The sequence below is a fragment of the Quercus robur genome, chromosome 8, assembly GCF_932294415.1.
Source record: "Quercus robur chromosome 8, dhQueRobu3.1, whole genome shotgun sequence".
NCBI classification, from domain to species: Eukaryota; Viridiplantae; Streptophyta; class Magnoliopsida; order Fagales; family Fagaceae; genus Quercus; species Quercus robur.
The window spans coordinates 8,568,966-8,641,054 of NC_065541.1; the positions used below are offsets into that span (position 1 = coordinate 8,568,966).

A 72,089-nucleotide genomic window follows, 5' to 3' on the forward strand; every position below is an offset into this window, starting at 1 on the left:
TATTTTAGAATTAGAAATCTACGGTTGGTGAAAAGGGAAAGTTTTTTTTTTTGAGAATACAGTAAACTAAACACACACACACGGGGAGTGGGGATGAACCTTTAATATCACACAACTCACAGTATACAAAAGCCGGTAACTCTTGTATACGGTGTGAAGGCTTTAAAGGGAAACTCAAACACACAGCTAACCGATGTGGGACTAACCCACTTTCTTCGGTGAAAAGGGAAAGTGGTTACCTAAAATAGGGCAAGTAACAAATTGGGAGAAAAATATAAGTAAGCTTCTACTATTGCTCTAACAAGCTTTTAAATAGCTAAAGGACGGATGAGAGAGGCGCAAGAGATTAGTATTAAAAGAGGAATGTATATGAAGCAAAAGTTGTATATATAAACTTGAATAATATGGCGGGGTTCTCGATGAGGTTGGGAGAGTTTTTGAATAAGAGAATCAAGCTATTTGGTCTATATATAGGAATCAGATATAAAAACCCCCTGTTTATTTTCTCTTATCCTCCAAGGATTAGGATAAATTTACATGAAGTAATTTTTGGCCTTTCAAATTTCCATGCTTTTAAAAAATTAAAAATAATAATAATACAACCTTACCAAACACAAAAACGAGATGGATTAGAGTATGAAAAAAAAATAGTGTGGGGCTATTTATTTTAATATTAGAATAATTAAATAAGTAAAGTGACTTAGAGGTTTTTTGTGGTTAATAAAGGCATGTTTGGTATACTGTAACAGTAATTACATAAGAATAGAATAAGTATTACCACAAATACAAGACAATGTAATGCAATGCTTATTACTATTCATTTGTTTAGTGACAACACAATAATAGAATCTTAAAGATAATAGAATGAAAGCATTTTAAAACAAACTTAAGATATATTTTAGGAAATATCTTACTCATATAATTATATTTCTAAAATATAATATTTTTAAATTTGAAAGAGAGAGATTAGTTATTTTTATGATTTTTTATTTTTATAACTGTTATGTGCATATAGAAAATTTATTTATTTGGAAATATGTTAATTTTAAAAATTAATAAACCTATTAAGAAATAGCCTCTACATCTTTTTTAGAGATAAATAATTATTCATCATTTTAAAGAATGACTATTCATAAAAAATGATTATTTCTTGTTATAAAAACATAACTAAATTACTAAATAGTTAAACCATAGGAATAACTATTATATTACAATGTCTATTACAGTCTACCAAACTTACCCTAAGTCTTTTTAAGTGAGGACTTAATGTTGTAAAAACATACTAAATCCCACTAGAGAGAGGATTCTTAGTAATTTATAAGTGGTTGATGTTTTTAGGCACATAAAGTGATAAAACACAGCATAATCATTCCCCTTCAAAACACCCGGAAGTTTTCTCCTTTAATTAGAAGTGTAAAATTAAACCACCCCACAACCAAAAAAAAACTCTTATTTACACCACATTATCAAAAGAATTAAAAGAATAAGAGTGAAATTATAGAAAACTTTAGGAGAGATTAGTGCCATTTTCCTATAAGATATTATTACATGCAAGTAAAGCTACTTATTTACTCCGCAGTCCACGTTATACAAAGAATGGACACATCACCTTAAAATTTCAAGGGCACTTTTCTTTAGAATCAAATTTCAAAACAACTGACAATTTACAAATACGAAGTGGAATACACCGCCTACAACATTTCTTGTAGGTAAGCATTCAAATCAAGTACAAAACAATATACTGTCAAAAGAATGTAGGTTAAGAGTGCTAGATTATTCATCTTCAATTTGTCTTGATTTCAAGCAAGGTGCTGCAACTAGGAGTGCTATATGCAAGATTGGGGTTGTTGTAAACCACTAGCAATACCTTTGGCATTGACACATGAGGATGCCACAGGTCCTTCAACACCATGGTAACTTAGGTTAATCTCGTCGAGCTCAATCTTCTCACAAGGTTTGCTTTTGCTACAATCAAAAGCAACTGCAAGTTTTGAACTAGAGGTGCCCCTAATGTTTCTGTACTTAACATCGTGAATCTGAACTTGGGAGTCACCCTGTAGATAAAAAAGATCACAAACATGGTAAAAGAAGTTTTATATAACATATGATTTAATCAAGAAAATAGTCACATAAACCAAAAACCTATGCAAAAGGAACAAGCATATGTAAAATCATTTGTAAAAGAGCTTGGTACCTTTTCACATTTGCTAGATGGGCAATATTGTTGATCAATGATGATGGGGTTGTTGACATTCTCCATGATGATATCTTCAAATGTAAGGTTGAAAACATTGCCTGGATAAGGTTTAGCCCAAGTTTTGACCCTCAAGCCATTTTGAGTGCCAATGAAGGTGCAATTAGTCATTGTTAATCCACTAACATCTTCTTCATTAGGTCCCCCACCAAGGCTTCCAACACTAATTCCATGACCCGGGCCACATGTTACGTTCCTAATGTTTATGTTTTTAGAACCAGGACTCATTGATACACAATCATCTCCCGTGGCTATTGTCGAATCCGTGATTTCAATATTGCTAGATGAACCAATGTGTATTCCATCGGTATTGGGGCTATCTTCGGGTGCTATTATATGTATGTAATGAAATTCTATACCTTTGGATCCAAAAAGGTTCATGTGGGCATTCTTGCTGTTGATTGAAGTTAGGCTAGTAATCTTTGAATTGGTGACAAAATCAAATCTCAATGACTGGAAGACATAAAAGAAAAACACAATGTGAATAATATGCATCTCAAACACAATTTCAATTTAAAGTGTTTTGATTAAATTTTGTGGTTTGGAATTGTTACAATAAGTAAGACGTACCTAATAGCTTAATAAACTAAATAAGTAAATTTCTTTATAATTATAATTATAATAATTATTATTATTTTAAAAGGGGGTAACACAACCACAAAACATTAGATAGTAAAGAAAGAAACTGGATTGAAAATTTTTCTAATGAGGAAAGAAAATGAAATCATTTTTTCAAACGAACATTTTCTAAGTACAAGGAAAAAAAATAGATTATGGAAATGTGAAACTATATGACCTATAGAAAAGTCTACTGGATGAAAAGAACCAAAGGATGCAAAAATGAATAATTCAAGACAAAACACATGATTATGGGCAACACCATTTTTTAGCCCAGTTTAAGAAGGATTCGTTGAAACAAGAACTTACAATGGGAAGAGATTTGCAGTTTGGATCTTTACTGCAAGTATTGTCATCCCAAGCAGAGGGACCTTGGCCATCCAATTTTCCACCACCGCCGAGTATCAACTGGTCTATATATTGGAAGGTGATCCAATGGTCAACATTAATTGTAGATGCTTTATCTGTAGGAGCTTGTAGGGTCCCTATGATTTGAAATTCTACTTGGCCCTTGCATGGGCCTTTCAACACTATAGGCCGCAACATATATGTTCCTTGTGGGATTAATACAATATTTTTTCCTTCAGATTGGCAAGCTTTGTTAAATACATTTTCAAAAACCTACAGAGACAAACACACACAATAACAAAATTATAAAACAATTACATTGCTCTGTTAATATACTTCAATGCTGCTGACTTAAGAAATGATTCAAGATTATCCTAATTCTCTTGAGCAAAAATTACCTTACTGTTATCAGTTTTTCCATCGGCAATAGCACCATCTTCCATCACATTAAAAACTGTATTTCCTAACCCAACTTCAGAAATGCATGCTAATAAGAACATTAGGTAAACACAACGAATAACTGATATTGAACCCATATTTTTTTACTTTTACTACTACTGCTATTTGATTGTTATGGTTTTTCAGTATTTATAATGAATTTTTGTAGATAAAAATGGAATAAAATTAACAATAAAGAATGCACAATAATTTTTCAGCAATATTCCTAAATTATCCTATCTTCTCACACTTGAGCCCACCACAAATCTACGATATATGCTATTTTTAGAATGAAGAGAAATGAAGGGGAAGGATAAGAGAATTAAGGCAAAAGTGGCAAGAGTGTACTAAAATTATTTTTAATCATCTTCTATTCTCCTCCTCTTTTCCCTCCCTTTATCTCCTTCCATCCAAAGATAAAGTTAGTTTCTTTTTTTTTTTCTTTTTCTTTTTTGTTAATGGTCCATGTGTGACAGTGTGAGGTAATAGCTTAATTTTGAAATGTTCTGAAATTGTTGTAAATTTATGTTGTGCCCCTTAGGGTATTATACCTAAATTTTTCCTTTTAGCTACATAATCAAATTGCTTGCAATGTGTTCTATTCCACTAACATTATCACCCGCCAATGTAACCAGTTATTTTTTTTCATTTTCTATTTTGGACCATATTAATTCAAAAAAAAAAAAAATAGGAATTAGAATCCACTCAATAAAAGTTAAACCATCAGCACCATCTTTTTTGTGAAGCCCACTTTAGGCCAGATGCATGATCGGCCCTAATAATTCATCTATAATTGATGGGTTAGATATTATGTGGATGAGTTTTTTGTTCAACTCAATAAGGTTGGGAGAGAGTTTTCTGAATAAGAGAAGGAAGGTATTAACAAGGAGGATAACTTTTATCATCTTCTCCTTCAAAGATTAGGATAAATTTACATGACGTAATTTTGGACTTTACAATTTCTATGCGTTAAAAAATAAAAAATAAAAACAGTGTAGGGTATTTCAATATTAGAATGATGAATGATAAATAAATTAATGAGATAATAAGTTAAGTATTTTTTAAGTGAGAAGTTAGTGTTTTAATCAAACTAGATGTTGAAATATTAAAATTCCAAAAAAAAAAAATTAATTTCAATTTTTTGTTAAAGAATCATTTTCTTTTTAATTTTTTGTTAAGGTATTTGTTATTTAAAAGAAGAAGTATTAAATAATAGTTTTTTTTTTTTTAACGCCATTTTTGTTTTGTTTTTGGAGAGAGAATATTACAGGGAAACTAAAATAAACAAAAACAGAAATTCAACGGAAACAATATATATATAATATATATATATATATATATATTTATATATATATATATATATTTATTTATATTTATATTTATATATGAAGCTGGTTTACCAAACTTTTCCAATCGAATATTTTATGAGTTGTTTTTCGTTTACTTTTTGTTCAAGAAGAGTCAACTGGCATGAGGTTTGTGATGATGATACGCCTAATAATCTCCACTAATTGCCCTAATGTATTGAAACCCATGACAAGTTTAGACCACTATTACTCAACTTCCATTTCAATTTCAGTAATTACAAGGTAGGATTTAGCCTCTGCTTGGATACTAATGAAATTAAAATGAAAAATATTTCAATATTCAGCTTATTTTTACTACTATTTATGGGTTTTACTGTACTTGTTGGTACTATTCATGAGTTTTACTGTACTATTTCAGCTAACTTTTACCTTTATCTATAGTATTTTCAACAATAAGTTTTCAGTTTTAGCAAAATAAGCAGTATTCAAACAGACCCTTCATATACATTTTAAAATTCAAATTATATTTGACTAATTTGATTCATATTTATCATTGTGCTATGTCTACTCTCCACTAATTACCCATGGCTTCTTCTTAAAAAAAAAAAAAATTACCCATGGCAATTTTCAACTACTATTACTCACCTTCTATTTTAATTTAAGTAACAATAATAACGAAGTAAGATTTAACATGCATTTCAAAACTCAAATTATGTTAACTAATTTATGCATATTTATTATAGTGATATGTCTACTCTCCACTAATTACCCCAATTTATTCTTACCCATCATAATTCTCACACTTCCATAACAAAGTCAGACATTATATACATTTTCAAAATTCAAATTTTGTTGACTAATTTAGCTCATATGTGACGTGTCTAATTGTTTCATATTTAAAATATTATTAATTTTTTGGCTTGAGTTATATACAGTATTATTAATCATTGTATAAAATAAAGGGAATAAAACAACATAGGTACCCCATATAAAATAGTTTATTAACCCTAGAGGATAGTAATATACTCATGTATTTTATTAGTGATTATGTTGAATGGTTGATTATAATATAATAAAGACTATAATTACTATTTTTTCTTTAATGTCCATTTTAAAAAATAAACAAATTCTTTTCTAAATGCAATTTCTTTCTTGATTGATTTGAATGAAAATTCATTTTGAATTACTCTATGCAAGACGGTGCAAAGCGAAGTGGATCAGGCGAGTTGGGCGTATTAAATGGATTGTTGCACAAGCCTACAAGTAACTATTAATGGGATTTTTTTTAATATGCTCAAATACATTATTTTATTTATTTCGTATCATTATCAAAATAATATAAAAATATTTTAAATAATATAAAAACTTAATGATCATTTGTTAAAATCAAAATAGTGTTTTCGTTCATTTAAATATGAAAACAAAACTCACTGCAACAATTTGAAACAAAATAGCAAAAAACCAAAACGTTCACTTTCTCTTATCAATCTTCTTTTTCTTCATATCATCCTCTTAAATAGGCTACATAGCATTCAAAGGAATTTTTTATTTTTTTAGAATCAAATTTCAAAGTCAATTACAATTTACAAATATGAGATGAAAATGGCCAAATACCACCCTTTCATACAATTTGTAGCAAAAAAACATTGTTTCAAAACTAAATAGAGATCTACCACTTTTTCTAGTACTCAAGTTCACTAAACTCAAGTTCCCTATTTTCTATTCCACCGTGGCACTTGCTGACATGGCATTTGGGATTAAAAAATACCACTTCGTACTCGAGTTTCCTAGGGTCGAGTACTGTATAGTGTGGTACCCGAGTCCACTAAACTCGGGTATCAATCTGTATTGCAAGTAAACTCTCTGAATCTGTATAGTGTGGTACTCGAGTTCCCTGTTACCCACAATTAAACTCTCTGAATCTCCCTCTCACTCTCTCAATCTCGCTATCATCTCACTCTAACTCTCCCACACGCTCTCAATCTCCCTCTTAGTCTCGGTCTCGCTCTCATTCTCAGTCTCCCTCTCGCTCTCAGTCTCCCTCACAATCTCAGTCTCGCTCTATACTCTCCCTCTTGCTCACGCTCTGTACTCTCACTCTTAGTCTACATCTTCAGTTTGGAATCACAAGGTATGTCTCCTTATCTCAATATTGTTTGAGCATTGGGGGGTTAGGGTTATTTGTGGGTATATGTCGGTATTTGTGGGTATTTGTGAGATTGAGTAGGTTGCTTAGAATATATAGAGGATCCATAGCTGAGCCTAAATTTTTTTGGGAGTTGATGTTATTGAATAATGAGTAGGATGCTTCGACTATTAAAGTGAGGGTGAGGGTTGATTTTAATAATGTCGAGAGACTTTCATTTTAGAAATTTCTTCCATCTAAAACTTGTGGCTTTCTCATTTATTTATTTAGGGGTGAAAATGTTTTATCTTGTATGCTGGTGTATTCTATTTCCATTAGCTAAATATGTTGTAATCTACTTAACATTCTAAAGTTTAATTCATTTTTTTTTTATGAAATCAATGAAGGCTGCATTAAATATATATTATTGCCATTTTTAGTCAAATATGTTTATAATTAAAAATAAATAAATAAGAAGAAGAAGAAAGTTTATGTATTTGAAGTGAATTTCTAATTGTGAACTGCCATATCAATTTCAAAGATCATGCTTGTAGTTTAGACACCCTGCCCATTGTAATGCCATGACTCTGTTTACGTACCAGGCATAAACACATCCAAAACAAATGACTTCACTTTACCCTAATGCAATTCTTTTTCTTTTAAATTTGCCAATAAACTATAACACAAGTAACACTTTTTGCTTCGTCTAGTAGTTTATTGAATCTACTTGTAAGGTATATAGCCACTCTCTCTAGAATGAAATTCAAGCTTATAAAAGAAATTTATTAAAGAAAAAGAAAGAAAAAGTATGAACTTAATTATGTGAATTTTCCTCATGTGTCATGCTCCTTAAAAAGAGAATTAGAATGTTCATGCTTTGCATTTGGCCTAATGGGCCAGTAGTCACTTAATGGGCCATTAATCACCTTTAATTTATGCCAGATATGGACTCACATCTTAATTGAAGAAAAGTCTTCTACACCAAGTTCACCTATTTCATATTGAAATGGGATTCATTAATAAGAAATTAGAGTCCCATGTGGGCTGGACTCCTGGGTGCATGCAGCCGTGCACCCCAACAAGATATCCATAAAGACCCACACAAAATAAGAAATTGTTAAAAACTATAAAAAATAAATAAATAAAATAAAATAAAAATAAAGCTCGTCATTTTTTCTAAAAAAATATTCAGTTTTTTTTTTTTTTTTCCCAATAAGATTGGACGTGTTAATTTCATCTTTCTTCTGTTATTTTGAATTTACTCCAAAATGTACAATTCAATTCTCAAATGGTATATGTTTAATCATTATGAATAAAATAAAATTAAAAAAAAAAAAAAACATTTATTTGGAAGAAAACAGACGAAATAGAGAAAAGAGAAGAGATTGAGTAACTGCAGGTATGTCATATGTGGGTATATATAATTATAAAACAGAGTAACTGCACGAACCGATCGAAAAATGACAAACTAGCCGTTGCAATGAACATCAAGAACAGACTTTAAACTAACTAACTGCACCTTTATCCAATTGAAATAATACAAGTGTCTATTAATAACTAATCTTGAATACACGACTTGTAGCTGAACTGCAGACCAAAACCACGACTTGTAATAGGAGCTAAACGACTTTGTGGTGAAGCTGTGATAAATGGGACGACGACATGTTTTTCTGAATTCTGGAAACATATTCAGCGGCAATTTATTTTTAATAATATTTTTGAGAGGGGATTGTTTTGGAGACAATGAATTTTTTTCATTAAAAATAAAAAGGATTCTAACTTCATTGTTTATATGGGAAACATATTTTTGTGACATTTTTGTAAAAAGAGGGATCATGTAGTTCCATACTTGTACCTAATGTACGATAGCTATATCTCTTTGTTAATGATTAATGCAGCTAGACCAAAGTAGACTAAATTGAACTAATTTTTTTTTTTTTTAGATAACTATGGCTACAGGTTTTTCTCTTTAAATTTGGGGTGTTGTAATAAATTTTTGAAAAAATTTATTCAATTCTCAACCTTCTTTCTTTCTCTCTCTTTCTATATATATATATATATATATATATATTCTTGTTTTGAGGAATTGTAGGCTATGATTGAAATTCTTGTTCTGTGAGCATAGTTTATGTTTAATTTTAAGTATATTTTTTGTTCAAATGACAACTATTTTAATTCTCCCTTGGAATTAATATATATATATATATATATATATTTATTTATTTATTTATTTATTTATTATTAACGCAGAAGAATGTTTAAGGTTTTTGAGCTTTCTTGAATTCAGGAATATTATTTGGAATTTGAATAAAAATTTTGAATTTTTAGTTAGTGTACAGATGAACAATTGGGAGAATGTAATCTTAATTCTCATTGATTCTATGAAATGATGAATCTCTCTTTTATATACAAGAAAACAGGGTAAGAAATTAGCTAACTAATATAACGGCTACAATAGAAAAAATAACAGAAAATCCCACCAACTCTAACAGCCTATCAGTAAAAACCACGTGGTAAAGTCTGTAATTAATAAATAGTCTAAACGACGTTTAGTTTACAGTGAAATTATTTATACGACAAGTAGCATAACAATAGCTTAGAACTAAGCAACAAAATTAAGCACACTGAGATGTTTAATTGCTTCAATCTCTAATATATACTTTGTTGTGGATCAAATTTCCGTTAATTTTATATACAGTAAACAAATCATATTCAATTATATTTTATCCAAAACCAAGACATATCTAGCTCTAGCCAAAATGAATTTGATTCATACTCCTTAAAATGCATAGCCTCTTTCATTGCATATTCTTTTTGCTAAGCACAACTTGTACATTATAAACGCTACCAGCATTTGACAAAGTTGATGCTTAATTTTGCAACCCGTTTGTTCATCATTAACCTTTGCAAAATCTACAAAGACCGTTTGTTTGTGTCTTGTGAAGCTCATCATGTACACCTCTAGAATGCATTCAACCCTTTCACTTCACTTTTTTAGTATTTTTCCTTGTTTCTTTTTACTCTACTTCAAATAATACAATTCAAATTGAAAATTGAAAATGTTCAATCAATATCTTAAAAAAAAAAAAAAAGACTTCAATTATCTCTTATCACAATTATCCCAAAAATAGTAGGGAAACATGTTTGAAATCCATTTTTGAATTGTCAGTACATTCTTGTGGATCAACAGGTCTCATGAAATTAAGCAAAGATTTAGATTCGGATGACTTTGCTCAACCCAAATACATTTTTACAGTACTCCTTTTACAGCTTCAACTCTAACCTGGTTATCTAGATTTTTAGAGTACAAATAAAATCCAAAACATAAGAAAATAACTTGGAATCAGCAAACATTAAAAACATAACGTTTTCAATAAGCAGTCTGTTAAAATTGAAGAAGCAGATTTCTCGTACTGAGGCCACAATTAAATAAAACGGCTGCGTTTTATAATGGGACGACTGCAATTTAACTGAAGCGGCGTCGTTTTTTGTTCAGCGTATGTTTAAATGAAGGGAACGACGTCATGCTACTTAGAGAGAAATGCTTACGTGGAATTCCACTATAAGTGCTTAACATGCTTAAACACGTGTTCCTACTATTGCGGCAAATATTTTAGATTTCCTGTTTTGGTAGTTAACATTTGTCCAAATTTTATTTTAACGCACAAAAATTTGCTTTTTCTACTTTGATATAGCATTTGAAAATACACTTCATGCTGGGACTTAAATAATGATCTATAGGGAAAAGGGAATTGATTAGCAAACTATAAGAAAATAAAACTAAAATAATAAAATTTAATTGAAAAGATTTTTAACGGTTTAGTAAATGTAATTTAAATTGAGAGAAAATAAAAATATATTAAGGCGCTAAGGTTTAGGAATCCACACACAACACATCTATTAATAGTCTTAACAATATTTATTTTATAACTCAACTAAAATTCATACATATGATGATCTTAGTCGGAGGATTTAACAATAAAAACTCAAGAATTAATTGTCTAAGGTAGTTTCATGAAATTGATTGATTTTAGGTAAAATAAAACTAGTGAATTAGCTCGCAGGGAATACTAAGCATTTGACGTGTTTGGAGTCTATGATAAATCAAAGGATTATACAGAACTAAACACTTTTCTAAATGAGTAAAACAATAAAAAAATAAAAAAATAAATAAAACATTAAAACATAAGCATTAAAACCAATAAATAATTGTTAAGAACATACCAATAAACGGTTGAGTTTTACCCCTTGCCTTAACAAGGCTTCTACCAAGCTATAATACAAATAAAACTCTAAAAACTGTAAAGAAATTTTAAGAAAACCTAAATTACATTCTATGGCAACTATCCTCTGAATTTTTCCCTAAATAGCCTTTAAATAGGTCAAGGAATCCTATTACAAGTTGAATTTCCGTTTGAAGAAAATTCCAGGTTTTTAGGCTTCACTTAACCAATGTTTTTGGCCAATTTAACTTCAGAATCGGACTTTCGGTAAACTACAAAGTTGTAGCCCTTTAAGTTCGATTTCCAACCCAACTTGAATCATCTCGATTGGACATCTAAGCTGAAAGTTATTCTCAAAATACTAACTGGTGCGTAGGCTGGAATCCTAATCCAAATTGGACTTTGATTTGGTGCAAATTTCCTTTGATTTCTTACTCTAATTGGACTTGAATTTAATTGGGTTGGCCTTCTTTGACTTTATCATGGCCCTTGTAAAAGTAAAGTCCATTAGTTTTCTTCTTTGCACAAATCCAGTTATTTAATTTCATTATCCTACAAAAGACAAATTCATGCATTAAAATTCAATTAAGCACAAAATTGATTATTTAGCATTATTCCCAAACCAACTATAAAATGCATGAATTAACTTAAAATAAGTATGATAATGATTTCTAATAATGATATAAATATGCAAAATTAAGTTATTATCACTTCACGTCAATTATTTTTATTTTCATATGCCATTATTTTTTAATCTCTCTCTCTCTCTCTCTCTCTCTCTGATGCATCAAACTCATCAACAGTCAAACACCATTCTCTACTAGCAAACCCACCACCACTCCCACAACTCATCACCACCTCAAAGGCTTAAACCCACCACCATTCTTGCACAAACCACCACCTCCTCATATGCTTAGACCCACCATCATTCTCACAACCCACTACCACCTTTGCCTCAAAGGCTCAAACCCACAACTCATAACCACCACCTCCACCAAAACCATCAACAAAGACACCAAATCCAACAAAACCCATTGTAATCTCCTCCAACAAACCCACACTGATCTCCTCTAACAAACCAACAAACAAGAGAGAGAGAGACAGAGAGGCAGGTAGCTTAGTGAGACCTGTTGTGGGTGGAGATCACTAAGAGAGAGAATGTGTGAGAGAAAGGTATGTGAAAGGAGAGATAGAAAAATAGAATAAAACAATGAGAGGAGAGAGAAAAAGAAATTAAATTTTCTTTTTAGCATTGGTGTTCGTATTGTCATTTATAACATTTTTTGGCATGACTCATCCTTTCACGTATTCCATGACAAATTTTTTGGCATTTAGAACATTTCATGTAAATGGTTTTATCGTGTTTGGTGTGCCACATGCCAAATATTTGGCATTTGGCACACTTGATGCTAGTGTTGTTACAGTTTTTTTTTTTTTCCCCCACATTTTCTTATTTTCCAAACTTAAGTGTATATAAGAGTCTGAGCATTGTATATGAATGTTCAAATAGTATGTAAAACACCTTGAACGTTTAGACCCCCAAAATACAAATTACCAGTTCAAGCTTATTATCAAACAATGTATGTGCAAAATATGAAAATAAGCTAAACTAGAATTGATAAAACAATCTAAACAAAATAAAATCACAACCACAACAGAAATTAAATGGCAAAGATTAAAGGAAGAGAGATGCAAACATAAAAACAACACAGCGATGTGTTATCGAAGAGGAAACCAAAGTCCTCGACATAAAACCTCTCCACCGCCCTCCAAGCGGTCAATAATCCACTAGAGAATGAAGCTGGGATACATGAATAGCAAAAGACCCTCCAAACCTAATCTACCCAGTGTATCTAAGCCCTCCAAGCTTCTTGCTCTAACGAAGTTACGCCGAACCTTTATTTTCTCTAACTTACTGAATCCAGCTATAGCCCATAATATCAACCAATATCAATTGGTCCCTTTCTAACTGCTTCCCAAGTACCAAATAGCCTCCTCACAAATATGGATATGGTGAGAAAAAGGTTTTGGCTAATGTACCTCTCAAGGATGTATCAATGGAGAGGGTGAGAGTAGAGGAATTTGGAGAATCAAAGGATGAAGATTGTGGATAAGTCAATATTGTTTTTCTCTAGGGTTTCTCTCTCAAAATTCTCTCTGGAAGCTCTCTACAATACGTGGGTATAAGGGCTATTTATACTGTTGTGTGTTTGGAACGCGAAAGATCAGTTTTACCTAAACAGAGTAGTCTGGCGACTTGGCCTCGCGACTAGACTAAGTCGCGAGTTCAAGTCGCAAGTTAACTGCCTGGCCAGCCTAGGACTTTTGTCCTGTAGTGCAACAGCTGGCGTGACTCTTCAGTTTCTCTGCATGCTTCACACATGTGCCTCTTTGGCGACTTGCCAGCCGCGAGCCAGTCGCAAGGCCCTGCTGAGTTGCACATTTCTGAGTTTTTCTTCACACTTTCTCACACACTACCCTTACATGATTCCCACCTAAATATAGGGTTTCTAAATGCTAAATTACAAACAAATTTGGTACGGAATAAAGCCAACAAAATGGTTGATTAAATTCAACCTTACAATATATCTACACTCCAACTAATCCATGTTTGATTAAACACAAAAAAAAAAACCAATGACTATGTGATGCAGGAAGCAGAAGCGTCCAGAAGCAAAACATGTCTACCTCTAGAAAACAAGAAACAAAACATGTTTGTTTCTAAAAATAACATCGAATCCACGAGGATTCCTTGAATCCACAAGGAGAAAATGTTAGGAATTCACCAGAGAATAAAAAGACAAAAGTTTGAATTTTATTGATTGAATAATTGTTAAAAAACGTGTACAGACTTAGGGTCCTATTTAAGGGCTCCGTAAACTTGATAGACAAGAAAATATTTTTTTAAATAATTCCTAATTAATACTTAACTATAACATGAACCACATTTGACCTAAAAAGCATTAAAAACACCTAAAAACAAGGAAATAAATGCCCTAAACCTAAAATAATGAAAATTACATAAAAATACCAAATATAACAAATTACATAAATTAATTTGAAGATTTTGTGCTACATCAAACCCCTCCACTTGAAACAAACTCGTCCTCGAGTTGATGGTTGAAATCTGGAATCTTCCATACCAAGTGAACAAATACTTTGAATACTTCATCTTCTTTGTATTCTTACCAAACTTGAAAGTCATCAATTGGGCAACTTGAACTTCTGGTCCCTTGATCTTCATGCAATTAAAAATATTCACCAAATAATAGTCAATGATCAAATCAAATCTTTCCACCCCAATAAAATCAATATACTTTATTTTGGTGCCTCCCACCAAAATAATAGGAGCTTGAACATTGCAATCATTTAACTTGACTTCATCGAGATCATTGACAATTTCCTCTATAATTTCTTTTTTAATGGTCTCTACTATCTTGACTTCAAGATCTTTCTCTATAATAGGGTCTTCATTAATCTCCTCCACAGTCTTGATTTCTGGTTCTTCTTCTATAACAAGGCCTTCATTAATTTTCTCAAAAATCTCTATATTTTCTTCTTTGACTTCTACATATTCTTCAAGAAAAGTATTTTCTTCAATATGTAATTCTTCCTTTAATGGTGGAATATATGACTCTTCAAAATAATTTAAACATGAACTTCTTGGCCAATAATAATCTTGTATTGTATACAACAAGATTTCTTCTAAATCCAAATGAGAAAATTTGATAGCAAGCATCTTTTTCATCCTTGGCCATGAATGAATCTTATCTTTACCTTCTCGGATTCTATTAGATTGTACTCATTCCCACCAACGTAAGGCATACTCACTAAGTTTGTATAAAGCAAGTCCAACTTTTCTCTCATAATAAATATTCTCAAGGTCAAATAAATCCTCTAGATCAAGTAACCAATCAAGAAAATCTTCTTTATAAAAATAACCATTAAAACTTGCAATTCTTTTATAAGGCTTATATGAAATTTTCTTACCAATAGGTTGCCCGTGAGTTATGTCTCTATGACAGTTATCCCTATTGTCTCCATGCTCCAATGATGGCATCTTAGCAAAGACATTTGTGAGTGCTAGCTATACGTCACATAATACTTGCTAAGTTTTCAATTACCGAAATTGCTACCGTCTCATATGTTAACCACCAAACCAGGATAAGTCAAGGCTATGATACCAGCTAATGCGGGATGCGGAAGCGTCAAGGAGCAGAACACATCTACCTCTAGAAAACAAGAAACAAAACATGTTTGCTTTTGAAAATAACCTTGAATCCACAAAGAGAAAGGGTTTGGAATCCATCAGAGAATAGAAAGACAAAAGTCTGAATTTTATTGATTGAATAATTGTTAAAAAAACGTGTACAGACTTAAGGGCCTATTCAAGGGCTCCGTAAAACATGACAGACAAGAAATATATTCTAAAATAACTTATAATTGTTACCTAACCATAATAGGAACCAAATTTGACCTAAAAAGCTTTAAAAATAGGAAATAAATGCCCTAAACCTAAAATAACGAAAATTACATAAAAATACCAAAAATAACAAATTACATAAATTAATTTGAAGATTTTGTCCCATATCACAATTCTAGCCCACAACACACAAAATTCCATCATTAAAATGCTAGGGCATGGTTTCATTCAACAAATTAACCGAGGTGTTACATGTAGAGTTGTCAAATGGGTTTGGGGTGGACATAATTAGGTTGGGTATATAAAACCCATTTACCCATTAAAACCTATTTAACTAATTTTTTTTAACCCAAACCCAACCCAACCTAATTATAATGGGTAAACCCCAACCCACCCAATTATCAAAATTACCAAAATGCCCATAAACACAATAACAGCACAGAGAGGAAAATAGAGGAATGTGCACCGTTTGGTTATTGAGAAAATTTAGAAAAATAAGGAAATGAATTTTGAAAATTGGATTCCAATTATTTACGACCTGAAAACCAACACACAAAAAAAAAAAAAAAAAAATGCTTTCTCCTCCTCCTCCTTCGAAACCCCCAAGCTCATCATCCATCCTAACCCAGTCCAGACCCGAATCTACGACATCGCGTGTCAGGTCAAGTACCTTGTTGACTCCCCGGAGAACATTTGGGGATGCCTCGGCGAGTCCATGTTCGTCGAGTCCATCAAGTCCATGTTCTTTGAATTTTCCTCTGCTTCACCATCAGTGGCAGATCGTCAAGAGCTCAAGGTTCAAATCTCGCAACGGAGCCACGAGCAGTTGCTGGAGTGAGAGCTTCCGATTTCGGCTTACGCCGATGCATTGGCTGGCGTCACCATCATCGACGAGATTCACCCTAATCAGGTTCTTCCTGTCAATCATCCAATCGTTTCCAACTTCAATTCCGTCTAGAATTTCTCTCAAGGTTTGGAAAATGCTTCCTTCAATGCTTCGAACCGCTAGAAATGGACTCTGGTGAGCTCTCTTTTAATGCTTTTGTTAAAGATATTAATGAAATTGGAATGCTTTTGGTTGCCGAGAAAGTTAGGGAAACAAAATAAGAAAATTAGAGTCTAATTTTGTTTGAGGGCTGGGTTTTTTTTTTTTTTTTTTTTTTTTAATATATGAAAAGGGCTAGGTTGAATTTGGGTATATTATTTTTGGGTTAAATGGGGTTCAATGGGTTCTTAGTTAAAACCCAATAATCATTGGGTCTAATTGGGTTGATGCCCATTTAACCCAATTAATAATTGGGTGGGTTTGGATTCAATTAAAGTGGGTGGGTTTGGGTGGACAAATGGGTTTGGGCTTACTTTGCCACCCCTACTTACATGTAAGTTATGTGTATAGGGGCGTAGTTAGGATTATTATTAAATTTTTTTTTTTTGGAGGGTTGAATTACATATTTATATGTTAGTCATAACTCATAAATATATTATATACAAAATAGAAGTGCTACATCCACTATGTTTTCACAATAAATTTTAAGTAGTAAGTTATTACTAGTTCTAATTTGAAACCATCACTAAAGTTATTTTTTTGTCCATTAGTTGAAATTTAAAAGTTCAAAGGATCATTAAAATGGAACTGGAGTTTAGTTAGTTTTAGTTTTAAATGTCAAAAAAAAAAAAAAGAAAAAAAAAAAGAAGGGATAAAAGACTTAATGATATAGTGCTCAAATACTACGTATTGCAAATTTGGAATTACAAAATTTTGGTTGGGTATTTGGGTTGAACTGATTCTGTTGCTCTAAAGTTGAATTATCATCTATTGATTGTTGTCCTAAATTTTAGTCAATCGATTTCATTAGGGTCCATTTGGGAACAACTTATTTAGTTAAAATTGAAAACTTTGTATTAAAAGTAATATAGAAAAAAGCTAAAAGCTAGTTAAATAGTACAATGAGACTCATAAATAATACCAAAAAGTACAATAGAACCTAAGAATAATAGCAAAAATAAGCTAAAAACTCTAATAAGCTGTTGGTGAAGCGTAATTTTATTGTGCATGGGTGAAGCGTAATGAACTGAGATTTGAAATCCAAAGCACAACATCATGAATCTTTTTTCTTTTTTCTTTTTTTGATAGGACAAAATGATGAATCTTCTCATTTGAGAAAAGTCAAAAAGTTTATGAACGTGAGTAACGAAATCTAAGAAAAAATGGTAGAGTAGAGACATTGATTTTCTTCTGAGTGTTTGCTTTCTTGTGTTTGGCACATCTTTCTTCGAGAATATATGTTTTCTTCAAACGAAATTTCTTCACCTGCGCACTAATGTAAAAAAACTCAAACAGTTTTTATTTTCTTCATAATATAATATACAATAATATGTTGTAGAAAGTGCCATCCACGTCAAGTCAAAACGTGTTTTAGGCCCTGCCCAATGTCCAGGATATTTGCGAATCAAAATTTCATTCAATTCAACATTCTTTTGATTAGATAGGAGACATTGGAATTTCTTTTTCTTGACTTTGTGAAATATATATAGCTTTAGCTAGTTACTATAAACTAAAAAGTAATGTGCTTTATTATATTATTATAAACCAAAAATTGTGATTATTAAGAATATCTTCTAAGAAAGTGCCATGGATGTGACCCAAAATTTTGACAGCAAACAGTAATGATTTCTAGAAATCCATTTCGAGCATTAGCATTGAAAAATGCTAATGCTAAATCTAAGGACAATTTAACATTTTAAGGCTTAAAACCGGTTGCATCAAAGAATGGTAAAGCTCACTATTGCAAATTTTTTTGCAATAGTGCTACAGTACTATTCTAAAGTTAGAATAGTACTGTAGCACTATTGTAAAACATATAAACATATTATATTCTGCTGAGCGCCACTCTCAACCGTCCTCGTCTCTCACCGTCCTCGTCTCTCTCATTCTCCCTCGCCCTTTCCTCTCTCTGATTGCCGTTGGCTCCACTGGGTTCGATGGTTTGTTCCGACGTGGGTCTGATTTGCTCCGATCGGTGTATCACGGGTCAAGTGGTGGATCGGCATGGTGGGCGGTGGGTTATGGTTTATGGGTTTTGGATTTGGGTTGATCTTTCCTCTCTCTGATTACCGTTTGCTCCGATGGGTTCGATGGGTTTGTTCCGATGTGGGTCTGGTTTGCTCCGATTGGTGTATCAAGGGTCAAGTGGTGGATCGGGATGGTGAGTCGTGGGTTATGGGTTTTGGGTTTTGGATTTGGGTTGATCTTTCCTCTCTCTGATTGCCGTTTGCTCCGATCGGTGTATGGCCGTTGCTCCGATCGGTGTGGTTTGTGTGTGTGTGGGTTGATCTTTCCTCTCTCTGATTGCCGTTCGCTCCGATCGGTGTATGGCCATTGCTCCGATCCGTGTGGTTTGTGTGTGTCTCGATGTGTGTGTGTGTGTGTGTGGGTTGATCTTTCCTCTCTCTGATTGCCATTTGCTCCGATCGGTTTATGGCCGTTGCTCCGATCGGTGTGGTTTGTGTGTGGCTCGGTGTGTGTGTGTGTGTGTGATAGGTTTGGATTGGTTGATCGGTTCATCATGGGTCTGTGTGTGTGTGTGTGTGTGTGTGTGGCTTTGTGTGTTGAACCAGAGCTGTGTGTGTGTGTGATGGGTTTGGATTGGCTGATCGGTGCATCATGGGAGAAATTTGTGCCAAAGGTTAAGGGAGAAATTTGTGTGTTGAACCAGTGCCAGAGGATAAGGAAGAAAGAAGAGAAAAAAAAAATGTTGGGAAAGCCCAGGAGGAAAATGTGATTCAATCACAAAAAAACAGTTAGAAATAAATGATAAAGAAAGATTAAAAAAATAATATTTTAATAAAAATAGAGTTTTTTGATGTAGGAGGTATTGTAAAATGGGATGGTATAAGTAATAAAGTGATTTTTTGAGATGGTATAATAATATAGGATAGCATTTTTCAATGCTAGTGCTCAGGTAACTAGGGCCTAGTGGTGGTTTATTCTAATTTTTACATTCGATCTCTGCCTCATTTTATGAAAGTTGTTATGCTTATTAGTTCTTTGACAAAATGCAAAAAGAGCCCTTCAACATTGGGTAAATCATCCTTTTGTCTCACTTTTATTAGGTGGAATGAAAGATGTCCTACTCCTACAATATTGATGTATTTCTACACGGTGTCAAAATTTTACTGTGCATGGGAAGCTTTAATGAATTGATGAGCTCATGGAATGCGAGGCACAATACTATGAATTTTATCATCTAAAACTATAAGTTAAACAAAAATTTATGAATGTCATAACTTTAAGTGTGTCAAAAATGAAATGGAGACATATTGATTATCTTGTTAGTCAGTGTTTGTGCCTTGGAAATTCTTTCTAGTGCTGGCCAACTTTCTTCAAAGTATTGTTTCTTTACTCAAATTAAATTTCTTCCCATTCAACCAGTGCCAGCTGAATAGTGTAGCAAGAAATGCAGTTGCCTAAGGCTCCAAGTAAAAAAAAGGCCCCCAAATTTTAACCAATAAGGTTATTTATAATCAATAAATAAAATAATATTTTTTTACCAGATGAAAAAAAAATAAAAAATAGAGAAAAATGCAACGTTTACAATATTTTTTACAACACTTTTACAATTATGCTAAGTAGTAGGTTGTTACAACCTGTTATTGATGGCAAAAAAATAATTATAGTGATATTTTCAAAGAAAAAAAAAATGCAACTTAAAATCTAGGATTTGTTGTAAAAAAATATTGTGAATGTTGTACTTCTAAAAAAAATAAGAATAATAATAAGAGTTTAATTAGCAAATTTTTACTAGTTCTCATCTAAGTCCACTACTAACACCAATTTTTTACTTACTATTATCAATCTACCATATCAACAAGTATGAAAAATTTTGTCAAATTTTTTCTATTTATAAAATTTCTAAAAAAAGAAAATTTTCTATATAGTTTTTGTTAATTAGTAGTAATTTTGCATATAAAATAAGATAATCAATTTTTACCTTAGGCCTCCAAATATATTAAGCCGCCCCTGCATTCAACCTAACGTCAGATATACTCAATAGTTGTGTGGAAAATGCCATCCACATCAAGTCAAAAAGAGTGGGGCCCTGGTGCAAGATTTGCTAATCTTTTGTCAAAGTAGGAGACATTGTAATTTCTTAGGACTTGTTTGGTATTATTGTTTAAACAATAGTTTTCGTTGTTTAAACACCACAACACGTATTTTCACTATACTTTTTCACTCACATGTATTTTCACAATACTTAAAAAATGTTACTAGAAATCTTTTACCAAACAGGCCCTTAATAAGCGTATACACTAGGTTAATAGAAAGTCATGTGTATAAAGAGGTGAAGCCATTATTATCCAAAATTGTGATTATTGAGAATGCCTTTTTTTTTTTTTTTTTTGAAAGTTTCCTGAATGTGAACCAAACTTTTGACATTAAACAGTAATGATTTGCAAGAATTCATTGCAAAATGGATAACTATCGGTGGTTTATCCTAAATTTGACATTCTCATCACCACCTCATTTTATGAAAGTTGTTCTGCTTATTACTTCTTTATGCATAAATTGAAGGAGTCCTTTTGCTTTTTGTCCAAAGAACTAATAAGGCTGAAGTTACCATCTTAAAAGTTAAAAAGAAGGTTGTTATGCTTATTAGGACAAATTAGGTAACAATCTAGAATCATGTGTAGAAATGTGCTGGGGTGCAAATGAGGAAATTTAAAATATAAAAATAAAAATATTTAGGCTCTATTTAGTTGGAAAGATGGAAAAGTGAGAGATTGAAGAATATTGGGAGAATAGAAAATTTTTTAATTTTTTAACATTTTTATTTAGTAGGATGGATAGATTTAAATGCTTTATGTAGTCTTAGCTTTTTGGTCCTTATAATAATGCTCCCATAATTTGATAATGTCAAATTTAGTTACTCATTTTGCAACAAAATCTTCCAAAACATTACGGTTTAATGTTAAAAATTTGGTTCACATTCATGGAACTTTGATAAAAGGCGATCTTAATAATCACAATTTTAATTAATAATTACTTCAACTCTTCACATGTAAACACGTGACTTTCTAGTAAGAGCATTCCCATTGATAGTTGTAAAACCATTCAAAACTTTATTTTTCAATATATCTGTTGTGGAAAGTGCCATCCACGTCAAGTCAAAACGAATGACATAAAAGATATAATCATATATGGAGAACATAAAAGATATTGAATGACTTAACGTTTAGTGTGCACTGTAAAGGGAAGAAATTTCGTGAGAGTAAAGAAGCTTTTTTTTTTTTTGTGGAAGAAAGTTGTGCCCATCACAATAAAGCAAACACCGAATATAAAAGCTATTAAATGATTTAACTCGACGTGGATGACACTTTCCACAACACATATATTATATTATGGAGAATATAAAAGCTATTGAATGATTTATTAATGTTAGTGTGCACTGTGCAGAAGGGAGGAAATTTCGTTAGAGTAGAGAAACATTTTTTCGAAGAAAGTTGTGCCCAGCACAGTAAAGCCAACACCGAGAAGAAAAGCAATATTTCTTTATCTTTTTTTTTAAGATTTTATTACTCACACATTCATAAAGTTTTGATACAGTCAGATGATAAAATTCATATTATTCTGCTTTGCATTCCAAAGCTCAGTTCATTGCGCTTCACCCATGCACGATAAAATTGACACCTCGTAGAAATGCACCTACACTTTTGGAAGGATTTTTTCCAGTACACCTGACTATTTGATTGTTCAGTAGCATACAGTTTTTTGTAGAATTGTAACATTTAATAGTTAAACTAACTAAACTCCATTTCCATTTTAATGATCCATCAACTTTTAAATTACAATACAAATAAGGATTTTACTAATGTGTGCCCTTAGGACACACATTAATTTCTATTTTTGGAAAAAGAAATTTCGATAATTGAAAAAATAATGACAGTTTTTTCAATTCTTGAGAAAATGTTTTCAAAAATAGAAAGCTTAATGTGTATCCTAAGGGCACACATTAACCGGACCCTAATAATAATAATAATAATAAAGCTTATTGGCCCACGAAATGGAGGGTCCCTTCTCAGAAGACTTCGGTCAATGCTTGTTTTTTGATAACCACTTCACTTGAGTCAATGCTTGACCCCAAGTCTTCGATATAATAATGTGCTTTAAATTTTTAAAGCATTAAACCCGAAAGCTCGTAAAAAAGGCTCATAAAAAACCCCGAAAACTGAAAGAAACTCTTATTGCAATTGCATCGTGCAATTAACCTTGTTCTTAAACAAAAAATTTCTTCCCATTCAACCTAACGTTAAATACACTCAGTAGTTTTGTGGAAAATGCCATCCACGCCAAGTCAAAAAAAGTGGGGCCCTAGCGCACGAATTGCTAACCTTTTGACAAAGTAGGAGACATTGTAATATTTTACCGTATGTTTGGTATTGTTGTTTAAATAACAGTTTTCATTATTTAAACACTATAATACGTATTTTCACAATATTTTTTTACCTACATGTATTTCTATAATATTTAAACAACTTTACTAGAAATCTCTTATCAAATAGGCTCTTAATGAGCGTACATACTAAGTTAATTGAAAGTCATTTGTATGTGAAGAGATGAAGCCATTATTATCCAAAATTGTGATTATTGAGTTTCCTTTCTTTTTTGTTAGTTTCATGAATGGGAACCAAACTGTTGACATTAAACAGGAATTCATTGCAAGAATTCATTGCAAAATGGATAACTAGCAGTGGTTTATCCTAAATTTGACATTCTCATCACCACCTCATTTTATGAAAGTTGTTTTGCTTATTAATTACTTCTTTTTGCATAAATTGAAGGAGTCCTTTTGCTTTTTGTCCAAAGAACTAATAAGGCTGAAGTTACCATCTTAAAAGTTAAAAAGAAAGTTGTTGTGCTTATTAGGACAAATTAGGTAACAATCTAGAATCATGTGTAGAAATGTGATGGGGTGCAAATGAGTGAATTTTTTTTTTTTTTTTTTATAAATATTTAGACTCTATTTAGTTGAAAAGCTAGAAAAGTAAGAGATTGGAGAATATTGAGAGGATAGAAAAATCTTTAATTTTTTAACATTTTTATTAAGTAGGATGGATAAATTTAAATGCTTTGTGTAGTCTTAGCTTTTTGGTCCTTATAATAATGCTCTCATAATTTGATAATGTCAAATTTAGTTACCCATTTTGCAACGAAATCTTCCAAAACATTATTGTTTAATGTCAAAATTTTGGTTCACATTCATGGAACATTGATAAAAAGCATTCTTAATAATAACAATTTTGGTTAATAATCACTTCAACTCTTCACATGTAAACACATAACTTTTTAATAAGAGTATTCACATTAGTAGTTGTAAAACCATTCAAAATTATTTTACCACCTCAAGTCATTAAAATCATGCAACATTGAAGAAGCTAAAGCAATTTCACGATATCAAAAAACAAACCCCTTTTAATCAAATGAACGTAGCATCATACAAATATTGATAAAGTAAAGAAAAGACCCAGGCAAAGTCCCTTTATTCGTTTTGACTAGACGTGGATGGCACTTTCCACAACACATATATTATATATATTATGGAGAACATAAAAGATATTGAATGATTTAAGTATTTGACGTTAGTGTACACTGCGAAGGGAAGAAATTTCGTGAGAGTAAAGAAGCATTTTTTTCGAAGAAAGTTGTGCCCATCACAATAAAGCAAACACCGAATATAAAAGCAATTGAATGATTTAACTCGACGTGGATGACACTTTCCACGACACATATATTATATTATGGAGAATATAAAAGCTATTGAATGATTTATTAATATGTTAGTGTGCACTGTGCAGAAGGGAGGAAATTTCGTTAGAGTAGAGAAATATTTTTTCGAAGTAAGTTGCGCCCAGCACAATAAAGCAAACACAAAGTAGAAAAGCAATATTTCTTTATTTTTTTTTTTAAGATTTTATTACTCACACATTCATAAAGTTTTGATATAGTCAGATGATAAAATTCATATTATTCTGCTTTCAGTGCTTTGCATTCCAATGCTCAGTTCATTGCGCTTCACCCGACTATTTGATTGTTCAGCTTTAGCATACAGTTTTTTGTAGAATTGTAACATTTAATAGTAAAACTAACTAAACTCCATTTCCATTTTAATGATCCTTCAACTTTTAAATTTCGATACAAATAATAACGAATAAAAAAAAAAATTAGAAAATTGATTTCCATCCAAATTATTAGCCCTGGCCGGACTTTTGGCAATAGGAACTTTAAAGTCAGTGGAACTAGAAGTTTCAACATACATCTTTTTGGCATGAATTTCAAACGGAACAAAACAATGTTTTCAAATTGTGAATAAGACAACTAAAATAGCTAATAGATAGAACAACTAGGACGCCACTCCATTTCCCCTAACATCAAAACATTATGCACTCACTGCCCCCGCTTTTTTTTTTTTTTTTTTTTTTGGAGAAAGATAAACTTCATTTTCGAAGGAATTTCAAAATTAGGTTAAACCACCAATAGTGCATTAAATGAATTCAGGACAGGTGGTTATTATTACCTAACATCAAAAAAATTTCTCATATCCATGACGCGTTCATAAAATGCAATGTTAATATATAATCTCAATTTTGGTCCTAAAATAATCACAATTTTGATTAATAATTACTTCACATTTTTACTCGAAAGCACATGACTTTTGGAACTAGCCATATTAAACTTTTCAATAGCTAGCTAAAACAATTTCACAATATCAAACAAACCCATTGTATACGGTCGGAAACTCCAATGTCACCTATTCCATCAAAGGGATGTTGAATTGTTCATACTTCCCATACTTCACACTAGTATTGATTAGGAAAGATTTTGGGCCAGAGCATCACACTTTCAATTAACTTGGATGACAATTTCCAAAATATATTATCTGATGGAGAAAAAACTAGAGTATATTTAACATTAGTGTACATGGGAAGAAATTTGTTCCTAGAATAATCTTTTTTGAGAAAGTTGTATCAAGCACGAGGAAGACTTCCAAGATATAGGCACTAATAAGAAAATAATTGTGTCAAAATATTTTTTGGACACTCGCATATTCATGACCTTTTGATTTTCTTGATTATAAAATTAACATTGTGCTCCGGCATAACAAAGCTAAATAATGCATTGTGCTTGACCCCATAATGCAATAAATTTGTTTTTCAATTGTAGGTGAAAGCAAGAAACGCAGCCTATTAATCAATTAAGTTAATGATGATTCACTTTAGGAGATTTAGAATTAGTTCAATCCAGCCTAATTTTGTGATTTCAATAAGGAGTATTTGTCTACGAATCTACAGCATTATAAAACTTTTGTTCTCTTTATTCTTTGCAACATTTGAAAGTAAGATTTAGGTAAACTCCACATGATGTCCTATTATTATTATATTATTACTATTATTATTTAATTTATGCATACTATATGTTCTATAGTTCCATTGTTCCAATCAGTGATAATACTCAGAGACTTAAGTCACAGTGGGATTTTAAAGATGGTTGAAATTTTGAATTTTTGACATAAGTAATGAATAACCAATCAAATTACGTTGCACTTTTCACAAGTTACAAAATGATATGTAAATCCAAATGCACTAAAGGGCCCACAAATTCACTTTGCACAAGTTAGAAAATTGATTTCAATCCAAATGAAGGGTCCTATCATTTGTGGGGTAAAAATTAAAACATCAAAAAACCGATTAAGCTCAAACAAACTCAAAGTCGTAGCAGGTAGTCAACACAACGTAATACAATAAAGACGGTCCATTTCCTATAAATTAGCATGCCATTATTAGCATTTCGTATTACATAACAAAATCATAAACCAGTTTTATTTTTATAAAAGAGCGTCACGATGATGATGATGGAGGGTTCCTTGTTGAGAATTACTTTAACCCTTCTCCTTTCTTTGGTCACTATTCATCCTCCTCCTAACTTCTGCACTGCCCACTCTGACTCTGAGGTTCGTTGCATTGAAAGCGATCGACACGCCCTTCTCAACTTCAAGCATGACCTTCTAGATCCTTCAAACCGGCTTGCCTCTTGGGCATCTGACATGGATTGTTGTGACTGGGTCGGTGTTCTCTGCCACAACGTTACCGGTCACATCCTCCAACTCCGTCTCAAAAGCTTTCCTCCTCTGTATGACAAGTTTACAATTAATGATGATGCCCATTGGGATGCTCAATATGAAGCTTATGAGAGGTCAGTGTTCGGTGGTAAGATAAATCCTTCTCTGCTTGATTTGAAGCATTTGATTTACTTGGACCTCAGCTTCAATTATTTCAATGGGACTCAAATTCCCAAATTCCTCGGTTCCATGGAGAGCTTAAGATATCTTAATCTCTCCAGTGGGGGATTTGGGGGATTGATTCCTCATCAACTTGGGAATCTCTCTAATTTGCAATATCTCAATCTTGGATTTGATTATTTTGAAAGTAATAATTTATATGTCAAGAACCTTCAATGGCTCTCTGGTCTTCCTTTACTACAACACCTTGATTTGAGTTATGTAAATCTTAGCCAAGCCTCTAATTGGCTACAGGATATAAACAAACTTCCTTCCTTGTCAGAGTTGCGATTGTCATATTGTCAACTTTCTCGTTTCATCCCACCACCGATACCCAGTATTAACTTTTCATCTCTCACCACCCTTGATCTTTCATTCAACTATCTTCAAAACACTTCGATTCTGTTTTGGGTCTTTGATCTTCATAATTTGGTTTCTCTTGATCTATCTCAAAATCAGTTTCAAGGTCCAATCCCTGTTCATCTCCAGAACTTGACTTCACTTAGGCACCTCAATCTATATGACAACAGTTTCAACTCTTCAATTCCCAATTGGCTCTACAGTTTTAGTCATCTTGAGCTCCTCAACCTCGGCTTCAATAATTTGCAAGGTACAATCTCTAGTGCCATTGAAAACCTAACATCTGCCATTAGCATAGACTTGTCAGGTAATGAACTTGAAGGAAAGGTACCTAGATCTTTGGGTAACCTCTGCAACTTAAGGGAAATTAGGTTGTCATTAAACAAATGGAGTCAAGAGATATCTGAAATCTTTGAAAGTCTATCAGGATGTGTTTCAAATGGACTAGAGCTCTTAGAAATGGACAATGCTCAACTGTCTGGGCATTTGACTGATGATCTTGGGCAATTTAAAAATCTGGTCATCCTTTCTTTGGGGTCTAATTCAATTTCAGGTCCAATTCCATGGTCTATAGGAAATCTTTCCTCTTTGAGATCCTTGGACCTTGAGAGTAACCAAATTAATGGTACTCTCCCTCAAAGCTTTGGACAGCTCTCCAAATTAGAGTCTCTGTATATTGGTTTAAATATGTTGAAGGGTGTGGTGTTAGAAGTTCATTTTGCCAATTTAATGAGATTAAAAAGACTTGTTGCATCTCAAACCCAATTGACTTTAGAAGTAAGTGACAATTGGACCCCTCCTTTTCAACTCAACCATTTAGATTTGGGATCATGAAATTTAGGGCCAAAATTTCCTTTGTGGCTCTCTTCACAAAAGCAACTTTTGACCTTGGGCATATCCAACACAAGGATTTTAGATGCAATTCCTCCTTCCTTTTGGAACTTGACTTCTCAGCTTTCTTATCTAAATATCTCTCATAATCAGATATATGGAGAGATTCCACATATCCCAGTGATTTTGCTCTATAGTTCAATAATTGATGTGAGTTCAAATAACTTCACAGGTCCATTACCTTGTATATCCTCGAATGTGAGCTTTCTTGATCTTTCTAACAATTCACTATCTGGATCTATTTCTCACTTTTTGTGTTACAAGATGAATGAGCCCAAAAAGATGGAATTTCTCAATCTTGGAAAAAATCTTTTATCAGGGAAATTAAGTAATTGTTGGATGATGTGGAAATACTTGTATGCCTTAGATTTGGGAAAAAACAATTTCACTGGTAGTATTCCAACCTCCATTGGATCTTTGGTTTATCTTTCATATTTGCACCTAGAAAACAACAGATTCTCTAGAAAATTACCATCATCTTTGATAAATTGTAAAGAGTTGGTGACCATTGATATTGCTAAGAATGATTTTGTTGGAAGCATACCTTCTTGGATAGGACATAGACTTTCACGCTTGGTGATTCTTAACCTTCGCTCAAATAATTTTCATGGTTACATCCCAGAAGAACTTTGTTCTCTAACATCACTCCAAATCTTGGACCTTTCACATAATAAGCTATTTGGAAGCATACCTAAATGTGTCCACAATTTTAGTGCCATGGCCACAAGTAATAGTTCACATTATTCCTTTTCTTTATATCTCCCATCAACAGGATATAATTCTCAGCCTTTTGAAAGTCAATTGGTTGTGATTAAGGGAAAAGATCTTGAGTATTCCACCACTCTTCAACTGGTAAAAATTATAGACCTTTCCAACAACAATTTATCAAGAGAGATCCCTAAAGAAGTGATGCATCTCAAAGGATTACAATCATTAAATTTGTCATTTAATATCTTGACTGGAAGGATTCCTGAGAATATAGGTGATATGGGATCAGTGGAGTCTATTGATTTCTCAAGTAACCAACTTTCTGGTCAAATTCCTCAAAGTATGTCAAGTTTGACATTTTTGAGTCATTTGAACTTGTCAAACAACAATTTAATTGGGAAAATCCCTTCAAGTACTCAGCTACAAAGCCTCAGTGCCTCTAGTTTTTCTGGAAACAAACTTTGTGGACCTCCTCTTATTGATAATTGTTCTATAGATGATGTAAAACCCAACACTGAGAACAAAGGGAGCAGCGGTGGGCGTGAAGTGGATTGGTTCTATGTGAGCATGACACTTGGATTTGTGGTTGGGTTTTGGGTTGTATGGGGTCCTTTACTAATGAACAAGCAATGGAGAATCATGTACTTTCAATTCCTAGATCGCATGGGGTACAAGCTTGGGATGTTTTGGCACAAACTTGATAGCTTTTACTTAAATGTTGTGAGATTCTTATCCTGTTACTAGCCAATGTTTCTTGTGGTGCATGGATATGTTGTAGTTTCATTTTGAAATAATTTGTATCTTTTGTTAGCTCAATCATTTTGAAATAATTTGTAGACAATTTTTTTTCTTTCATGTGTATTATACTCATGTTGTGGTATTATATTTAGAGAATTAATTACAATTATATTATGGATTCAAGTGATAGCCTATTGGTACTGGTATCCCCTTGGATTCCCGATATTTAGAGTTCAAACCCCAACTTTCTTGTCCCACCATTCACATAACCAAAAAAAAAAATCATCAATATATGTACAGAGAGACCTTTAACAGCATCAGATTAGGAAATTTAGCAACAATAGTAAGCAATAATTTGGCATTTTTTTTTTTTGATAAGTAATAAAAATTTATATTCAAAAATAGTACCTCATGCAGAAAGTCACAAGGCAGAGATAAAAATTACAGAAAAAGAAGATAAAAAAAAAAAAGAAAGAAAAAATACTAATTACAAAGAAGGGAGCTAAGGAATATAGGGAGAGAATCACTAGAGGTAAGTCCCCAATCCCTAGACCAATAAAAAAGGGAGCCACTAAAAGAAGCCAATAATTGGTCATCGGAACTTTCCATGTCCTCAAACGTCCTCCAATTTCGCTCACTCCACAGACACCACATTAAGCACAGCGGAGCTAAATTCCAAATGCTAGACAAATGCTTTCTAGGCCAATTCCACCAACCAAAGAGAGTATCCGCAACTGATCTTGGCAAGACCCAAGAAATCCCAAAAGATCTAAACACCAAACTCCACAACCGGTAAGCCTTACCACAATGCAGTAGCAAATGAGCCACCGTCTCTCCATTACAACGACACATAATGCACCAGTCAACAAAGTCCATCCCTCTACCCCTCAAATTGTCGCCTGTAAGGATTTTTGGTTCATAATTTAGCAACAATAGTAAGCATCAGGGGGTATTTCCTACTTCTAGTTCATATGCATATAATTTGGCATTGTTGGTTAGCGTACCTGATGTGGTCTTATGGTGTGACTTGCAATTAACAGAGAATGGAGTTAGGATTTGCACACCAGATGTCCTGCTTAATAACTTTTCTGATATTGTGGGAATTTTCAAAAACAGGAATAAGGTTATCTGCTTAATGGGGTCCCTACCAAAGGATGGCTTTCTGTGGATTTCACCTTCAAGGAGCTAAACAGTTGCCTGTAAGTAGGAGTTGTTTCAAATTCTTTGTATTTGCTTTTGGCAACTTGGGTGTCTTGTGAACCAGATATGATGATTTGGTAGCACATTTTTCTTTAAATATGGTTGGACGTCGTCATTTTCCAAAGCTATTCTTATGGAAGCAAGGAAATATGAGAATAAGTGTGTTTTCAACATTGAAATATCGTTTCCAATGACTGTTACAGTGGCTATTTGGCTGTGTCGTTGTTTATTTGATATAATATTTTGCATTAACAATTAATGACAATTTTTGTATTTCTAACCACTAATTCTGGGAGTCTTCTTTCGAACTAATAAATTTGATGGCAATGCATTCCAATTTCCTGTTCAAGATTTGGCTTCAATGTTCAAGCCACCAGGTTTATGGTTGAACATTCAGGATAATAAAAAAACATAATTCTGTTAAATATTTTATTGGTCTCTTCTTTCCTCTTCTTCTTTTTGGTAAGATGTTTCTCTAAACATGTAGGATCTGGTCGCACAGCTATCATTTTGACCAACCCTTTTGTCCTGATACTTGTGCAGCAACACCATTTGAGTATGAGAAGCTTTGTACTTTATGTACCTTAAAGTGTCAATTGTCAATTATATTTCATCACCAGAGGTTTCTTTCCTAAGAAGAATTACAAAACTGGTGTTTCAGTTTCTAGGACAAGATGAGATTGAGCCTTAAACCAACCAGAATCATGGTTCTCTCTTACAGAATCTTACATTTGTCTAGGCATTTGCCTCTGGAATTCTTGTTCCCAAGGCTTACATATGGTTTGTAGATGCAACTGATCTACCTCATACGTGGATGCTCATAAAGAAGGGCTAGAAGTTTTTGCATCAGCATTTGTGAATGATGTTCCATTTAGCTTTAGTTATAGTTTATGATCCAGTAACTGAGTTCTTGAATTACATTGACAATTGAAACTTCTCTGTTACTGGTGCGCTGGCTGACTTCCCCATTCCTCCTTTGGAGGAGTAATTCTTAGGTAATATTGGAGCACATTGAATGGTGCTCCCTCATCTCACATTCATGGTAGTGTCCACCATGAATGTGAGAGGAGGGAGCACCATTTCACTATACTCTGGGAGTACCTAAGAAGTTTCCCCTTTGGAGAGTATTGGTTCAGTATAAAGTTTTTCTAGCAGTTTTGATTTCTGTACATTCTCATAAAAACTTAAATTGTACTGCCTACCTGAATCCCTTTACAGATGCATTGGATAATGATCAAATCAATAAAGCTTCTAATTCCGTGCATTGGTTTAGGACGCCTTGATGAATTTCTCCTTTGCCCATTTCTTGACCCTATACCACATTCAATGTGAAGTGATTTGCTCTTTGTCAGTGCAATCACGTGGATATTGTGTGCGTTTCTAGATATCCTTGAACAACTTTCCTGTATTTTGTTCTAAACTGGTGCTTATTTCTAGCTTCATATGGCTGCATTTGTGATTCATCCTACCCTTCAAGAGAAGTTAAAGTTTATTCAAATGTTTTTTTTTAAATACTAAAACTCACAATGATTTTTGGAGACTTTTCAATTTCATTCTCAGTCTTGGGACTCCCTTCAATGCAGAGCTCTTTGATCAGGTTACTATAGACTTTAAAGAGGTATTGTGCATATTAGACTTCTTCAACCATTCAAATTAGTTAGTTAGGCACGTTTTCAAACAATTTAGAAAACTAACATCTCGAGTTTTTGAAACTCGAGATCCATATTAGAACTCGAGTCTTAAAGACTCGCTTTAGATCTCGAGTCTTTAAAACTTGAGTTTTATGCAAAAAAAATTTAACCTATAGTGGCGTTTTTAATACTTACAGTGACGTTTTAAAACCCTATAGCGACGTTTTCCTGCAAAAATTTTTTTATAAGTACAGGTTTAAGGAGTCCTATAGTGGCGTTTTTAATCCCTATAGTGACGTTTTATAGACCTATAGCGGCGTTTTTTGCAATTTATGAAAATCGAGTCTCTAAAACTCGATTTTCAGCGCAATTTTTTTCCTCCAAATCGACACTTAAAAACTCGAGTTCCATCTGGAACTCGAGTTTTAGATACTCGAGATGTTATTTTTCAAAATTGTTTTGAAATATAACAATTAACTAAATTGTTTAATATTTATTGTTATTTTAAAAAAAAATTCGACTTTAAAAGGAATTTTGTTGTATTAGTAATTGCAAATGAGTTTGTACATCACATGCCACAATTGCACTTTCAGAACTGAAGGATTAGAATACCATTGCTTGTTGTTGCATTTCATTTACAGTAATAGCTTTTGATAATTCTGACATAATTAGTTATTTTTCTCGATAAGATTATTGCCTGCTCATTTCAATAATATTTTCTTCAAGATGCTGATTTCTCTACTCACGTTGCAGATTGCTTTGCTCATCTAGGTCAAAATGCTTCAGCACAATGATTCTTTTCTACTCATAACTAGTTGATAAGGTTGTCTACCTGTATGTTTTTTTGAAATATATTATGATTTTTAGAATATTATTGTTGGCCTTTGTCTTTCACCTTCCTCACTCTCCAGCGAATCCTTTGGTCATCTCTAAATATGGAGCAAGTGGAGATTTCCCTGGTTGTATGGATTTATCATATAGGAAAGCGATTGATGATCATGTGGATGTACTCGACTGTCTTGTACGATTGGCAAAGGACGGGACTCTGTTTTGCTTTACCATTAATTTTTTGTAAGCATACCTGTGCTAATATAATTAGGTGGAATTGTAATTATATTGGCCAAATTTTGTCTAGGGGGCTCTAGTGTGCAGAACCATCTTCAAACTCTTCTGCACTGGACATTGCAGAGGCCAAGGAACTCTTGAAGTAGAGGAGGTGACATTGGCTGCTGAAGACTTCTTTTATGACTTTTTTGAAGATCCAGAGTAATTTTAAGACAGTTTCAAAATGCATCACAACTTGAGGTACAAATTGGATGCTAAATTGTGTGGATTTGAGGATATACAATTTACTTACTGCTATCTAATATTTTGATTGTTATTTGAAACTAATGATGCAAGATCTATTGGATAAACATATGTAGAAAGGAATATAGCCTGGATATGCAGTTCTTAATTAAAGAGAACCTTTTAACTGATTTAATTGACTTGAATTATTTGGTAGAGTAAAATGATGAACATATGTAATTGGTATTAGTTGTAAAAAAAAAGGGGGGGAAAAGAAAAAGACTCCTTGTAAAAAATAACTTAACAATTATTTTTAATTGTTTTTTTAATAAGACAATACTTGTTAATTTCCTCTTTCTCTAAATCTTATATGCATGCTAGCATAGAACCAACACAGAAGCAAGTCTTTGTAATCCATCTTTATTTTTGAATGTATGATAAAGTTTCACTATCACAAAAGTTCATGAATTTTGACACTTATACCATCTGTTTCATTTTTAGTCAAGGTTTGCTGACAAAAGCAGGAGATTAGTGAAAAGCTAGTTACTAATATATATTGACATGGATCATAGGATGAACAAATATAGTAACAAAAATTAGTGAATCTCCCAAGAGAAAACCTGCTTATTAAGTTTTGAACTTATTAACGAACACTTATTTTGTTCGCAAACGAGTTGTGCATAGCTGGAGTCTAAACTTTGTTTCTAGAAATTATCAACTAGGCCTCTGAACTCAATGTTTCATTGATCTCAACCACAAACTCATGCTCATAGTCGTGCCCATTAGATTGTAGCGAAGTTTGTGAACGAGTTTCAAAAAAATTGCAGAGTTAATTACTAATCTGTTGCAGCCCTTTGAGTTAGTTGCCAATATGTTGTGATGCTTAATTGGGCATTTACAATAGTTGTTAATGTATTTCCGCATGACTTCGTGGAAAAAAACATTATCTCCTTTGTGTATATATCAGTGTATATCAGAATGTGAATATTTGAATGAACGGTGGTTCAACTCATTGAGCTCCAAGTTCTTTTTTTTTTTTTTTTTTTTTTTTTTTTTTTATGCTTTTCTGCGTTGTCTGCATAACAAGTCAATAAACTTTAATTAATAACAAACAGCTGGTGAATCCCTGAAGAGTGGACCTGCTTGTGAATCCCTAAAGAGTGTTAAACTTCTCTACCAAAATCTACTGTGTTCTACAAATTGTTATCACAATTCTAATCATTCATTTTTTGAATGAATTTTTTTTCCAACAGGATTTTTTTTTTTTTTGAGAATTTTTCCAGCAGGATATTGATTGTATTAGGGAAAGTAGTGTACAATTAGTCCTAAGTTTCTCCAAATAAAAAATTCATGCAGTTGGATCATATTTCTACATACACCACCATTGGTACTTTGTTTGATATTTTCTCTGTAGTTGACCAATTGAAATTGGTTGATTATGCTATTAATATATCCAATTGCAACTTTGAAATGATAGGCATCAGATGTTTCAACAATTGTACATATTGAAGGAATGAATCTTACCCAAAAAAATTAAAATTAACGTCAACTGTTTTGACCATTTTTTGAATAACCAAATCTAAAATTACTGACAACCATAACAACTTATTAGACACTGCTTCATGTGACCTTACCTCAAATTCTGTTTCATATTCTTAAGTCATTTTTAGTGATCTCATTTTTGATTCAATAATCGCTTAACCTCCTTAAACCTAAAGCGCATAACTTGTATACAAATCATATTCAATTATATTGTATCCAAAACCCAGACGTGCCTAGCCAAAAGGAATTTGATTCATACTCCTTAAAATGTATAACCTCTTTCATGGCATATTCTTTTTGGTGTACATTATAAATGCTACAAGAATTGACAAAGTCTGATGCTTAATTCTGCAACCAGTTTCTTCACCATTAACCTTTGCTACACACCAATAGCCACACTACAAAATCTACAAAGACTGTTTGTTTGTGAAGCTCATCATGATCTCTATGTTGGAACTATAAACAGAACACATCTAGAATGCATTCAACCCTTTCACTTCAATTTTTTTAGTCTTTTGACTCTACCTCAAATAATACAATTCAAATCTCAAATTGAAAATGTTCAGTCAATATCTAATATATATATATATATGTGTGTGTGTGTGTGTGTGTGTGTGTGTGTATGTATGTTATCTCTTATTACAATTGTCCCAAAAATAGTAGGGAAACATGTTTGAAATCCATTTTTGAATTGTTAGTACATTCTTGTGAATCAACAGGTTTCATGAAATTAAGCAAAGATTCAGATTCAGATGACTGAAGTGACCTGCCATAGACACCGTTATTAATGTAGGAAGGACAGCATGCATGCCACCCTCTTCAAAAGCAGATTAAAATCCCTCTTGCTCTGCATATTTTTTGAAATTTTTTTTTTTCAATTCTCAACCTTCTTTCTTTCTCAATTTATTTCCCTAGAAAAATTAGGTTTTGATTGAAATTCTTTTGCTGTGTGCATGGTTTGGGTTTAATTTTAAAGAGTATATGGGCTTGCTAGTTTTTGTTCAAATGACAAATATTTTAATTATAAGGAGTATATGCCTTTTCTCCAATATATCTTCACATTGGTTTCTTTGGCTTTTACAGTTCTATAAATATGATATGACTGTTAGATTTCAAGATTTGATCTAAGTAAGTGACAATTGGACCCCTCCTTTTCAACTCAACCATTTAGATTTGGGATCATGGAATTTAGGGCCGAAATTTCCTTTGTGGCTCTCTTCACAAAAGCAACTTTTGACCTTGGGCATATCCAACACAAGGATTTTAGATGCAGTTCCTCCTTCCTTTTGGAACTTGACTTCTCAACTTACTTATCTAAATATCTCTCATAATCAAATCTATGGAGAGATTCCACATATGCCAATGATTTTGTCCTATTCTGCAATAAGAATTGATATGAGTTCAAATAACTTCACAGGACTATTACCTTGTATATCCTCTGATGTGAGCTTCCTTGATCTTTCTAACAATTTACTATCCGGATCTATTTCTCACTTTTTGTGTTTCAAGATGAATGAGTCCAAAAAGATGGAGCTTCTCAATCTTGGAAAAAATCCTTTATCAGGGAAATTAAGTAATTGTTGGATGATGTGGCAAAGCTTGTATGCCTTAAATTTGGGAAAAAACAATTTCACAGGTAGTATTCCAACATCCATTGGATCTTTGGTTCATCTTTTGTATTTGCACCTAGACAACAACAGATTCTCTAGAAAATTACCATCATCTTTGATAAATTGTAAAGAGTTGGTGACCATTGATATTGCTAAGAATGATTTTGTTGGAAGCATACCCTCTTGGATAGGACATAGACTTTCAAGCTTGGTGATTCTTAACCTTCACTCAAATAATTTTCACGGTTACATCCCAAAAGAACTCTGTTCTCTAACATCACTCCAAATTTTGGACCTTTCACATAATAAGCTATTTGGAAGCATACCTAGATGTGTCCACAATTTTAGTGCCATGGCCACAGGTACCAATTCAGATTATCCCTTTTTTTTTATATCACACATCAACAGGATATAATTCTATGCCTTTTGAAAGTCGGTTGTGATTAAGGGAAAAGATCTTGAGTATTCCACCACTCTTCAACTGGTAAAAATTAAAGACCTTTCCAACAACAATTTGTCAGGTGAGATCCCTGCAGAAGTGACTCGTCTCAAAGGATTACAATCATTGAATTTGTCATTTTATATCCTGACTGGAAGAATTCCTAAGAAAATAGGTGATTTGGGATCAGTGGAGTCTATTGATTTCTCAAGCAACCAACTTTCTAGTCAAATTCCTCAAAGTATGTCAAGTTTGACATTTTTAAGTCAATTGAAATTGTCAAACAACAATTTGATTAGGAAAATCCCGTCAAGCACTCAACTACAAAGTCTCAATGCATCCATTTTTTTTGGAAACAAACTTTGTGGACCTCCACTTACTGATAATTGTACTATAAAGGACATACAACCAAACACTAAAAATAAAGAACATAAAGTTTTTAGTGGACTTGAGGTAGATTGGTTTTATGTGTTCATGGCACTTGGGTTTGTTGTTGGATTTTGGGTTGTATTGGGTCCTTTACTGTTAACAGGCAATGGAGGGTTTGTACTTTCAATTCCCGGATCACCAAGGGTACAAGCTTATGGGTGTAGTGACACAAACTTGGCAGTGTTGTAAGTAATTGTTGTAAGATTCTTAATATTTAGTGCAAATGTCACGTAATCATATTAATCAATTGTTTGATGATTTCTTTTATGATCTTGAAGCTCATAACTTCTTGTATTACTTGCTATATTCGTTCCATTAACATTTATGAATATTATGTTTCTTCTTATGAACATCAATGTCAGTCCAATTTGTAGTTTTATTATTCCTATATATTAATGGTGTAAAATTACATTTAAGTTCTTAAAAATTAATTGATATGTTAAAAGTTAATATTCAGTACCCTGCAACAATGCCCATTTTCTCTTTAGAATCTCTTAGTGATCACTTTGTAAAGTCTCAATGAAAAAGACAACATGTTTCTGCATATCTGGGCAAACTATTTGGTGGATTCCTTGCAACTAATATCTAAGAAGGAAGTGTAGGCTCCACTATAGAGTGCGTCTCAAAAGTCTACTTTGTCCCTGGTGAAAAATTCAACCTTCAATGTTTATTGGGAAATAGGTGATGACCTACATGGTGTGCTAGTATGCTATTGGTTTTTTGCTTCAGAATTTTTTTTTTTTTTTTAGAATCTCTGATATTGCAGGTATTTCAAAAACAGGAAACAGGTTACCTAATTAATGGGGTACCAAAGAATGAATTTTTGTGGATATAACCTTCAAGGAGCAACAATTGTTGCCTGTAAGAAAAAATTGTTTCAAACATTGTTTCTTTGTATTTGCTATTGGAAACTTGGATGTCTTGTGAACTAGATATGATGATTTGATAGAACATTTTCTTTACTTATGGTTAAGGATTATAATTATCCAATGCTATTCTTAAGGAAGCATGGAAATATGAGATTGAATGTGCCTTTTCAGCATTTAAATATTATTTCCAATGACTCCTACAGTGGCTATCATGCTGTGTGCTGCATATTTCATATAATATTTTGCATTAGCAATTAATGATAATTTCTGTATTTCTTCCAATAAGGAGTTTTCTCTCGAACTAATAAGTTTGATGGCAATGCGTTCCACTTTCTCACTATTAAAAATGTGGCTTCAGTGTTCACGCCACCAAGTTTCTGATTGAACATTCAGGTAAATAAAAGATCACAATTCCTTCTTAAATTTTTGATTGGATCCTCTTTCTTCTTATCTTTGGTAAGACGTATCTCTAAACATGTACGATCTATTTGCACAGTTACCATTTGACCCACCCTGTTGTTCTAATACTTGTGCAAAATGATCAACTCTTCGCTCAACACAATTTGAGTATGAGAAGCTTTATGCTTTCTGTATCTAAAAGTGTAATTGTTAGTTATATTTCACCACCAGAGGTTGCTTTCCTTAGAAGAATTACTGCATGATTTAATTCAAAACGGCAAAATTGGTCTTTCGGTTCCTAGGACAAGATGAGATTGAGCCTTCAACCAACCAGACTTATGGTCTCTCTTAAAGAATCTTAAATTTGTCAAGACATTTGCCTCTATAAATCTTGTTCTCAAGGCTTACTCATGGCATGTAGATGAAACTGATTATTTACTAGGTCATGAAGAAGAGCTAGAAGTTTTTGCATTAGATTTTGCAAATGATGTTCCACTTAGCATCAATTATCGTTATGATCCAATAACTCAGTTCTTGAATTACATTGACAATGGTAACTTCTCTGTTAATGGTGTGTTGGCCGACGTCCCACTTATACTACATCAGAGGCTATAGGTAAATTTTTGTCTTTTTTTCCCCTGTTAAGAAAAGTGTTCACCTAAAATTATTCATAACTAAAAACTTTATTGTATCGGTTCATTTTAAATTTCTAAGTGTTTCGATTTCTGTACATTCCCTTACAAACTTAAATTGTTCTGCCTACCTGAATCCCCTGATAGATGTATTGGCTTTCTAGCTATCAAATCAATAAAGCTTCTAATTGCGATTTCCTTGGATTTGGCTACCAGGACTCCTAGATAAATTTCTCCTTTCCCTATTTCTTGACCTTGTAGCACATTCAATGGGTCAAAATGGCCAAATACCACGAATTTTTGAAATATTTTGTAAAAAAACACTGTTTCGGAACTATATAAGAAAATACCACTTTTTATGGAACTCGAGTTTCTTTCCGTGGCGCTGCTAAGGCGGAAATTGGGCCATTAAAAAATGCTTTTTTTTTTTTTTAAGTTACTCGAGCTTGGTGAGCTCGAGTAGCTTGTAAGGAACTCGAGTTTAATAAACTCGAGTTCCTTATAACTTTTTTTTTTTTTTTTTTGGTTGTTGGGATTATTTACAAATAAACATAAACATAAAAATAAGTAGCTTTTTTTATGTTTTTATTTATTTAAATAGAAGCATTGTAAAATATAGAGATTTTAATTTCAAAATATGAATTTAATTTTTACATTAAGTAAAACTGTTCATTGTTCCATGGACTAAGCCTATCGGCCCAAGCCTCCGCTCCATGGACTAAGCCTCCAAAAATCTCCCATTAAAAACCACACAATATTATTCGAGTCGGGTCGGGTCGTCAACATGAATCAAATGATACCCTTAAAGTGTGGATGAAATGTTTTATAATGCTTAAATTTATAAAAGATACTAGTGAAAGTTCCATGCGTTGCATGGCTTTAATCCTGAATTTTCTTTATATATTTTTTTGAGAAATTATAACTAAATGAGTTATTATTGCATAATTTTAGAATTATTTTCTAACTAAATGAATGCTTATTATAATATACACATACATAATTTTGTATATTTGTCCTTATATATAATATCTTTAATTAAGATTATCAATAAAAAAACATTTCTAATTTTTTTTTATAACTCCTTATTTATTAATGAAGGAGATGATTTGAACTCAAGCAATTAAATCTTTTATAATACTTGCATATTATTGTTACTTGCATATGCGTAAGTTGCAACTAAAAAAAAAACCACAATCTATTAGTTCTACTAAGGTGAGTTTGGTTTAGCTTTTTCAAACAGTTCTTTTGGAAAAAGTGGAAGTTTTAAAAAGTAAAATATGAAACTGAGTTTTTTTTTTTTTTTTTTAAAGTAGCATGTTTGGTAAAAACTATCAAAAAATGCTTTTTGACAAAGTTGAGTGTTTGGTTAATACTTATAAAAGTGGCGGTTTGATTTGTAAATTACCAAAAAAGACAAGATATATATAAATATATATGTTTTAATTACCTCTCTTTATGCAAGTTATGGACACAATATTTTTTCAAAAATTTCACAATAAAGTCTGCATGACAAGTTGTTAATGGTAGGGAAAAATATAATGTCACTAATAGGTCTAGATGAGAATTAATAACAACTTACTGTGTAAACTTTATAACAAGTTGTTCACTCTCTTTTCTGCGTAAATTATTTTCTGTTCACTATTTAAAAACTGTTCACTGTTTTTTCATAAAACACCTAGTGAAATCGTGATTTCTAAATTAAAAAGTCAAATCTGAATGCTTTTTCATATTTGAATTTCACAATAATCGAATCTCTTTTTCTCTGCATTGATAAAATATGTTTCTACATTAATAAAATTTTCTCTCTGCACATCATGTTTACTGTATATTCGAATCTGCTTACTGCATTCATAAAATCTGTTTTCTGCATAAACTATTTCTAGTATTTTGCATAAAATTATTTTCTGTTCAGCATTATTTAAAAAATTATTTACTCTCTTTTTTGCGTAAATTATTTAATAATGTGTTAAAGCTAACAAAATAACAAATACCTGAATATAAAACAGCTTCCTAGAGGGTAGTTGTCAATAATAATCATTCACCAGAATGTTATTGATATTACTCTGTTTATTCAAAATCAAGAACCCAAACAAAGAATTGTCATTTTGTAGTTTATATAAGGCAGAAATCATTAGAATGAACAAATAAATGTGAATCATATCTAGAATGAAATTTGTATGCAAAGGGAAAAGAGAATGAAACACAAAACAAGATAATCACCTAAGCCATGGACTCGTTGTATTAGTTCCTAAGGTTCTGAACCAATTCAAATTCACATCAACATTGACTACCACAGTTACATAATTTCTTGATTCATGACAGCCATTGCATCTTTAATGGCTTGGGTAGAACCACCGAAGATGGCATCCATGACAGGTTACTATTCACCAGCACGCGTGAATAGCTTCCAGACAAATCAAGACAGTCCAGACAGATGTTCAAAAGTTACTACTGTTTACTAGCATACGTAAAAAGAGATCTGATAGATTCCCGAGATCTGAAAGATTCCCAGACAGATGCAAACAGACTATTACTCATTAGTACTAATTTCCATACCACCCGACAGATTAACTTAAGTTAAATTTACCTACTCAGTTTACTTTACCATGGTTCATTTCACCTATAAAAGAGACGGACTACAAAGACAGAAGACAAGTTTCTAAGCGTTTAAGTTCCAAGTTTTAGAAAGCCTTTTGAAATAGCCTTCCCTCTCCCTCAAAAAGACTTTTGTACTCTCTCCCCCTCAAAAAAAATTTATGAATGCAGTAAGCAGATTTGAATATGCAGTAAACATGATGTGCAGAGAGCAAAATAATTCTAAAATTATGTAATAATAACTCATTTAGTTATAATTTCTCAAAAAAATATATAAAGAAAATTCAGGATTAAAGCCATGCAACGCATGGAACTTTCACTAGTATCTTTTATAAATTTAAGCATTATAAAACATTTCATCCACACTTTAAGGGTATCATTTGATTCATGTTGACAACCCAACTCGACTCAAATAATATTGTGTGGTTTTTAATGGGAGATTTTTGGAGGCTTGGGCCGACAGGCCCAAGTCGGAGTGCTCTTGGGGGTCTGGGGGCAACGCCCCCGGGAAAAATTTTATGAGAAAACAATGAACAGTTTTACTTAATGTAGAAATTAAATTCATATTTTGAAATTAAAATCTCTATATTTTACAATGCTTCTATTTAAATAAATAAAAACATAAAAAAAACTACTTATTTTTATGTTTATGTTTATTTGTAAATAATCCCAACAACCAAAAAAAAAAAAAAAGCATTTTTTAATGGCCCAATTTCCACCTCAGCAGCGCCACGGTGGCAAAACTCCTAGGAACTCGAGTTTAAGAAACTCGAGTTCCATAAAAAGTGGTGTTTTCCTATATAGTTCCGAAACAATGTTTTTTTACAAAATATTTCAAAAATTCGTGGTATTTGGCCATTTTGGCCGTGATTTAATTGACTTGAATTATTTGGTAGAGTAAAATGATGAACATATGTAATTGGTATTAGTTGCCAACCACCTCTATTGGTCATCATCAAAGGAGCCGCCTGTGTTCACTAGCATCAGCAGTAAAAGCAAAGTACAGATTTCAATTTGGCAACCTCAATGGTTCTTATTTGTTTTTTCTTCTACAAGATACCCAAGGTAAATCTTATCCTAATGCCTTGCTTTCAAAACCTAAAAAACCAAAAATGAAAAATACATGAAGACCATCACAAAATAAGTTGTAAAAGAAAATAAGAAGAGAAAATAATGGAAAAAGGGGGGGCTCCCTGTCAACAATAAGAAGTTTTTTTTTTTTTTTTTTTTTTTTTTTTTTTTTTTTTTAAGACTTGTTAATTTCATCTTTCTCGAATTCCTATATGCATGCTAGCATAGAACCAACATAGAAGCGAGTCTTTTTTATCCATCTTTATTTTGAATGTGTGATAGAATTTCACTGTCACAAAAGTTTATGAATTTTGACACTTACACGATCTGTTTCATTTCTGGTCAAGGTTTGCTTGTTAAGTTTTTGACTTGTCAACAAAAGTTTTTGTTTTGTTTGCGAACGAGTTGTGTGTAAAGATTTGGAGTCTAAATTAGTTTGTAGCAATGATCAACTCATTGGCATATTTGATGAAGGCCTCTCATTTCAATGTTTCATTGATCTCAACCACAAGGGCACAACCTCATGCTCACTGCTATGCCCATTCATGTGTCAAGACAGTTGCAGAGTTATTTACCAATTTGTTGCAGTCCTTTGTTTTGAGTCACTTACCAATATGTTGTGATGTTTGATTGAGCAGTAACAATAGTTGTTAATGTATTTCCACACAACTTAGTGGCAAAAAGCATTACCTTCTCTGTGTGTATGTCAGTTTCTTTAAGACCTCCCCTCTCCCCGTGTGTGTTAAATACTTAATATTCTCAAAAGAAAAAATAGTGGGTTAATCCCACATTGGAAAATTAGAGTGAGTTAAAAAGGTTTAAAGTATGTGTTGTATATCTAAGAGTTAGACCCTTTTGAATATACATCACTGTCAGTTTCTTTAAGACCTTCTCCCCTCTCCCCGTATGTTCACGTTAAATACTTAATATTCTCAAAAAAAAAAAAAAAAAAAAAAAAACTCTCCGCTACTCTATTCCTTAACCTTACAATTCCTTTATCTCTTCGTCTTTCTTTTATTTTGACTCTTCTCTCCCCATTTTATTTACTATAAATATTTGTTTTCATTTCTTCCATTCAATCCATATTTTGCCCACACAAAAAGGTGAATGCTCTCTCTCTCTCTCGTTTTCTTTCTTTTGGGGAATTTTTAATTCTTTGTTGCACATCTAATTTAGGTTGATGATTCTTTATTTTGTTAAACTCTACTTTGAGTTAATGCATTTGGTTATATTTTAATTTTTTTATCTTTTTATTTTATTTTATTTGATTGTTAAATGTTATCCAATAATATTATATAATGATATAATGTTATTTTATTATGTAGTATAGCTTGGGTAATTTGTTGTTTACAATTATTTACAATTATACATTTTCTTTTGAGTATTTGCCCACTCATCTTATTTTATATAATTTTGCTATTTCTCTCATATTCTCTCCTAGAATATTTGATACTCTCTCTCTCTCTCTCTCTCTCTCTCTCTCTCTCTCTCTCTCTCTCTCTCTCTCTCTATATATATATATATATAGACAAAGTTTAGTTACAAAATTAGTTGTACCCTTAAACTACAACCTTACTCAATATCTTTTTGTTAGGGGTGAATTTTGACAAATTCACTATTGGATTACATCTTCTTCTTATATCCTCCATACTTGCAAAATTTTTAGAAAATTAAAGATTAATAACTATGTCATCAATAAATTATTTAAATTGTAAGTTTTTGTAGTTTAAAATTATACATAAAATATAAGTTTATAAATCATATGGTAAATAATATCCAATTGACACAAAATTTGACATGTGTATTAAGAGGGCAAAGAGCATGCAATTCAATGATTAAATTTTCAAAATATATAGTAATGTTTATTTTATTGAGTAAGACTATAGTTTTAGGCTACAACCAATATATATACACGCTTTCTTTTGGTGGAATGTTTTGTGAGTTTCTAATCACATGTACTCTCTATCTCTTTTATAGTTTTGATTTGAGTTAATTCTTAGATATTTTAGAAGTGAGAATTTGGCAATTTTATTTATTTGAATTTAAGTAAAATATTATATGTTTAATTTTAAAAAATAAAAAGGAGAGAAAATATAAACGATTTAATGATATGAAGGATGTGACTGAATTTAAATGTTGAATAAAATAAAAGGAGAAGAAATGAAAAAAAGAAGAAGAAGATATAACAATAAATACCAACAGGGAGGTGACACAATCTCCCTGCAAGTTAATAAATCAAAGATACACCTAAAAATAAATATACTAAATAAGTCAACTTCTTTTTTTAAAAGAAAGAGTGGGGGGTAACACAACCTCAAAACATATTGGAGATAATAAGAAAGAATTAAATTGTAAAATTTTATAATTGAAGAGGAAAGAATTTTTTTTATATTTATTTTTAAGGAACATAATAAGTACAAGGGAAATTATAGATTATAGAATTGTGAAGTTATATAACTTAATTTATAGAATTGTGAACATAATCTAAAGGATGGAAGCATCGTAAAAACGAAAACTAAGAATGGCTCATAACAAAAGGCCCAAGAACATGATCATGGGTTACTCCATTTTTTAGCCCAATTTAAGATGGATTTGTTGAAAAAAAAACTTACAATGGGAAGAGCTTTGCAATTTGGATTTTTACTGCAATTATTGTCATCCCAGGCAGAGGCACCTTGGCCATCCAATTTCCCACCACCCCTGAGTACCAACGGTCTATGTATTGAAAGGTGATCCAATGGTTAACATTAATTGTAGATACTTTGTTTGTAAGAGCTTTTAGGGTCCCTATGATCTGAATTTCCACTTGACCCTTGCATGGTCCTTTCAACACTATAGGCCCCAGCATATATGTTCCTCGTGGGATCAACATAAGATTCCTTCCTTCAGATTGACAAGCTTTGTTAAATACATTTTCAAAATCCTACAAAGACAAACACACACAAAAATTATAAAACCATTACATAGCTTTTTAAAAATGCTTTAATGCCACTCATCCAAGAAAAGATTCATGGTTATCATAATTTTATTGAGCAAAACATACCTTACTGTTATCAGTATTTCCATCTGCAATAGCACCATCATTCATCACATTAAAAACCATTTTTCCAAACCCAACTTCAGAAATGAATGCTAATAAGAACACCAAGTAAACACAACGAAAAACTGATATTGAACCCATGTTTTCCACTAGTACTAACTTCTTTCTTTCTCTCTCTCTCTCTCTCTCTTTTTTAAAAAATAAATAAATAAAATAAAATGATAATAGAATTTTATTGAGTAAAAAACTAGACAATAGATACACTACAAAACTTCAGAACAAGGACTCTTCCACCCAATACTTTACAATATGGTTTCTCTGTTTTATAATGAATTTTCATAGATTAAAATGGAATAAAATTAGCAATAATGTTAAGGACAAAACAAAACTCCACTGCAATTTTATAACAATATTCCTAAATTAGCCTATCACCTTACACATGAGCCTGCTATAGTCTGAAATTTAATTTAATTTTTTTTTAATGGCTTATGTGTGAAGTGATCGTCTAATTTAGGAATGTATCAGGTAAACACAATGCATTTTTTATATTAAACCCATGTTTTCAACTACTACCACTTGATTGTTATGGTTTCTCTGCTTGATTTTTTTTTTTTTTTTTTTTTTTTTTTTTTTTTTTTTAAAGAAAAAGTTCAGTGCATATTATTAAGGTAGGCTATTGAAATCAACCTGAAATACAGATAGAAGGTCTAATGGTACTTCTTCCATCTAGATTGACATTTGAGGATGAGAGGTTTCTCTGCTTTAATAATGAATTTTATTAGATATAATAGAATAAAATTAGGGACACAACAAAACTTCACAACAATTTTACAACAATATTCTTAAATTAGCCTACCACCACAATATGTCATTTAGATTTCTATTTTTATTAATAGCTCATTTATGAATTGATAGGTTAATTTAGGAGAATTGTGAATTTGTTGTAAATTTGTGTAATGTCCTAAACGGACTCTAAAATCAGAAAATTTTATTTAGTTCATTTGAAGGATCACCTCATCAATGTTCAGTGATTATCCCACTCAAATACCATAATGCCCTGTGTACAATAGAACCCAATGAATAATCAGGGTCTTTTAAGGAAGTGGCTTAAGGTTCATCCTAATGTGAGGACAATAAGTCTCAAACTTTAAAGGTCCTTGATAAGCAGCAATGCACAAATGGTATGTGAATAAAAAATGGAAGAGAGAGAAATGAAAATCCTATGGTTCTTATATGGAGTATGGACCTACAATAACAAGCCTTGACACATTGCTAATTATGAGGCTACATTCAAGACGTGTTTCTAGTTTCTATACTTCTCATAACAGGTCTTGACATACTGCATGCATTACATGTAGAGTTCAAAGTTGAAACCTTCAAATATAGGAGCATTGGAGATTCTATGAATTGGTCCTTTTTTTTTTCTTTTTCTTTTTTTGATAACGACATTATTTCAAACCTATAGCGTCTTTTTTTTTTTTTTTTTTTTTGGGTAAAATAAGGATTGCATTTACAAAAACTAAGGAACAAATATAGTCTCAGGAGAGTCAGGACACTTCCTGCTTAAATAGAAGCTATTAAACTCAGCATTAAGAGTACTAACTACGTCCACAGGTGGACACAAAAAGAGATTAAATTGACTCTCTTGCACAGCTCCCATCCTGGCCAGCCTATCTGCACTTCTATTTGCTTCTCGAAAGCAATGCTTAAAATGGATTTGGTGAATCTGGGTAGCCAGTAGCCTGCAGTCATTCACCAGAGGAGAAACCAAACTGTTAGTGCAGTTTGAAGAGGACAAAACATCAATAATAGCTTAAGCATCTAACTCTACTTCAACAGCATTAAAATTTCTATTTATGCAGAGTACAAGCCCATCCTGTGATGCCCATAATTCAGCTAAGTAGCTGGATGTAATTCCTATATTTCTCGCAAATCCCACAATCTAGGCGCCCTCTTCATCATGAATGACTCCACCTCCCGCTGGTCCGGGATTCCCAAGAGAGGATCCGTCAGTGTTCAACTTAACCCATCCATGGCTCGGTCTTTTCCATCGAATCTGCTTAACAACGAGTTGAGATGGAGTTTTTTGGGAAATAAGCACAATAGAAGGACTCCATAGCTCTATGTACTACCGCTTTAGCTAGCATGGGATTGATTCTTTTGTTCTTGAAAACCACCTGATTCCTATTGTTCCAGATGGTTCAAACGGTAAATGGAAACACAATTTTCCAAGGAATTGGGAGCCGAGAATCTGCCTTTGTCGATAGCACAATTATTGACAGCCACATGAGGAGGTTTTGCGTGAAGAAGGGGCCATTATTTGCAGATATTCCCAGTTGGAACCAGGTGGCCTTGATGGCGAGGCAACCTCAAAGGGCATGGGAAATCGTTTCTACACCAGCCTGACACAATGGACAAGTAACATCTGCCTCTTGATGCTAATCGCTCTCTAACCCCAATGCTGTTATGGCAACGTTTCCATAGGAAGGTCTGAACCTAGGAAGGATTTTAAGCTCCGCTGCAAGCCTGTAAGCACTTCTAAGATCAAATTCTCCATGCTTTGCCCCCACCCAAGTCAGTCTGTCTTGGAGCGCTTTCTTGGAATTCAGAGGAAGATCAAATGGGATCAAGGACCAATTCCATCCTGCATTGTTCCATAATAATTGTTCTTTATTCCTTAGACGCGTGAAGTTTAAACCCTAGATCCTTTATTCACCGACAAATGACTTTCCTGGTTAAACTAACTAATAACTAGAACCTACAATTTGGTCATTTGATCAAAGAATATTTGGAAATTGGAATATGCACAATGGACCCCATATAATTGAATTTTAAATTTTAAATTCGGCAGATTTTGACCTAATTTTACTGACTATAATCTCGGCATAACTATGAGAGATTATGATCAAATTGGTTGAGACATTATGGTCCTTGTCTAGGAATTGAATTTTGAACTTAAATGCATATTGATTTTTGGTGAGTTGACGATTTGGTGTGTTTTTTGACTCTTGGCTAATGTAACTGACACTAATTTCGGCATTACACACTGATCAAATTAGCTTTTGCTCTTACCAAACGAGGCTTACACTAATTTTATTGATCCTTATCTATACGTTGACGGCTCGCTGCTACAGCCAAATCATCCATTATTTCAGTAGAAGTGTGAACAGCTTACAGCTTCAATAAAGTGAAAACAATTGAAAGAGAAATTATTCATTCGTCCATTATTTCTTCTTTTCTTTTCTTTTTGGACATTCATCCATTGTTTCATTTCTTGTATTTTTACCCGCTCTTCCTCTGCCTAAGAAAGTGCTTAAACAATAAGCCAGGTGTTGCAACTTGCAACCTTCAAAGCAATGGAAATTAGCAACAGACCAACAGTTGATTGCTCACTATGGAAATTAGCAACAGACCAACAGTTGAGAACAATCTGCTGTTCCATGCATTTGCTTAATGCAGTTCTTAACTCCACTACTTATGTCATACACAAATGCACACCAAAGAATAATTGTGTATATTTTACAACAAAACAGAAATACAAATTGCATACTCAGAATAAATCCATCATCACATCTAGGATCTATCTCTCAAGAATTTGTATTCTCAAATTACATGGGGAAGAATGAACATACCTACAATGTTCAAAAAAGAAGAAAGAATTCACTGCTGTTTAGGAAAAATTTGGAACCTTGTTGCCATGCAGCTAAGAAGGGTGATCATGGAACAATTTTCAAACTAGAAAAAGAGCAGAAAGGAGCATTGCAAGATATGAAAGGAAGAAGCATGAAGCAATTTTAGACTGCCCATTCCGTTGAGTTGGAGCAATTGTTGTATTTACACCACCTGGGCTGGAAGTTGGTGCTGTCGTCGCTGAAACAGGTGGTATAGGTGGCTCCATCACATCACTTTCATTCAGGACAGGGAACGGAGCCTCAGCTGGTGGCATGTAGTCAGAAGTAATGAATTGCATGAGACTCCCAGCTTGAACAGAGGACATATAAGGAGGTGTGTTTTTGCCCAATAAACATGGATTCCCTGCATTACATTGAAGCGTGTCATTGTATCAGTAACTAGAGACAAGCTTGAATTGCTCTATAGGACCATGCCAGGGGAGAAACAAAATGCTTCGTAGGAAACTGAATTGAATCAATTGACTATGAAAAGTTCCTGGAGGATTTGAATGAGAAGAGGCAAGATGACATGAATGTTTGTTGGATGCAATAATGTATTAACATTTTTGTCCAGCAGCATTTTGTTACTGAGACCTGTGATTACAAAGCATTTATGTTCTAATAAGCATGCAAACGGAGGCCAGGCTGTTAATCTATTAATCTAGTGGTATAGAGTTGTGTCAAAAATTTCTAGAAACCCAAGAATAATGCCAATGCAATTTTTAGTTTTGGTGTTTAACATGTATTTCTGCATCATTTAAGTTAAAAGAACCAATAAAAGTATCCAGTATCCACTTACTTTTGTATCTGGCAGCTGTCTTGGGGTAGTCAGTGATGACACCGTCAACACTGGCTCCCGTGACATATGAGTTGATCTCCACAGTTGCATCTGAGAAGAAGTCCCATGCTTGAGACACAAACTCATTGCTGAAGGTTTCAACATAAACAGGGAGTTTAAATGATTTTAGCTTCGATACAGTATCAGTAACACCAGTAAGGAATGCATTATTTTCAGGAAAGACAGAGGTCTTGCTGACAACCACAGCATGAGCAAACTTTTTAATATCCCCAACGGCTGAGTTTGCGGCATCACGAATATTCTCGTCAACCTTGTATACAAGCTCATAATTCGTTTTGTCCTTGAATTGCTGGAGAACTGAGCTGTTAGTGGACTGAATCATGACTCTTAGTGCTACCTGATTATCATAACTAGCTTTACTCAATGCATCTTTCACTGCCTTGATTACATCTAATCCCTGCTCTCCTGCAAGGTAGGCCGCATTCTGAAAGGAACAGAACATAATGAAATGGCATCATCAACATAAATAGTCAAGTCAGGGTAAGAAGAATTTTTATGTCTCAATTGGCAATACACAGAATCTACATCCAAACATTCTTGACCAATATGAAACACAGTGGTTTCTGCATTGGCACCAGCATAACTTTCGAGAAGGAATGCATGGCAATTAGTGTCAACCTAAAGCAGAGTCATCAAGCATGACAGATCACACTCTATACAAGAGTGGACGCCTACAAATTATTGAATAAGAGAATTTTGAAAGAAAACAACTGAAAATCATTGCTGACATACCTCACCCCTCTCCCTAACCCCCAAAAATTTGATAGAACAAAGAAAACACATGTTACACCAATAAAAATGTTCAGAGTCTGTAAAAGGCATGATCTCTGACAAATTACTAATCATGGATTTCTGGTTTAAAATATCTTTTCTTATAAAGTTTTCTTAGCATCTAAAAAGATGCAGGCATAGCAAATACTCACCTCTATGCTGATCAAGACACCAGTAAGAGAGCTAGCTTTCTTTGACAAGGTCAAAAAGTCAGCCAATGTTAGATATCTTCCAGCATTTTTGTACTTTGGATTCCGGAACAATCTGTAGCCTGCATAGGGGTTTGCTATGGACGCTGCAGGAATTTAGAAAAAAAATGCAGGGATGTTAAATATGATTCTAGGAGTAACTTTGCTATTCATTGTATTCACAAAACAGAACAGAATATTCCAGTCAAATAACATAACCAAAATGCACTAGAAGATATAGAACAAGGAAAGCAGATGAATTGTCATGAGAAAGGGCCCTCTCAACACATAAGAATTTAGGATGTCTAAATTTATGTTCCCTCTCTAAGGTCCAAAAATCTTTTCCAAAATGTTACAACATCCCAAAAGTTTAAGTGAAAGATTTACATTTTCAGACTAAAGTTGACTAAATCAACCTGTAAAGTTGTAGTAACATTTACTTCCTTTTTTTTATATACATTTGAAGTGGGGAAGGGGCAGGATTCAAACTTAGTCATCTCCATTAGAAACACCAAGAGAAGCCATTTGACCTAAAGCCTAAAGGCTAAAGGTCATTGGCAAAAACAAGTACTTTCTGACTCTTCCTTGTACCTCCTGAATTTTCTACATAGATGTATGGTTCAACACTCCAGTAGTTCTCAAAGAGTTTACATAGAAAGTTTGGACGTGTGACTCACTACATTTATGCACCACGTAGTTGCATGGTCTATGTGATGACCCAAATCACTAATAAAAACAAGAAACAGTCATGCTCCAATTAATGAGAATACTGATGAAAATAGAGTTATAAGATATTCACCAGTGACGTGTTAACCAGTAATTAGAAGTTAGTAACATTTCCTTCAGTTATAATTTTGCAAGAAATTAGGTAGGATGTTTCTCTCTTTGTAATAACAAAAGCTGAATTTGGAAAAAAAAAATTATTTAACATTCTAAATATTACATTTACACCACAGAATATGTAAATGACAACCAAATTCAACTTACGTGTCAAAGATTGAATCTGACTCCATGTCAGGCTAAAGGTAAATATTCCACTGCCAGACTTGATAGCTGGAATGCTTTTTGTAAGGTTGCTGAAAATTGATTGAGCAACTGTTGTGCTATCTATCAGATTTATTGAGCTTAAGCAAAATGGAGTCCCATCCTTTGCCAATTGAACAGGACAGTCAAGTATATCTACTTGATCATTAATAGCTTTCATATATGCTAAGTCCGTACAACCAGGGTAATCTCCACTTGCTCCATATTTAGAGATGACCAAAGCTTTTGCTGGAGAATGAAAAGGTGAAAGAAAAAGGTCAACAATAATATCCTAAAAAATAATGTTGTCATATAAATACAGTTAGACAAGCTCATCAATCAGTTACGAGCAGAAAAGTATCAAAGCTTTTATTAGAAGCAATATGCAATAGTGATATACCTTGTGCTGAAGCATTTTGACCTAGATGAGCAAAGCAATCTGCAATGTGAGAAGAGAAATCAGCATCTTGAAGAAATTATTATTGAAATAAGCAGGCAATAATCTATCATAGATAAAATTAAATGATTATGTCTGAATTATCAAGATATTACTGTTAAATGAAATGCAACTATAAGCAATGGTATTTTAATCCTTCAGTTCTTAAAATGTAATTGTGGCCTGTGACACACAAAAACATATGCAAGTACAAATAGAACAAAATCCAGTTTCACTTCTAGAATAACCTGATCAAGGACCTCTGTATTAAAGGTAGTCCCAGGACTAGAAATGAAATTGAAAAGTCTCCAAAAATCATGGTGAGTTTTAGCAAAATTTTTTATAAAAAAAATATTGATGAACTTCAACTTCTCATGAAGTGGTAGGATGAATCATGAATGCATCTGTATGAAGTTAGAAATGGCAAGAATTTAGATAAAAATGCAGGAAAGTTGTTCAAGGTTATCTGGAGATGCACACTGATATTCACATGATTGCACTGATGAAGAGTAAATCAGTTCACATTGAGTGTCCTACAAGGTCAAGCAATGAGCAAAGGAGAAATCTATCAAGGAGTCCTGGTAAACAGACCCAAGGAAATTGGAATTAGAAGCTTTATTGATTTGATCATTAGAAATCTAACGCATCTGTCAGAGGGTTCAGGTAGGCAGCACAACTTAAGTTTTTATGAAAATTTACATAACTCAAAACAGCTAGAGAAACTTTATACTGAACTAATACCATTAAGTTTTTAGGTATGCATGATAATTAGGTGAACACCATCTTTAAAAGGTGGAAAAAAAATTACCTATAGCCTCTGATGGAGTAATTGGGAAGTCGGTCAGCACACCATCAACAGAGAAGATGCCATTGTCGACGTAATTCAAGAACTCAGTTACAGGATCGTAACTATAATTGAAGCTAAATGGAACATCATTTGAAAAATCTGATGCAAAAACCTCTAGCCCTACTTTATGAGCATCCAAAACAACAGACATATGAGGTAGTAAATAATTATTTGCATCTACAGGCCATATGTAAGACTTGGGAACCATAATTCCAGAGGCGAACGTCTTGACAAATGTAAGATTCTTTAAGAGAGAACCATAAGTCTGGTTGGTTGAAGGCTCAGTCTCATCTTGTCCTAGAAACCGGAAGACCAGTTTTGTCGTTTTTGGATTAAATCGTGCCGTAATACTTTTTAGGAAACCAACCTCTGGTGATGAAATATAATTAACAATTACAGATTTTGATACAGAAATTACATAGCTTCTCATGCTCAAATTGTGTTGCGTGAAGAATTGATCATGCTGCACAAGTATGAGAACAAAAAGGTTGGTCAAAATGATAGCTGTGCGACCAGCTCCTACATGTTTAGAGAAACACCTTACCAAGAAGAAGATGAATCAATCAAATTTTAAGACAGAACTATAATCTTTTATTTACCTGAACGTTCAACCAGAAACCTGGTGGCTTATATGTTGAAGCCACATCTTGAACTTTGAGAATTAGGAAGCCATTGCCATCAAACTTATTAGTTCGAGAATAGACTCCTTGAGTTACTGGTTAGAAATACAGAAACTGTCATTAATTGTTGATACAAAAAAAATATATCAAATAAGCAACAACAAAGCCTGATAGAAACTGTAAACAGTCATTTGAAGCAATATTTTAATGTTTAAAATGCATTTTTAATCTCATATATCATTGTAATAATAGCTGTGGACAATTATGATAATCCAACCATATATAAAGAAAAATGTGGCATCAATCATTATATTCTGGTTCACAAGACATCCATGTAGCCAACAGCAAATTCAAAGAAACAACGTTTAAAACAACTCAGACTTACAGGCAATAGTCGATAGCTCCTTGAAGGTGAAATCCACAGAAAACCATCCTTTGGTAGGGACCCCATTAACCAGGTAAGCCTTATTCCTTTTTTTGAAAATATCCATAATGTCAGAACTGTTACTTAGCAGGAGATCTGGCGCACAAATCCCAACTCCATCCTTTGTTAATTGAACATCACACCACAAGACCACATCGGGTACACTAACCAGCAATGCCAAATTATATGCATATGAAGTAGAACTAGGAAAAATCCCTGAAAATCCACCATTTGCAATGACCTTAGGCGGCTTACCTACAAGGCAAATCATATTCGTTAGAAGACGAAGCCAAAAAATTGTTGGGTATACAGGCGTGAGTAAAAGCCCCACATGGATCGAAAAACAAAAACAAATAACAAAAAACTACTTGCGAAATTAATATAACGTATAATTGGGTACAAATGTCCAATATCCCAAACCTATTTCCTTACACTTTGGGGTTAAGTAGTGTGTCACAAAAAACAACACTTTCTAAAATTTCTACAAAAGATTCTAAAATAAAAATTCAGGAAATGTTTTTAGAAAACACTTTTTAAAAACACTATACCCCAAATCCAAATGCAATATCTGGATCATTTTCATTCTTCCTGTTTCTGAAATCAGAAAAATTATTCAAATTTCAACTTCCGTGACTTCAATTAATAACAAAATCACAGTTAAAAGTTCACAAAAGGTAACCCAAAATAAAATTATAGCTTACAAGTTGAGATCATTAATGAACATGAGCACATTATATTGATGAAAATCCCCAAAAAAAAAAAAATTTGCAATAAAAATAAATGATGGATCTAGCTAATCAGCATCAGACTTTTAAAATGAAAAACCTTTCCATATTAGTTTAAAGTTAGGTAACTGTTTTCACTTCAACTAATACAACTTGTTAACTGAATTTATTTGAGATTACATGCATTAAGACTTTTAGATTCAAAATGGTTTTTCTCATAGACAAAGCAGAAAATCAGAAAGAGAGAGAGAGAGAGAGAGAGAGAGAGAGAGAGAGATCTATTTGGATGTAGAAGAAAAAATGTAAGAAAAATTAAAAGAATTAAGTAAAATAGAAAAGAAAAACAAATTAAAAACAAATAAAATCCTCTGCATCAAGCTTAGTCAACTACTCTGCTCGGTTCTATAAGCTAAATAAATTTCAAAAACGAAGAACTAAAAAGCTGGTCAAGTTAATAAGTTACCATAAATGAGTTTTTCACCTTTCCAGAACCAAAGCAGCACAAAATTCATTATTAAAATATATATATATACAAAATTTTCATTTCCCTTCACTTCTTTCTCAGCAACCAAACATAGTTTAAAAAATTAGTAACAAAAAGGCTACAGAGACAGAGACAGAGAGAAAGAGAGAAGAAGATTCACCGCTAAGTGTAGACCATTTAGATCCCTGAGCAGAGACCAGAGGTGCTAGCAGCACCGAGTGAAGAAGTAGAAGCAGAAAGAGAGTTTGAGCGCGTGAGTTATACATTGCCGGAAAAAACAATACAGTTAGTCGTCGGAGACTCAGTACGGAACTTCCGGCGATCAAGTTTTCTCGGAAAATGAATTCAGATTCAGTACTACTTGTAAGAGAGAGAGAGAGAGAAAGAGAGAGAGTTGAGCTCTGAACTCTATTGCTTTTACGGGCTGAGCTGACATATATTTATAATTTTATTTTTATTTTTATTTTTGTTGTTAATGTAATATATTTAAATTTTAAACTAGTTAATTAACGAGAAAATAATGGGGTTTTGGTAATGAATAAGAGGGACGGTGTAGTTAAATACGCGTACCCACGTTACTGTCTTATGATCATATTATTGTTGTCAAACGTAAGCGGCTCGACTCAGCCGGTTTCTATTACAACTAACTTCTCTTTGTCCTAAGGAAGCCTATGTAGACTAGTTACCATCAACTTTCTTTCGGTCACCATCAACTCTCTTTCAAGAGTACTACGGATAAATAGTATTTTTTTTACCTTAAATTTAATGAGTAAACTCCATCATAAATATGAAATAAATGAATATTATTCTCTGTACTCATATTCACAATGAATATTACCATAAATTTAATAAGTAAACCTCATCATAAATATAAAAGAAATGAGTTTCATTTTCTGTACTCCGGGAGTACGTAAGTATTACTCGTATTTAGGACGATTTGGTTGGTGATTTTTAGTATCATTATTTAAAATAATGTGAAAATTATGGTTTAAAAAATGCTGTGAAAACACGTATTTACAGTATTCATAAAAAAAAAATTAAAAAAAAAAGGGTTTGATATCATGTTTCAAATAACATATTTCAGTGTATGAAAAAACATGTTGTGTATTTGGTATGGGTGTGTGTGTTTTTTTTTAAAAGCTAACAAACACAGGACAATTTAATAATTTTTTTATTTGAAGAGAGAAATGTTAGTTTATGTGTTGTCTAATCAAGTAGGCCTCATTCCCTTGAGTTTGTGTAATCCGAGCTATTATATAAAAACAGAGAATGTTAACAAGCATCATGTGATGCTTGTTAAAGTTGGACTAATGCAGGTCTTAATTAACAAAAAAATTAGATAAATGGAAAAGGAAAAAAAAAAGACATAAAACTAACCCCACAGTTTATTTTAATTTTTTTCTCTCTCTATAAAGCTGACCCCATAACATGTAAAATTGAAGGAAAAAATGACATAAAGTTACAAAAAAGACAAAAAGCTATAAATAATTTTTTTTTTTTAAAAGTAAAAAAAATTGGTGTTAACGGGTAACCGTTAACACAACCCTATAAAAAAAATTCCTTTATGAGTGGTCCTAAGATAATAACTTTTTTTTTAATGAGATAGTTCATTACTAAATAAGGGGGAAGTATTAAGTACTAACTCTTTTCTATCCTCTTAAACGAAAATGCAAGAGGGGGAAGAGAGGATATGATAAAGAGTCCATTCCAAGTCCAAAGAGAGGCTTAGCGGGATGTGGTCCTAAGACTATATATATGTATAATCCCTTGTTAGCAAGTTCAACAACAAAAATTAGTAATTTGTTGATTTTAAATCTCAGAAAAAGATAATTAAGGGAGTAGTAAAGTGTAAACCCCATAAGACAATTAAGTGTGAGATAATGAAAGTGAGGTGTGGGACAGTGGGGAGTGAAGACATTTTTTTTTTAATAATTGCATTGTTGTGTTGAATTTTTACTAGAGTAATGTAAAAGGCACAACAAAAATTATTCTTAATGAATTACAAAGACTAATAAGTTTTCACAGTTGAGCTGAATTATTAAATAAAGAATTGAAAAGAGTAAAGATAAAAATCATTAAATAATAAACTAAAATATTCTAAGAAACAATAATTAAAGTTCCCTTAACAAAAATAATTAATAACTTTATTATACTACTTAATAATAAGGATTTCCAAGGTTTAATCCTAGCATAAATAATTAATATTTTCATTATATTAAAAAAAAATGTCTAATAAACTTATAGTTTATCCTTTATTCTCTTACCAGTACTATAGATAACTTTTTAATAAGGAAATCACATATTTTCACAATATTCATTTCCTACCTAAAACTTATCTTCTAAACGAACTTGGTGCTAATTTGAAAAATCTTTCTTCAAATTATGGATCATGATTTATGAGAAAATGTCTATATTATTATCCTAATGATTAAGATGAAATAAGAAAATACTATTTATAAAGAGGTTATTGTCAACCTCTTCAACACATATTTGAATAAACCTCCTAAAAAATATTCTTGGAGCCGCCACCGACTTTCACATGAGATATTTAGTGATATTATTTTTCATAAAAATGCTAAAACTACTTTAGAAAACTTATAAAGTGATTTGACAAGAATAGGATTAGTGTCACCTTAATAACATAATAAATGAATATTTTAAGAGTCCAGTGAACAGATGTCATTTGTTAATGGACCATTTTAGGAAATTTTTTAAAATACTTTCATAAGAAATATAAAAAAGTTATAAAAAAAAATCAATTATACTTTTTCTTTTCCAATAAAAAGTTTTTAAAATTATTTCTTAAATCAATATTTTTATAACATCCGTTAATTTTTCTCATATTATAATTACTTTTACTTTTTTATACTCGGCAACTCATCAAGATATTTTTTCAGGCTCTCAAAAAAAAAAAATCAAGATATTTTTATCCGTGTTTATTTCTTGAAGCCTAGCAGGGTAGGAATGGATATTCTAATGCTTAGAGTATTTTGAAATATAGAAAAAGAAATCTAGATATTTTTCATCGTACTCGTTTCTTGAAGCCTCACGGATTAGGAATGAATCAAATGCTAATGGTGTATTTTTAAAGATAGAAAAGAGAAGTCGAGATATTTTTGCCCATTTCTCGAAGCCTCACGGGGTTGGAAAAGTAATACATGAGGACACTAATCGGAGAATGAGAAATGGGAAGAAAGGTTAAAACCTAGTTCGACAAGTGGCAATCAAATACCCTATATTGGCTCATTCTAATATAAATATACATTGCATAGAGCACAAGTGCAGTCATCAAGGTCAAGGACTTTGTTATCTATTAAACCCAACTACGTAAATTCCCATCATTTTTCTTTATTTCTCTTGCTTCTAGGGTATTATTATTTTATTCTTTCTTTTTTCACATAACAAAAAGGGCAAAGTTTATTTATAAAATTGATTGTAGTTTAAGACTATAAATTTACTTAATAAAATAAATATTATTATATATTTTAAAAATTTAACAATTGAATTACATGTTCTTTACACTTTTAATACACATGTCAAATTTTGTGTCAATTGAATATTACTTACCATATGATTTATAAGTTTATATTTTATGTATAATTTTAAATTACAAAAACTTGTAATTAAAAATTTATTGATGGCATAGTTATTGATCTTTAATTTTCTAAAAAACATAGTGGATATAAGAAGAAGATATAATCCAATAGTAAATTTGTCAAAATTCACCTCTAATAAAAAGATATTGAGTAAAGTTGGCTATAACCAATTTTGTGGCTTAACTTTGTCCTAACAAAGAACTATGTTCCATCTTTTCTCATGTTAATCTTTATTATTGATCTACTACAAATTGATGTATTAGTGTTTTATTCTAAAAAAGAAAATCTTCTATAAATAGAAGTTAAAAGTCTCTGCATATCAATGAATCCCTTAACAACTCTTCTACATAGAAGTAAAATTATTGGAAAATCAATATGCTACAACAAATTTTATAAACAATTGAAGTAACAAATTATTGGTATACAATAAAAATAATGTTAATAACAATTACATATTTGAAGATGATATTACATTAGTTACAATCCACCATCAATAAAACTGTGGAATTTGTCATGTATATAGTATTGTTGTTAGAAAATTTTGTCTTTTAGGCCTTTGTTAAGAGCACCTAGTAAGGTTGTATTAAATATACTAAAATACCTTAATTTTATGATACCAAGGAAAAAAAAAGTTTTTAGTGCACATGCCTGTCATAATAGTATAAAAAAACTTAAATAAGTTGGATTAAATACTTCCTTATTAAATGCATTAGGGCACCGCATTAATCAAATTTTAACACAGTCAATTATAAATAGTGTAAAGAAAGTAATTAATTTATATGAAAGTGATTATCCATTATGCATAATTGATCATTTTAACAAATTGTTGCAGAAACTATAGTAAATAATATGAATCTTATTAGAAGAATTATTTTTACCACAATTGTGACATGATGGATAAGAATGATATAGAAAAAGTGTTAAGTTAATGTATTCAAAGTTGATAACTTTGGCAAAAGTGGTAACAAATATGATGAAATAGTCAAATAGACAAATAGTGTACGATTTTGAACCCTTTTTATTATTATTTTTTATTTTTTTTTGGTAAAAATACCATTTTGGTCCTTACATTTTAGGGTCATAGTCAATTTAGTTCCTACATTTTTGTAGCAATCAATATGGTCCCTATTATTTTCAACTTACAGTCAATTTGGTCCTTACTATTAAATCACTAACGAAAAATGCCTATGTGGCAAACAGCGTGCACTGTTAACACACTTTAAGCTTATGTGACAATTAAAATAATAATATTACAAGCCATTGGAAAAAATTTAATTTATCAATTTAAAAAAAAAAAGAAAAAAAAAAAGAAATTAAGATCTGGGAAGAACGTGAACCCAGAAAAAATCCAACCCAAATCTACTTCTAGCATATTCTTTAAGCAAATCCAAAAATAAGATCAAACAAATATCAAATGGTTAACCTCACAAAAAATTTGGCTTTGTGGTTTCAACTTCACAAACGTTCACAGTGGGATTGACATAAGTGGGTTAATACAATGGGTATTTTATTGAGCACTTGGCAGTTGGTAGTTGGCACTTGGTTAAGAAGCAAAGGCTTAGAAAGAAGAGATGAGATTTTTCTGTATTGCTCAAGCACACAAATCTCTCAGTTGTTCAAAGAGCCAAGAACAAAAGAAATGAGAGAAAGGTTTTTCAACCTACATGGGTTCTCTCTATTTTGCTATCACTGTACTGTCAACTGTGTGTTTTTCGTTTTGGCTAAGGTGCTGCAAGGAAGAAAACTATCTCAGTGCTCCATTGTTAACCATTTTATATATTTGTTTGGTTTTATTTTGGATTTGCTTAAAGGATATGCTGGAAGTGGATTTTGATTGGATTTTTCTGAGTTTACGTTCTTTCTAGATCTGAATTTCCTTTTTGTTTCTTTAAAACTGATAAATTAAATTGTTTACAGATGTAATGTTATTATTTTAGTTGTCACTAAGCTTAAAGGGTGTCAATAATGCACACTGTTTGCCACGTAATCATTTTCTATTAATGAGTTAACGATAAAGATCAAATTGACGGTAAACTAAAAATAATAAGAATTAAATTAATTGCTACAAAAATACCGGGGCTAAATTGACTGTAGAAAGGAACATAATAATGTTTTTGATTTTTTATTTTTTTTTATCAAATGTCAACGTCGTCTACAGAGTATGCGCCCTCCACTGCCAGATGTGTGAGTCAATGGACTGAGTCAATGGGTAGACAATAGATATTGAGCTCTGGCTGGCTGGATGGCTCGAGCCGCAGCGCAACCCAAGCTGACCAGTGGTGACGTGGGGGTTCACAATTACTGATTGGATGACAGCTAAATCGGGCCCACGACATGGGCATCACAAACTGGCAAATTCCGACCTGGCCTCAACTGATTGGGTTGAGTACATTATGATATCACAAAACGCGCAAAATGACCTCGTCCAAATATTGAAGAGCACAACATGTTTTGGATCATGGGACCCTCAACTACATACATATTACTATATTATAGACTTCCTAGCTAGTACAGACAGTTTAAAGTTTATTACTCTACCAAAAATTATATATATGTAAACTTTATTACCATAGCTTACCAAAAAAACTTTATTTCCATTTTTTGCGAATGAGAGAGTATCTGAATGAATGTAATATCCACTACTTGTTAAAAAATAATTTTTAAGAGGGCATTATTATTATTATTATTAAATTACTGAGATAGTTGAATTTTAGACCTTATGAATTGCATAATTGTCAAAGTTGCATACTTTTTATCTTATTATCATTTATTTTGAATGATTTTTCCCCTTATGTGTGAAGCTTCGGGAATCAAATCTCATATATAATAAGTTCTCTTACCCTAAAAAAAACATCTGATATAATAATTTGCCGGTGTGGACCGAGTCAAAAACATCTGGTATAATAATTTGGCATTTGACACACTAAACTTTAAAAAATCACTTCTATCAAAGGTTGTAAATTTCATAATATTTGACATTGATAAACAGTGCAATCTCAAATTTGAGACTGCACTATTCACCAATTGTAAAACTTGTAATATTTTTTTATTCAATGGGGTCCGCTTTCTTTTCTTCATTTTTTTTTTTTTCTCATTCCCTGGTTTTATTCCATCTCTCATTCTTGCTCTGAGAGCCATAGATACACAACACTCCAACCATAGAATGGAATACAACCATTTCTCTGCTTTTTTTCTCTCTCTCTCCCTCTACTCGTTGTCTCTACCTCCCTCTTCATCTCGACAGTGGTTGTGTGGGTTATGGATTTGGAGCTTTGGATTTGACCAGTGTGGGCATTGGCATAGGTCTCTGACCAGCGTGGGTTCATGGGTCATTGACCGGCGTGGGCATTGGCGTTGAGGGTAGATTGGCATGGGTCATCGACTAAGAGTTCAGTGTGGGTCTCTGATCGCGTGGGTCTCTCTCGGTGGTTGTTTTTCTTTTTCCTTTTCTGATTGTTGGTGGTGATGAGGTTGTGGGTTTGTGATTTGGTTGTGATTTTGGAGGGTTGTTTTTCTTTTTTCTTTTTCCGATTGTTGGTGGTGAATGGTGATGAGGTTGTGGGTGGTGGTGATAGTGGCAGTTGTTGTAGCTGTGGTGGCGTCGGCAGGTGGTTTTATTTTTTATTTTTGTTTTCGACGGTGGTGGCCGACAGCGGCTAGCCGTGGGTGTGGGTTTGCAAAGAAAGGGGTGGGTTTTCAGAGAAAGGGAAAGACAAAGAGAAAGAAACAGAGAATAAAAAAACAATATTTAAATAAAGTGGTAAAAAAATTAGAATATTTGATGTATGATATATTATAAAGTGAGATGTTAAAAACTAAAATTTTGAGTTTTGAAGTAGTATATGCTAAAAAATTTACTTCCCTTTATGGAAATGCTCTAACAATACACCACAACTTTACTTAGTCCTTTAGATATGAAAAGGATGGTCCTCCTTTCCTTTATATTCCTCTTTTATTTATTTATTTTTTCATTGGATTGCCAGCCAGTTATTTTTAATGATTTGGGGGGCCCAGGTACCCCCCAAATAAGAACATGCTCTCATATTTTTATTTATTAACATTTTAAAAAAATTGAATTTCTATTAGAAAATATCAATCTAGATATTAGTTTTTTCTAATTGAATATTAAATATCTTAATAAATTTGTTATTAGTAATATAATAGAAAATTTAGTTACAAATTTCATAAATGAAAAAAAAAATCATCAAACAGACGTAGAAAATAATGAAATAATTCAAGAGATGAGAAAGTTAATCATGAAAGTAATTAATGATATTAAAATATGTAACACCAAAATTCTTGATCATATAAAAATACTAGATTATTTTTCCAAATGTATAACCACTAACAAAATTTTACTTGCAATAATTGTTATAGTTTTTTTTAGATTTTTTTTCATAATCAAAATGGATAAAATCCTACTTTAGATCAATTAAAATAGTTATATTATCAATTCAAAAGAAGATGCTAGCAAAACCTAAATACAAAAACTTAATTAATAATTTTGTATCTCAAGAAGCTAGAACATGTGTCCAATTACGTATGAGAAACCAATAGTTGTGCAGATAAACTAACTAGTGTTTCTAGGTTGGAATTCTTTTGAAAGATCATTTGGTATGTTGCTATAGTTCTATTTTCTTTTTTTCTTTTTTTCTTTTCTTTAAACCAATTTTTGGGAGAGGAAATATACCCTGTTTTTGGGTGTATGCTTTATCCCACTCATAACTGATAGGTTCTACCAGCTGTGAGTAGGGGTGTCCAGACCCGACTGCGACCTGCTGGACAAACCAACCAGCCCAATCTCCACCTGAGCTTAGCCCGAACCGACACTCCCGTCGTTCGATTTCGGGTTTCCGTGCCCAAGGCCTGACGCTGGCAGGTCGAGTGGCGAGTTTTCTTCTCCAAAACCCGAGCCACTCGACCTGTGGAGGTTATATACAAATCCGGAGAAATCAAGCTCAAATCCGAGGAGATCCAGCGAGTTCTCAATCATACTTGGTGAGATTTAGCTAGATCCAGCCATTCCTAGCAGATTTCAGCGATTTTGGTGCAGATTTTGGCAATTTTGATGCAAATCTGGTGAGTTTTTACATTTTCCGTCAATGATTTTGCAGATTCCGATGATGATTTTGTAGCTCTAGTGATGACCCGAAACCAACCGAACATACCCAATCTCCACCTGACCCAAAACTGACTCGACCGATTGACACCGGTGGTTGGTTTCGGGTCACTCTTCTTTCCACCCGACGTTGGAGGGTCGGGTTCGGGCAGGGGTGAAAACCGACCCGGCCCAACCTGTGGACACCCCAAGCTGTGAGTGTGAAGAAATATACACCGAAAACATGGTGTATTTTCTCTTTTTGGGGTGGCCTTTTTTATTGTTTGATGAAAAGCAAGAAATTTTTTTAGGTGACTTATGATACGACAAAATTTAGCTGCAAACTTGCTTTTAGCCAATAGCTACAACTCCAATTAATATATTTTTATTAAAAGTGAATTTTGTAAAATCTACCATTGGATTACATTTTTTTTCTTATATCTTCCATATTTGCAAAATTTTCAAAAGATAAAAAATTAATAGCTATATCATCAATCAACTGTTTAAATTTCAAGTTTTTGTAGTCTAAAAAATTATGCATAAATAATAAGTTTATGAATTGAATAATAAATAACATCTGATTAGCAAGAAATTTAACATATGTATTAAGAATATAAAGAACATGTAGTCTAACAAATATATTTTCAAAATATGTAGTTATGTTAATTTTTTTAGTAGAAATCATAGTAACTAAATACAACCAAAATTTATCCCTTGCAATCATGGATAGAGCCATCATTGGACTAGCGGGGCAACGCCCCCCCACCCCCTTTTTTTTAAAAATATTATTATATGTATGTTTATTAATTTTAGCAATTTTGTTCTATAAAATTACATTTTTTTTCCTTAAAAAATATCATTGAATCTTTCTAGAGTAATATTATACTCACAAACTTTTTTACAAACTGTTTTGGTAGCAAATTATTATTGGTTCGCATATAAGCACACTACTCACATCATTTTTTTACCTACCAGTAACTACTTATTATATTAGTAATTTATAAAAAAAAAAATTGTAATTCTAGAATTTTCCTCATTTTAGTGACCATAAAAAAATTTATAAATCTAAAATCTAAAACAAAATATACAAGTAAAAAAAAATAGCTTAACAATAAAAATTACCAATAGTAAAACTAAAAAAATTAAGCTCCATTAACTAATTTTATCTAAAATAAACAATCCTGGCCTTTAAAAAATTCTAAACAAAAATAATTTTGTTCTTACCCATACCAAAATAATAATAATAATAATAATAATAATAATAATAATAATAATAATAATAATAATAAATCTCAACAGCTAAGCAATAGTTGAGTCAAAGGTTGAAATTATTACACACAGTCAATAGTAAAACTGCCTTCCTAACTCAAAGTTCTAACTTCATCCCTGCTTGCAATAAAACCGTCCTCCACATTATATATTATATATATGTTGCCCATGATAAAAAAAGAAAAAGTTTAACACAAAGAACAAATAAAAAACTATACATATGTATAAAGATTTACAATAATAAATTATCTAGTGAATATCAAAAAACAAATTTTATTAATTTCATTTAAAACTAGAATAGAGTCAATGCATAGAAACAAATTAGTAAACGGGCTTGTTTGATTATGACGACCCCTAATGTGATGCTTCACAATATTCTTGCATACCTTTCAGTATTGAGTCTTTGCAACTTTTTTTTTTTTTTTTTTTTTAGTAAGCAGTAATATTTATTACAACACACACGAAAATAATAATACATAACTAGAGTATAAGTACAAAAGAGTCTAACATTTGTAATTGTAGATTGAGGTTATAAACAGAAAAAGTTTAGCACAAAGAACAAGTAAAAAACTATATATATGTATAAAGGTTTACAATAATAAATTATCTAGTGAATATCAAAATTTCATTTAAAACTAGAATAGAGTCAATGCATAGAAACAAATTAGTAAACGGGCTTGTTTGATTATGACGACCCCTAACGTGATGTTTCGCAATATTCTTGCATACCTTTCAGTATTGAGTCTTTGCAACTTTTTTTTTTTTTTTTTTTTTTTTTTTTTTGAGTAAACGTAGACACATACAACCAATATGAAATATACATCCCCATTTTTGACTTGCACAAACTTTCTTTTTTCCATAATTTTATGCATACGCTGATCTGATTCATGTGACAACAGTCGTTGTAGAATTTCATGTAATCTCACATAATCTTCTGTTTAGTGCGTTTAACACAAAGAACAAGTTATTAATAATTGACATGCCAACCGCTTACATAATTCATAACCACATGGACCCAAAAACATTATTATCACAAATTATAAAAATCATAAGTCCAAGAAGATCATATTAGCCACAACCTGCTGGGGAAAAAAAATCCTAAGCCATAGTTTTCTTCTTTTGGCTCAAGTTTAAACCAAAGAAGAAATACATGTACAACAATTTATAATAAAGTGCAGGAATTTTTTTTCCCTCTCATTTACTAGGGTGATTAAACAAGGTAATACTTCTTGTTCTGTATATCAAACAGGACACTAAGCGACACATAATATTTTATAGGTGTTACACGCATGATGTTGTGTATTGAAGTATTGAATGCAAGCCAAATTTCTATATATTTTGAGATATAGGAGTGACACAGTCAACTCTTTATAGGTCTTCCATATTGGATATCGCGTATTGGAGTATTGAATGCAAGCCAAACTCATACTTCAAAGCTTTCATTTATTTGAGGAAATACTTTTCCAAATGAACTTGGAAAATATTGAGTATCAAACAGGTTTTAATTTTATTCCTCTGAATGATTCAAACATCAATTACAATCAGTGAAGAAACGCGGAAAGTTAGAAAATGACTTCAACAAAGCAAGTGGTTGGGAAGGAGGGACCAAAGGCCAGGAGAAAAGGTTGTCTCTTTTCTTTAAGTGAAATGGAAAGTGAGAAAAGGGTTGTGAGAGATACCCTCATTCCAAGCCACAATTCTAAGCCTTTAGTCTTTAGCCACTATTCTTAGTCTTTAGTCTTTTATTATTATTATTATAGGTAGCTTTTAATTTATGGAAAAAGGTTTGGGAAAATAATTTTTTTAGCCTAAAGTTTTTTTAAAAAGTGGTGTGAATGATTCACGACAAATCCTGAAAACAAATTTCCATGCCCAAAAGTTCTTATTGATTCGTTTTAGTGCTTACGTGCCATGACCGTGGTAGGGCATGTTTATGAAGTAATTAACATAAAAAGACAACTTTCTGTGTGTGTGTGTGTTTTTTTTTGTGGTTGCTACTAAAAGAAAAACTTTGTTTTAGGCTTTTAGCAAAGCTTGTAGGGTAAGCTTAAGGGGTAGATGCATGAATTCAAATAATAAAGAATCACCTGGTCCATTTGGTGGCATGGAAATCAAAAGAAGATATTGGTTTAGAAATTCTCAATTATTTTACCTTTTTTTTTTTTTTAAGCTGTAACTTTTATTATTCAATAACAACCAAATCGACTAGATCAATTGCAGCATTAATGTGTGGAGGAACATTCTTTATCCACACCAAATAACCACTAACATATTTAGTATAGTAGCATGTCTAACAAGTTTGTGAGCAACACTATTCCCTTGTCTTCTAATGTGAGAAAATTACAAGCAACAAAGGAATTAGTAAGTTTCAATCATTGCATTTGATCTATTAAAATTTGGATTAAAATGAAACTATTAGGGTTTGCGCCTAAATTAACATATTTTGCATTTTTTTGGAACAAAAAAAAAAAGACCCATTTTCTTTTGACCCAATCACAATTAATTCTACAAAATTTTTCAATAGTTACATTTTGATTTCCTAATCCTAAGGATTAGATTAAAAATGCTAAGGTTACTTTCAATGAAACTCTCTAACAATTTTAATTTAGGCCAAAGTTCAAGGGACTAAATGTAGTAGTTGAAGATTTGTGGACTATATTGTGATAATTTCCAACCACATAGAGGTAAATTATAATTTATCACCCACAAAAAAAAAAAAAAAAAAAAAAAATCACATATATGACAAAGTTGTGCAAACATTTTTATTTTTATTTTTTTATGAATAAGAATAATAATAAAAATAGGAAACAAGATATGGTCCCAACCCATTTCATTCTGCTAGAGAAAAAAAATCCAAGAAGAAAGAGATGGGATGAAAATGAGTCCCTTCCAATTATAAAAAGCAACCCAACGGGCTAAATTGCGAGAAAGAAAATTTAGCATCTCTAGTTGCAAATAAAAAACTCCAACAGGAAAGAGACATAAAGGTTGACTTCAACTCTCAGAGGGAAGGGGCTATGAACCAGGGAGGGGTAGCATGTAGATTTTGTAGGGCTTCAATTACACCTTCGGAGTCCCCCTCAAACATCACATAGTTGTGCAAACCATTTATTTCATATGGCATGTGCAAATTACATGATAAATTATTAAGTTTGTTGGCTATATAATTTGCTAAAAATACGATTCTCTTCAAAAGTGGCTTCGAAGTAAATGATATTTAATTTAGATAAAATCAAAACTAGAATTTGAATGTGCTACAGCCCATTTCTGCTATTTTATTAATTACTAGGAATTCATCTCTTCATTTTTTATGAATAAATTAGGAATTCATCTCCTATACGCAAATAGTTGAAGAAAAGAGATTGATGGTACATATCAAGTTATTCATTATCAATTTAATTATTATTTCTTATCAAATTTAATGTCTTCTCTAATATATAAAATAATCTTTTTAGGGTCAGAAAATGCATATAATATAAAATTTTCCGTATATAATCTCACAACCTGGCTGTCAAAGGGCAAGAAAAACGTTTAAAACACCCATTTGATGGAACTAAGGTTACTGACAAGAAAACCATATGCATGATCAAGACAAAATCAATCTCTCTGAGATGGTCAAATGTGAATCAAGACTCAGCATATATGAATTGCATTGTCTGTAGTAGTTGATTTTTTTTTTTAATCAATTTGAAAATCGAAATGCCTTACAGTTCACAGCCAGATTTTCTTTGCGTTTGGTTCCTTCCAAACTAATATAGTTCTAAATCCTCACCAAATCAATATTATAAATTAAACAATTAGGGAAAATGTGAATGCCAAAACCCCATAGTCAAATGCAGAGAGAGTAAACCGAGAACACTGTCCATTTCATCACTGATTTAACAAATACAAATAGCCTCAGATCACTAGCTAAACATTAATTAAATATAAGGGGAAAGTTCTAATCACATAGTTTACAAAAATCTATGAGCCTTTTGTCCTATTACAAATTTACAATATAATTGGGGCAGGAAGTTTCTCTGGCCAATAAGCCCATATGGTATTGGTATGGAGAGGACCATGATGAAAATAGACAGAGGGTCTATGATTGGTCCACGTCAGCAAAAAATTTGGTAGGATCTGATTGTATAATTGAGAGAAATTGATGTTCTGTAAGATGTACACACTACACAGCACTAAAGTCTAAAAGCCGCGTATGAGGGCCACAGAAGAATTGTTCAAAGTGAAAAATGGACAGTGAGATGTGGGCATATACGTTTGTATGCTGATCATGACCTTTTTTTTTGTTCAAACTTCAAACATTGGAACTATGTGAAACAATGTTCTAAGCTATTGTGTTTGCTTGTTTATTGAGCAAAGAACAAAAATAGGGACTTGGTTAGTCCATAACAGACCCAATATGGTATGAAAAATATCATTCTAGATCCTTTTATTCAACATTCATGTGAATCACATATGAAGATAAGCCTAAGCAGTGGCCAATGTTATGCTTCTGGTCAAAGTTTATGAGCATGTAGTTTTTAACCTATTACAAGAGATATAATTTTTCTTCAAATCAATTTAGCGAAACTTTTTCTTTTCTATAACCCACAATGTGAACAATTCACATGTTCAACTACCAACTACGTTACTCAAAAAAAAAAAAAAAAAAACCTACCAACTACGTGTACTTCTTTCTCAAAGAAAAAAAAAAAAAAAAAAAAAAACTACGTGTACTTGTAATTACAGTCTCTTTAATTGTCATGTAAAATATTTAGATAGTTTAATGAGTTATATGATTAAAATAAACATGAATTAGTGAATAATCATTTAAATTGTCGCATAATAAATTGAAAGAAATTATTTCAAACTAATTTTGAGAGATTTTTGTCTAATAATAATAATAATAATGAGTGGTTATAACAGCTAGTTTATTTTACTAGCAATATGTTTGAATTGAAGTCAACAATTAAGGAAGGGATATTGTTTATTTAGGAGTTGATCCAAGCACATTGATAGTTTCGAAATAGTTACAATTCATAGCACATTTGGAAGGCAGGTTAGTGATCCAAGCAAATATATATTTTCTTCAACCCACTTAGCATATTTGGAGGACAGGAAATTAGTGATCCAACCACATATATATTTTCTTCCACCCACTTAGCATATTTGGAGGGCAGGAAATTAGTGATCCAACCACATATATATTTTCTTCCACCCACTTAGCATATTTGGAGGGCAGGAAATTAGTGATTCAACCACACATATATTTTCTCCAACCCACTTAGCACATTTAGAGGCTATTTGGATGCAAAAATTTCATTACTCAATTTCTGTCACTCAATTTCCATCACTCATCACTCATAACTCATCACTTATCACTCATCATTCATCACTTAATTTTTCACACCTGTTTGGCACCATCACTCACTTTCCATCACTCAATATTTTCCACACTATATGTGGGCCCCATACCTGTCAATCTGTGCATCTTTTTTTTTTTTCTTTTTCAGTACCCAAACTCATCGAACCCAATAAAAAAAAAGAAAAAAAAAAGAAAGAATTGAACCCAAAAACCCGATGAAGAAC

At 32.3% G+C, this 72,089-nt stretch overlaps 3 protein-coding genes across 5 annotated transcripts; 1 reads left to right on the forward strand and 2 right to left on the reverse strand.

The window, feature by feature from the left end:
- Positions 1 to 1,628: 1,628 nt before the first annotated feature.
- Positions 1,629 to 15,373, reverse strand: LOC126695802 (exopolygalacturonase-like). The gene is made up of 6 exons (XM_050392615.1): positions 15,304 to 15,373; positions 14,503 to 14,949; positions 3,619 to 3,707; positions 3,182 to 3,493; positions 2,195 to 2,707; positions 1,629 to 2,054 (listed from the first exon to the last, which is right to left on the reverse strand). The coding sequence occupies exons 1-6, from the start codon at positions 15,371 to 15,373 to the stop codon at positions 1,827 to 1,829; spliced, it is 1,659 nt and encodes a 552-aa protein (XP_050248572.1). The 3' UTR covers positions 1,629 to 1,826.
- An 11,228-nt stretch (positions 15,374 to 26,601) lies between these two features.
- LOC126694451 (receptor-like protein EIX2) lies at positions 26,602 to 34,080 on the forward strand. Of its 3 annotated transcripts, none has more exons than XM_050390715.1 (3): positions 26,602 to 26,984; positions 30,883 to 30,965; positions 33,351 to 34,080. In XM_050390715.1, the coding sequence occupies exons 1-2, from the start codon at positions 26,635 to 26,637 to the stop codon at positions 30,953 to 30,955; spliced, it is 423 nt and encodes a 140-aa protein (XP_050246672.1). In that variant the 5' UTR covers positions 26,602 to 26,634; the 3' UTR covers positions 30,956 to 30,965; positions 33,351 to 34,080. The 3 variants fall into 3 exon arrangements, 2 of the variants coding, with proteins under 2 accessions (XP_050246672.1, XP_050246671.1); XR_007645769.1 differs by having other exon boundaries at positions 26,874 to 26,998; XM_050390714.1 differs by lacking the exons at positions 30,883 to 30,965; positions 33,351 to 34,080 and having other exon boundaries at positions 26,602 to 29,880.
- A 15,921-nt stretch (positions 34,081 to 50,001) lies between these two features.
- Positions 50,002 to 56,995, reverse strand: LOC126695803 (glycerophosphodiester phosphodiesterase GDPDL3-like; the record flags this gene model as incomplete). The annotated part of the gene is made up of 9 exons (XM_050392616.1): positions 50,002 to 50,545; positions 50,981 to 51,464; positions 51,964 to 52,106; positions 52,987 to 53,271; positions 53,423 to 53,461; positions 54,267 to 54,768; positions 54,905 to 55,020; positions 55,311 to 55,604; positions 56,719 to 56,995. Coding segments are annotated over 9 exons (2,445 nt in total), but the record flags the coding sequence as incomplete, so codon positions are not given.
- Between the last annotated feature and the right edge of the window lie 15,094 nt (positions 56,996 to 72,089).

Excerpts from the sequence above, each read along its gene's own strand:
- LOC126695802 (XM_050392615.1), bottom strand. The coding sequence starts at position 15,373 with ATGCCATCATTGGAGCATGGAGACAATAGGGATAACTGTCATAGAGAC. Across the intron at positions 3,708-14,502 it reads ATTGATGACTTTCAAGTTTG|CATGCATTTCTGAAGTTGGG; the intron begins GTAAGAATACAA and ends TGTTCTTATTAG. Across the intron at positions 3,494-3,618 it reads GAAAAACTGATAACAGTAAG|GTTTTTGAAAATGTATTTAA; the intron begins GTAATTTTTGCT and ends TTGTCTCTGTAG.
- LOC126694451 (XM_050390714.1), top strand. The coding sequence starts at position 26,635 with ATGATGATGATGGAGGGTTCCTTGTTGAGAATTACTTTAACCCTTCTC.